The following is a 52,935-nucleotide window of genomic DNA, read 5'->3' as shown; positions in this document are numbered from 1 at the left end:
AAAAGCAAGAATGTGTGTAACATATAGTTTTCTGGGGGGCTAGTAAAATATTTTTATCAGGTTTGCAAAGGAGTTCAGGGCCCAAATAAAGGTTGTGGCCAATCAAGACTAGGTGTACACGAAACCAGAAGACGCTCCTTCAGTGTTGTTCCTGTGGGGAGGAAGGGTGCTGTATGACCACTTGGTTAGATACAGTGTTTTCAAAACATGACTTTTAGAAACAATCATGGATACATGACTAAATCAAGAGTGTGTGAAAGCATGTGTGACCATTTAGAAAAGAATGCAGCGATCATAGTGGCGAAGCTAGAAGGGCAAAAAAGCATCGGGGAGGAATGCTCTGCCCCTTCCCCGTGACAGCACCGACTCTTCCTCCGCTTACCAGCTACTCTACTGGAGAAGCAGGTCTTCTGACTGGTCAGAGCCTGAGAATTCACCAGCCCAGGAATTATTAGTAGACCCTATAGCCTTGCCTGACAAGTGGGGACCATGCTCCGTCTCTGCGTTCTTTGCTCCCAGTCTGCCTCTTTCCCCAGTACAGAGGGCACACTTAGTGTTCAGCATCTTTTATGATGCTTGAGTAACCCATTTAATTCAGGAGTACCAACTTGTTGAGATACAAATACGCAGGGGTTCTGTTTTTCCAGTAACTGTGCCAACTGTGTTCTGTCGATTGCAGTTTCCCCCTGGAAGTGGGCTCTGATGACAAAGTGGCGGAGGATAGAATTCCATGAGGGAGGGACCTAGTTTTATCTCATGTTCCACCTTCTCCGGGCACTTTTAATATAGGTAGGGCCAGACATACAGTAGGAACTCAGTAACATTTTCATTGACTGAAACCATTTCAAGCCTCTTCAAACACTCGTTCAGATTTACCTTGCCTGCCAGCCACTGTGAATTATTTTGTTTCCTCTATATCCCATCCCTTTTTCTGCCCCTGGCTCACAGTGCCCCTGCCTACTCCGGACCACCTGATAAACTCCTCTGATCTTTTGAGATCCAGTCCCCGTGCCAGTTCTCCCAAACCAAGTGCTCCTTTGAGGCTCCCATAACACTGTTCTTACACCGGGTTGACTGCTTTTGCTTTGTGGGTGCTGGGTTTAATGTGTATGCCTTGGGAGGCTGTGATGCGTTCAGGGTAGGGGCCCTCTCTGGATCCAGTTGGCACCCCCAGAACCTATCGCAGCACCTGGTTCTGAGCAGCTCTCAGTAAATGTTGAGTGATAAGGATGTAGAGTGGTCGTGATGACTTTGACATTGAATAGAGAGCAGCTCTATATTTGATCTTAAAATTAATCAGTATATCCTGAGCAGACTATACTAGACACTGTTTTTGTTTGACTTTTAGTTCTATCACCCAATATTTTTGAGCCTCCATTTTTTTCATCTGTTAAATGAAAATACTCCTAGATTCAATGAAGATTAAATGAGGTAATATAGGTAGCCTGCCTAATCTGGCGCCTGCCACCCAGCTGACCTTAATATATAGTAGTTTTATGATTATAGTCCCTAAAGATCTGTGTTATGATCAGAACTGCATTTGAAGAGAAAAGAGCCAGGGGCGCCTGGGTGGCTCAGTCAGTTAAGCATCTGCCTTGGTCAGATCATGATCTGACCAAGCTCAGGTCATGATCCCAGGGGCTTGGAATCGAGCCCGGCATCGGGCTCCCTGCTCAGTGGGGGAGTCTTCTTCTCTTTCTCCCTCTGGCCCTTCCCCTACTCCTGCTCTCTCTCTAATCTTTTTTTTTTTTAGAGTCATATACATTCCATTTACTTTTTTTAAAGATTTTATTTATTTGACAGAGACACAGCGAGAGAGGGAATACAAACAGTGGGAGTGGGAGAGGGTTCAGAAGCAGGCTTCCTGCCGAGCAGGGAGCCTGATGCGCAGCTCGATCCCAAGACCTGGAATCATGACCTGAGCCGAAGGCAGACGCTTAACAACTGAGCCACCCAGGCGCCCCTACATTCCATTTACTCTTTCAGAAGACAGTGAAGTATTCCCACTCTTAAGACTAATCCCTGACAAAAATAGTTAGCATTTCTAAAATATTTTGGTGCTAAAACAGGTGTGCTTCCACTTGTCTGGAAAATTCACTTATGTGAAATCTTTTTTTTTTTTTAACAGTGCAGTTCATTTCCATTTTATTTTTTCTGGCTCAAAGTGTTTCTTTTATTTATTCAAAGTCAAAAGGAAAAAAGACATCCAAGAACTACAAAGGAGTAGTTTTAAGTGATTTATGCTTGATTTTTAAATGCAACATAGGTGTTTATACATAATTTAAAACTCAAAGCATGCTTATACAATCATGTGCAATTTTAAAATTTAGTAACTCTGGATGAATACATGATGGAAACAGTCCATGGCACCTGCAAATATCGCTTACGGAATAGCATGCAGCCCAGTGCTCTCAGTTTGGATAGTACAGCCGTATTTCATAAAGCCTTGCTTTGTCTGATTTTCTCCATGTGGTTGATAATGGTCTGCAGTTGCTGGTAAGTGATTTTGTAAATTTCATTTATAATCCTGGCCCTACAATTACTTAAGTACTGTTTCAGGCAAGTGGGAGTATACTGCACCAACCAAGCACCTTCCAAGTCGCTAACATAACCAACTGCCATAGGGGTAGAGTGTCGATACCATTTGCTTCTGCACTGGGATGATGGCCCACCCCCACACCAGGGAGAATGCTACGTCTAACAGTAGAAGTTTAATCTTAAAGTGAACTAGACTGACCTCAATTCCAGATATGCCTCAAAAGAAAAATTCCCATCCAGCCTCCTTTTAGAGGGTACTTTAGGTGGCACTGGGCTGGCGGGGAGGGGTAGGGAAAGCATGGCTTGGAATCACACCTGGGAGCAATCCTGTTCTGGTCTTCACTCGCTGTGTGACCCGGGCAAGCAACTTGGTGTCTCTGAGACTCCAAGATGCTGACAGATGGGGAGACCACCACTGTCCTCGCCAGACTGTGGTGCGGGCTATGAAACTGCTGCCCCCGGACAGACATAGGAGCCAAGGAACACTGCTGACAGGACAGGGATGCATGTGACACAGAGCGGAACATGTCACCCACAGCAGCGGAAGGCACAGCTTGCCTGTGCCCATGGGAAGAAGTACATGGAAAATCCATTTGTTACATTTTGCCAGCCTCATGTTTGCAAAGCAGGGCACTCCTCTATATGTATAAGTCCACATTTCCCCAAAACCCGTCATGGGGACATCTTCATCCTTTTCTGGCTCCTCCCCTCCCCCAATTCTCAAGGTGATGTAGAAAAAAGGAAACGTGCCAGGTGCCAGCCACCAGAGACCAAGTGGCCAGGAATCGACCAGCGCAGCAGCCCTGCACCCTCCCACACACTCCCCGCCACCCCCCCCCGCCCCCGCCTGACCCAGGCACCCGGACTGTGATGGATGGTGTACAGTCAGCGGGAGCTGGACAAATGCACAGCACCTCGTTTTGTTTTAAGCCAGAGGGAAAATGTACTGGGAAGAGGCCATGGAAAAAAGTCCGGTAAGCCCACACCTAGAGGACACAGCTGGGGAAATAAATTAGCTATTTCTATCGCATGTCTACCCGCAGAACAGGCCTCCATCTAAATCTCTTCTCCTTCCAGCAGCTCAGAGGCAGCACCGGGCTCCCCGAGTGCCATTTCCACAGACAGGCTCCTCTCCAGGTTCTCCAGCTCCTGGCGCACCTCTTCAATGAAGCTGCCATCCTCGTACTCGTCGGGGGCCTCCCTGGGCCCCAGGCTCTCTCCATCTTCAGCTCGGCCCCCAGGGAAGGCCGGCTTGCACACATACACCAGGCTGTGGCTGGGGAGAGACCGGGGCTGGGCTCAGCCGAGGGCCTGGCTCCACACCGTGGGGGAGGGGTGACGCGGGGCCCTCAACACCGGGGAGGCCTGCGCCCGAAACAAGGCCCCTCGCTTTGAGCTCACCCTCATACCTCCTCTAACACCTCAACGGAGTCTTCAGTTCCCGTCCACACTGTACCTTAAAAAAGATGGCTGAGGGAGGGTCACTTTTCCAGGGGCGGCCCCCCCACCTCCAGGGGAGGCCTGTCTTCCGGTGAGACTCTCTGGGGCAGGCCTTGAGCACTGCGGGACCTGAGAGTTTATGGCAGTGTGTGGTCCCTCTCAGCTGCCTGCCCATCTGGGCCTCCACGTGGCAGCAGCCCCTGACTGTCACATCTACTGCACCTGTGGGCAGCCCCTGGCCTCGTGAGACAGGGCCAGGGAGTCCTCTGTGTCTGCCCAGCCACCCTGGATTCTGCTGGGCGGTGGGGGGAAGGTGAGTAGTGACTACAGGGAGGCCACACCTCAGATGCTTCATGGTCTCTCAGCAGCTTAGGACACTATTAGCAGTGCCCAATTTGGGGGCCCTCTCTCCCAGTTTCCCTTCTACCTCTGTGCCTTCTCAGTCACCTCTTCCAGCTCTTCCTCAGTCTGTCCTTCACTGTGAAGGGCCTGGGTTCCCACCTCAGCTCCCAGCTCTTCTGCCTCCACACCCTCTCCCTGGGTCACCTCCTCATGAGGCTTCAACCACCACGCAGATGAGCTCCAAATCCGTACCCCCAGCCACACCTTCTCCTGAGCCCCAGACCGACAGTCACTGACTGATGTGAGACTCGGCCTCTGGATGACCCAAGGACACCTCCACTTAAACCTACCCTAAACTAAATCCACACCACCCCTCTGCTCCTGAGATCCCACTGGGTGGCACCTCATCTGCTCTCAACCTCTGATAGGGAGGGCAGGCGGGGCCTCACCTGTGGGGCTGGCAGAGAAGGCCACTGGCACACGGGCATCGGTCCAAAGCTCCGTCAGGCTCTAACTCCCAGGTGATGAGGTCCAGAAGCCGGCTGGCGGGGTCATGGCACAGCTCACCCTCCACAGGCAGGGGTGTGCACACAGGAAACAGCAGACCTGGGGCCAAGCGGACAGTCATCCCTGCGTGCCCAGCATCGAGCGGGGGGGGCACCACGGAAGGGAGCAGAGAAATGGGGGACAGCCCGACATTCCCCCCTCAACCGCAAAGTGGAGATTAGAACTGTAGAGGTGGGATGAGAAGAAACAAGGGCAGGAAGGGCCCAGGAGGGCTGGAGCACTTAGGGAGGACTGCGCGGAGACGAGGGCCTATACTGGGTTTTGAAGCCAAAAGTCGGGAGGAATCAAGAGCCTAAGAAAGGCACTCAAGGCTGGGACAGAGCGCCAATGAAGGCCTGGGGTTGGGCGTGGTGGGAAAGGCTGGGAGCCCTGGAGACAGAAGGCGGACAGAGAAGCTGCAGCTGGCCGAGGCCTTGAAAGGCAGACTGAGGAGCCAGAACAAAGCAACAGCGCTGCGAGAGCTGACCTGGGGAAAATGGCTTGGGACAGCAGGGAGCAGGTAGACTGAGGGCTGCAGAGGCTGAGCTGGGGAGGCAGCAGCTAAGGGAGAGATTTTCAGAAACCCGGCAGGAGGGGGAAGTGCCTGAGCAACCTCACCCGGGAGGGGCAGTGAGAATGGAATGGGAATAGAAGGGGGCCGTCCTCAGGACAGAGCACGGAGCCAGGTGCTACCTTCGGGGCCTGGGGAATGAGCTGGAGGGTAGAGAGGGGTTGTTCAAATCCCACCCATCTGGGGGTGTTCCTCCTGCCCTGAGCTCATGCACCCTGAAGGAATTTAACTTTTCTAGGTGTCAACAGGGGACAGAGAGCGAGAGAGAGATGGTGGTCCACTCCAGGTGGGGGCCTGCCTCAGGCAGAGGTTGTGGGGCTGGGACACACCCTGAGCGAGCATCTGGGGGCCCGCCCAGGCGGTGGGACCCTGAAAAGGTGTGTCTGGCATGGATGGGGCCCCCAGGAAGCCTCATGTGGTGGAGCGTGGGACAGGGCTTGCCCCATATTCAGCGCAGGGCCCACCCACCTCTCTGGAAGGCGCAGCACAGCCCAGGCTGACAGTCCCTCTGCTTGTCACAGATGGTCCCGTTGCCGCCTTTGGAGGCTGTTTTGGCGCAGTGACCCCAGACGCACAGCTGGTCTCCACAGCACTCACTGTCCCGGGTACAGAGCTGCAGAGAGGTGGGCAAACGCGAGCATGCCGGCTCACGCACTTGAGAGGACCCAGCCTACCCCGCTCCTAGCCCTGAAAGCCTGAAGATGCCACAGGTGTGTTAAGCACGCGCTCTCATCACCCTGGGCGAGGGGGGCGACGGGGGGCATGGGGGGCAACTGCCGAGGTCTTGGTTTGTGGGGCTTTCAGGGGAAGGCAGGGGGCAGAGATGGGAGATGTGAGGGGTTGGAACACTGGGAAAGTGGCACCTGAGGGGAGTCCTGTATCTGGGTCTTCCTAGGCAACTTGAGATTTTGCAAAGGACGCAGTGTGTCCTGTAGTTTCCCCCACAGGCTTGGGCCTTGGCTCCTTTCTATTAGCTCCCTAGGTCAGGACGGAAGGTGGCTTCTGGCCCACAGAGGCAGGAAGCAGCTGGATTCTGAGAGCTAATCCAAGGTCCAACCCGGAAGCCTTATGGATGGCGAGGGCCCGTGGGTGCTGCCGCCGGGAGTGGGCACAACAGCCTGGGACCCTGCAGTCGGGCTCAGACACGGCAGGCGCGAGGGACACCTGCAGTTGCATGACCACAGACGGCACTGACAGGGGAGTGAGAAGCCCTCCATTTCCCACACTTGTCATTGTGCTGTGTTACTGTCTTAATCATGAAAAAGGACAAGAGAAGCCAATGAGCCCATATGGCTTTGTCCAAAACAGCTGTTGGGTGGAGGGAGTTTCCGCTTCCCGGGCTTCGTGCTTCTCTATGAAATGTCTACCAGGGCCACACTCTGGCTCCCTCCTGGTCTCCTTCTGCCTTCTCTGGGCGGATCGGGAGAAAGATCTGGAGGGTGGGGGTGGGGCTGCAGCAGTGTCACTGGCTGTATGCCCGGGGACGGGTCTGCCCCAGAGGAAGGGGCAGGTGTGGGGCTCTGTCTTCCCTCTCTCCCCGTCACCCACGAGGCAGGCAGTGGAGCCAGGGACCATGCGGCGGGTCTGCACACGGCTTCCTAGTCCCTCCAGGAGTCAGCCCAACCGCGCCCCCCCCGCCACCGCCGGGCATCATGGAGAGGCTCTTCCCAGCATGGCCATGGTTAAGCCCACTGAAGGCTTCCAGAAGCCCAACTGAGAACAATGGGGCTGCCGGCCTTCTCCCCCAGGTCCTCCTCTCTGGGACACAGCCCAGCCCCCACGGCCCCCGCGCTGCAGCCGCAGAGGCCTCTGGGCACACTCACGGTCTGCTGGTCCCGGCAAGGCTGGCAGCTGTACTCGAAGCTGGCAAACTGGCAATACCTGGTGGGCCCGCAGTCCTCGTCGATGATGCACTCCTGCGGAGAGGGAGGGAGCGGCTTCATCAGTGGAAGGCCAGGCAGCGAGCCCGCAGTGCCCTGCAAGGGCAAAGCCCCCCTGCATCCCAGGCCCCGCAGGCTCTGGGGGCTGCAGAAGGGGCTCCAGACCCCCCTCCCTCCAGAGCCCAGTTAGCTCCTGCGGCTCAGTGTCTGCACCCTCCAGGCTGGGCAGGGCTGTCGCCCCCACAGTGCGCCTGGGCGTCTGCCCTCCAGGATGCCGCCCCAGTTCACACAATGGCATCTGTGTGCAGCCCCCCGCCACATATCCAGGGCGGGGAGCGCGGAGACGCAGGGTCGGCTCCAAGCAGAGCAGATGGATTTAATAAAAGAGTAATGAGTTCCAGCCCCAGGGCGGTGGCACAGGAGGAGGCGGAGCCCAGGCTGTTGACCAGGAGGGAAAGGGCCGCAGAGGGCTCCGTGGGGCCCCCTCCTCAGAGTCCTGGGTTCGGGTCCGAGTCCGGCAGGCCAAGGCAGCTGCTAGCTTCCCAAGGGCGGAGGGGTGCGGCTGCCACGGGCGCTGCGGCCCAGGTGCCTTCTCGGGGCTGCCAGCCCATCGGGCTGGAGAAATGGGGGAGAGAGGGAGGCCACGGAGAGGGCTGGTGTTGGGAAGAGTCCCCGTACCCCAAACTAGCCATACCATGTTGGGGGGGCCCTTAGCCTCTCTGGGCCTCCATTTCTAGGTCAGCAACAGGGGAAAGTAATCTCTCCCTGCTGCCTGTCGGGTGGAGTCACGAGGCAGATCGGAGGTGTCGAGCCCTCCCCCCCTGGGGGCTGCACCACGCCGGGTCGTCGGTGGTGCGTCTTGCCAGGGCCTCAGCATGGCAAGGCGGGGCAGCTCAGCGAGAGGGGCCCTTCCTCGCAAAAGGAGGGGTCAATGCTTGTCCTGTTCCCATACCGGCAACCCGAAAATGCCAGCATGCCTGCCGGAAGGGCTGGGCCAGGGGCAGAGGGCTGCGCCCTCAGGCCGTTTGACCCCAGAGCCCATCATGGCTTGAGAAGTCCACGGTGCAGTAAGTAAGCCGCCAGACCATCACGCCCGCTAGACACACTCAACTCGGCCAGTTCGGCTGGAAGCGTCCAGGTCCAGACACGTCTTCCAAAGCAGAAGAGCAAGAGGATGCATGGGAGCGACGGAGGGAGGGCCCACGGGCTCCACGGAGCTTCTCTGAATTGGGCCATATCTGCAGGCACTGAGATGTAAACATGAGTACGAAAAAGTCCTTGCCCTCAAGAATTTATAACTCAACTGAAACCAACAACAACAAAAAGGCAATTCAATAGAAGAGACAAAAGACAGGAACAGACCCCTTACGGTAATAGAAACCATTCCGCCTCCTCACACAGAAAAAGATGTTTAACCTCACAAATAATTGACAAAATGCAACTGAGAAGGGCAGGATACCGTGTTTTCACTTAGAATGGACACCACTATAATATCTGCAGTAGGCAGAGAAATGTCCCGCTCCCAAAAAGTCCACATTCGACTCCCTGGAACCTGTGGACGCGTCAGGCTACAAGGTAAGGGGAAATTCAGGTCACAAGTGGAATTCAGGATACTAGTCAGCTGACCTGGTAAGAAGAGAATCCTGAGTATCCAGGTGAGCCCAATGTAATTGTAAGGGGCTCTGAAAATGGGAGGGGGGCAGAAGAGTGTCAGAGTAACACCAGGTGAGAGAGACTCCAGACTGCACTGAGTTTTTGTTTTTGTTTAAGATTAGAGACAGCGAGAGAGCATGAGCATGAGTGGGGGGAGGGGGAGAGAGAGAGAGAATCTCAAGCAGACTCCCAGCAGCGCAGAGCCTGACATGGGGCTCGATCTCACGACCCTGAAATCATGACCGGAGCCGAAACCAAGAGTCAGAGGCTCAACTGACTGAGGCACCCAGGTGCCCCCAGACTTGGCCGGTTTTAAAGATGGGAGGGGGCCACGGGCTAGGAACAATCTCTCCTAGGGCCTCTAGAATGATCGCAGTCCTGCTGACACTGTGATTTCAGATTTCAGCCTGGTGAGACTCGTGTCGGACTTCTGACCTCCAGAACTGTAAGATGACAAATTTGTGTTGTTTTAAAACCACTAAATTTATGGTAGGTTGTTACAGCAGCAATACGAAACGAATACGATATCCAGTATTGGTAGGGATTTGAGGAAATAGGCATTGCCAGATGCTCTGGGGGTAATTAAAATTGAATGAGATGTGTTTTGCAGGCAATTCATCAGTATTTACAAAAAAAAACTTAAATGTGTATCTTCTCTGACCCTGTAATTTCCCTTCCAGGTGACTATCCTCTGAAACACTTGTCCAGACGGGCAAATATCGTTTAAGGCTATACTGTTGCTACATTGTAATCCAGAAATAGTGCAAAGGCCCAACATGAGGGAATGAATGAAATATATGTATGTGGTCACTTCCCAGGGAAATGCCACTGGGCAGACATGAAAAAGAATGAGGTGGTTCTTTACACTGTACTGTTCACAATACCTCAGTAAGTAAACTGAGCAAGTGAAAGACCCACTGAATCCCACTTGTGTAAAGCAGAGTAACTATGTGTGATCTGCGTCTGTGCCCAGCACGGTGCCTGACGTCTAGGGGGCGCACGAGAGTTAAGTGTGGGATGGATGAAACCACTTGTATGCCACTGTAGCAATCAGGCCAACAAAAGGCTGATCATTAGCAAGGATTTGGGAACCAAAGCAAAAATCCACACCTTCCATTAATTTGGCTTCTCATTTCCCAAGAATCCTACAGATTTGGCATTTTCACTGTATGCTTCCTTTTCCAGATCTTAAATTTTAAAAAATAGGCCCTAAGACCCCACAAGCACCAATTCCTGCGAGGCACTGCTATTTACCATTCTCCATAACGAGGAGTGAACATGCATCCTTCGGAATATCTTCCTTCCCCTCATGACAAAGCATTCCCTGCAAAGCTCCAGCGAAGCAATTCAGTTTCTTCTAGGTACGAGAACATTTTTGGCATGGAACCTTGCCAAACACCTTTGAAAAGTTTCGATACGCTAAAAGCCTAGGTCTCCTCCACTGACATGTTTTTGCTAACTACTAGAGCTCTGGAACGTAGCTCAGCATGACTTCCCCTGGAGAAAGCCCAGGGCTCTTGTCCTAATCATTGGCCAGACTGTTTGTTGTAGATATGACCGCTCGGGAGCCCCTAGAAATGTTCTTTAAGAACTGTCATCACTGGAAAACCTGGAACTCCAAGGTGTGAAGAAACCACAGAGGCCGAAAGAGCATAAACTTTGAATCCTGGTTTTGTCACGTAATAGCTGTGTGACCTTCGGATAAACTGATTCAACCTCTTTTGAAAATGAGGGTGGGGGGTGCCTGGGTGGCTCCGTCGGTTAAGCATCCAACTCTGATTTTGGCTCAGGTCATGATCTCAGGGACGGGAGATGGAGCCCTGGGTCGAGCCTAGCATGGAACCTGCTTAAGATTCTCTCCTTCGCTCTCTGCCCATCCCCCTCCCATCCCGGCTCACTCTTTCTCTCTTAAAAAAGAAATGAGGTTGATAATGGGACCAACTGCACAGGGCTGTTGAGTTAGTGCCCTGTGAACGGTGGCCACAGCACCAGAAAGCCTCACCACACGAAGCACCCCTGCCAGGGGACCAGCTTGTCAGCAGAAGGGCGTCTAAACAGCGGCTGGTGTCTCCACCAGCGGCTCTCTGTCTCTATCCCGGGCAACACTTGGGGATTTCATATCTAGTCCTGACTTATCTCAAACCAGAGGGTGTCAGATCAGTGGGCCGTGGCCTGTACACACAATAGGAGTAAAGTTCCTGGAGCAGAGTGGCCTCTCCTTGTCTGACGACCAGGCTTTCCATATGATAAGCTTGTTAGTTTGGGGTCTCCTCTGAACACTCTCTAATTGCAGGAGACAAGGTCCCACCCTTCCTGGTGTTAGAGACCTGGGGGGCACGGCAGGTCCTCCCACCGTAAACAGATCAGAGGAGGTGGGGGCTGGGGGGGACATGGGTTGGTGCCTCCCGCGCAGAGCCAGGCCTGGCACTGAGAAATCCAGGATTTTATTCTATTCGGTAGTTCCAGCTTTTCTTACCTGCTCCCATTTAGGCTGATGTTTGAAAGGGGCCTCAGCACCCCGCTGGGCACAGGATGGCTGCTTCCCTATCTAAAGGGCCATGGAGGCTCTGTGCTTGGGGTACCTCTGAGGCCATGAGGACTGGAGGAGGACCCCATGCTACACCAAGGCAAAATTAAAGACACAGCCCAGTGCAGACTGTAGGGGTCGCCTGGGATGAGATGCCAGGCTGAGCGCCCGTCCTGCAGAGCCACACACCCCATGGCGTCTTGACGCAGCCTTGGCATGGCCGCCACTGGGCACACGTTCTCACTGATCCCCCTCAACAGGGTCTTTCGCCCCCACCTCCCAGACGAGGAACTGAGGTGTACCGTGAAGGATCTGCCCTCACCTGGCTTAGAGGGGGAGTCGGGAGTTCAGCCCTAAAGGCAGGCTCTATCTCCTGAGAAGACCATCGTTTCTCTCTTCCTTCAGCACTGCCTAGTCTCCTGTCCCCCGGTCACAGCTTAGCAGAGCCTGCCTGGGACAGGGCCCCAGACCCCACACATCCCCAGGGACAGAAGGCAGGAACACAGGGCCAAGGCCATGGCCCCTGGGCATCAGGGCCTCAGTGTCCCTTACGACCCGGCTTCGGGCCTCCTCGCCAGTCCTGGCCACCCCCTGTCCGTGCTGCTCCTCCCTCCATCCTGCTGGGGAGGTCTGCCCAACAGCCTAGAGCCTAGCCATCAGGACGGAAGCCTTGCAGAGGATCTGGTCTTTGCTGTCTGGAGGAGGAAGGAGCTATATTTAGAAAGCTCTGGCCAGAGGCCCCACAGGGCTCCATGCAGAGGCTGTGTGAGGTGGGGCTGGCAATTTGGCAGGATGCTGGGCCTGGAGACAGCCCTGGTGCTTCAACGCTATCATGAAATAGTGGAAAATGGCAATGGTGCTGTTCTGCATCTTTGATTTTCCAGTTCAGAGTTTATCAGAGGAGGCAGGAGCCCAGGGTAGTGGGGAGAAAACAGCACATGAGCCCTGTCAGGCTTTCCTTAGCATCCATGTGGGGCGAACAGCTCACGGCTTCTCCGTGGCCCTTGTAATGCCACCCTGGGCTTTCTTGAGCCAGCCAGGGGCACTGCCCACGCTCCCTGGGGACGCCGGGCTGTCTCGTTCTCATGAGGCCCCAAGGAGGAGGCCATTTGGGTGGACCCCTCCTGGGCCAGGGCCATCCACGGTGTCCACTCAAGCCCAAGGCTCTGGACAGAACACATGGAATGGAGGCCCAGGGGGCCTCCACCAACCGAAACCCACTCAGAGGGCCCTCAGAGCTTTGCCCACTGCAGCTGGAGGGGAGAGGGCAGCAGTGGATGCCCAGAGAGCACCTACTGTGTGTCTGCACTTGCTTGAGCTCTCGTGGGTTCCCTGGTCCTCACAGCGCCCTGTGAGGTTAGCGCCCACTACGTTATCCCTCAGCGTGTGCTTGGTGCACAGTTGCCATTCACTAGAAGGATAAAGGAAGAATGAACAGATGAACCGCTTCTCAATCTCCACTCTGCAGAGAAGGAAACAGAGGCTCAGAGCCCAAGGCCATTGAGGGAGTTTGAGAAGCTAAGATGTAAACCCAAGTCCCTCAGACCACTGCCCCCCAAGCCAACACTCACTCTCCCCACCACACCTGCTGCCTCCAAATGCCCAGTGTGGGGTGAATTGTACGCCTCAAAACTCATAGGTTGAAGTCCTAACCTCCAGTACCTCAGTGACCCTACTGCATACAGGATTCTTGCAGATGAATTATTTAAGATGAGGTTATTAGGGTGGACATGGTGTCCTTATAAAAGGGAAATCTGGACACAGGCACAGGTGGAGGAAGGACGATGTGAACACAGAGCGAAGACAGCCATCTATAAGCCGAGGAGAGAGGCCTGGACGTGTCCTTCCCTCACAGCTCTCAGAAGCAACCATCCCTGCCAACACCTTGATTTTGGACTCCCAGCCTCCAGAGCCGTTAAGAGAATACACATGAGTCGTCCAGCCTGAGGGGCTCTGTTACCTCAGGAATCGAGGACAGGCCCTGCCCCCGGCAAGTGACGGCCCACATCTTCTCTGTTTTGGATCTTCCACCACATTCAGCCCCTGTGCCCGAGCATCAGCCTCTCCCTGAGGTGACAGACTGGAGGCCAGTGGGGATGCACTGGCACACTGGGAAGGATGTTGAACCTCAGGGACCAGAACATAGTTTCCTGGCTGAGCCCGCCGTCAACCAGAAACTTCTAGGCTCTGGTACCCCAGGTGCATTCTCTTGTTATTGAGGTTTGGGTGGACGGTCATTTCTTGGCCCTGAGGATGGGGTGGATCTGCCCCCGAACGCTCCCAGGATGACAGACGGTACAGTCTGTGAGATAAAAAATGTCCCTCCTGCACGTGCGGCTACTTTCTGACCCCCTGCTCCTCCTGAGCAGAGAGAGATGTTCCCACAGAGAAGAGCGCACCCTGGGGAACAGTTGTCCTGATTTGCGCAGGGCTGAGGTCTGCCAACCCCAGAAGGCCCTGGGCACCCAGGAGAGCCGTCCCCAGTGAGGTGTCTGCCCCCACACCACCCTCTGCAGCCGTGCCCCCGCGCTCCCCACACCGCTGGCTTACTCGTTTCCTCCAGCCCCTCACGGGCCCCTGGCACCAAGCGAACCTGGAGAAGCATGAGGGGCAGATGCAGGTTTGGGGCACATGCCTGGGCTTGAATATGGGTTCACTTACAAGCTGGGTGATCTTGGGCAAATGACTGAGCCTCTCTCTGCCTCAGTTTCCTTACCTGTAAAATGAGAACCTCCTGTGGTTGTTGCACAGATTAGACAGGACAATAGGTACCTGTGCTTAGAACAGTGCCTGGCCCCCAGGACTTAACCCCCAGGGCGCACCTCAATCCGGTGCTCACCTCACAGCAGGAGCTTAAAGGTGCCCATGGAAAGGCTTGAACAACCTTCTGAGCTTAAGCTTGTGCCAGTGGATTTCGTCCTATGTTTCTTCAAAGATTTTATTTATTTGTTTGTCAGAGAGAGAGCACGCGTGCGCGCACAAACAAGGGGAGGGGCAGGCAGAGGGAGAAGCAGGCTCCCCGCGGAGTAGGGAGCCACGATGTGGGGCTCGATCCCAGGACCCCGGGATCATGACCTGAGCCGAAGGCAGACGCTGAACGACTGATTTTGTCCTATTAATGGAATACCTTTTCTACTGAAAAGGCCCAGAGTATCAGGTCAAGCCAGGGGGTTCCTCACCCATCCCCCCAAGACCGCCTCCTGATTCACCCTGGCGCCCTCTGCTCCGGGGGAAGGAGAGGGCAGGACAATCATGCAGGACTACAGGGAAGCCCGGGCCTTGCCGTCTGACCAAGGGGGATGGCAGGAGCGTAAGGAAAAACAACAGAATCGCCCGCGGGCGCTGGGCACCTTGGCATTCATGATCCATCCTCACTGTCTTCCGAACTGAACGAGAGGAGCCCCGTTTTCTAGACAAGGAAACCAAGGCAATGAGATAAAATGACTCATCAAGGTCATGGGGAGGAAGTGGCAAGGCCGGGGCTCAGCCCAACCTAGTGCTCTCCAGAGACAGGTCAGACCCTGGGGCGCAGGCCTGCTGGGGGCCCAGGTGCCGCTTCTGCAGAAGGGCAGGTCCCTGAGGCTGGAGAGAGGTGCCGAGAGAAAGCAGCGGGAAGCCTCCCTTTCATTCCAAGGGATTTCCAAGTCAGCTTTTCCCCTTCCTCAGCCTTTGTTTGGCCTTAAAGCCAGGCCAGTCGCAGGAATGTGTAAAATGCACATTTGTCTCGAACACAGCAGGGCACTGCCCCCCACCTCTCCTGGATCCTGCACTGGAAATGTGCAGCCAGCTCAGGACAGGTGGGGGCCCCAAACCTCACCGGGAGTTCTGGCCTGACCCACGAAGCAGAGCTTGCCCTGTGGGAAAACCCAAGCAGGAGCCAGGAGCTGATGCCAGCTATTCTTACCCTCAAGTTCTGCTGCCTGCAGCGGCTTGGGTCCCCTGGGCCCCTTCCCGCCAATTCTTCCTTCCCCAGGTCAGCCAGGCCAGGGAAGAGGAGCGCGCCTCCCCAGCTGGGCTGACACACCAGGTATGGAGAACACCCACTCCTGACCCTTCGGTGCCATGGAGCCTTTGGGAAGTAGTCCTGGAGTTCTCGCTCTCCTCCTCCACCCCGCCCCCCGCCCCGTCCCATCCCACCCCAGCCCCCGCCCGGGCCCCTCTGGCAGCCCCCTCCCTGCACCAGCCTTCACACCCCCAAATGTCTTCAGGGCTGGAGATGGGGCGTTCCAGACAAAAGCCTGTTTCCTCCTCCAGGGATCCTGTCCCGCTGCCAGCCTATAGAGCCAGCCAGCCCCATGCTCAGAACTTTCCAACACATTCTTTAGGCCTGAGTGAGGTTTCCCCTGTCAAAGTCATGCCTGTATTTAATTCCAAAGGAAATTTCCCCATGTGCCTGAGTCCTCCCTAACCGAATGAGCACTGTTGCCGCACCTCTGTTAGAAACAGTGCAGGGAGCCCTTTCCAGCCCCCACCGTTTCTGGGGTCTTGGGGTCTACACAGCCTGCGCCCCCCATTTCCCCCCGCAGACAATGGAGTGGAACCACTGGGCCTCTCGCCTGGGTCTGACCTTTGCCAAACACACCTAGGACACAGCACTCCACCTGCACAAGACATCTGCTGCTCAGGTCATCAGGAGCCTGCCAGGAACGTGGATCCCAAAGCACCAACAATGTCACAACACCCAGTATCAGAGCACCTCCAGGCTCCCAGTATGAAGAAAGGACCCAGTCCTGACCCCTGCCCTCCACACTGACTCCTTGTTCGGACTTGCCTGAGACCCCTTAGTTTTGGGGCCTCACAGTAGGACTGGTGGAGTTAGCAAATAAAAATACGGGATGCCCAGTGAAATTTGAATTTCAGATAAATGAGTGATATTTTAGTAGAGTATGGCCCAAATAGTGCATGGGACAGACTTATATTAAAAATCAGTTTAGTGTGATACAAGGCATCTTGTGTTTTATCTGCCAAACCTATCAGCAAGATTCAACAGGAGTGTTTCTTGGAAGAGAGTGAGAGCGGCCTTGAGCAGGAGGAGGCTGAAGAGGAAGGACCAGTGACCACAGAGAGACCCATGAAGACAAGCCAACAAGGACCTCAGGGAGCCCACTCTGGACTCTGGGTCCTCGGCTGGAAGCAGAAGAACACCCGGAAGGGCCCCATGTGCAGGCACAGCTTCTGTACTGGGAGGAAAGGCCTCTGGATTCCCCAGGATGGCAGTGATTATAATAACCAAACAGTCCGAACAGTCAAAGCTCTGTCCCGTTCCCTGCCTGCCAGAGCTGTCCTACAATGTAAGCACTAATTTCTGTAAGCTTCACAACAGTCCATCGAGAGAGGCACTATTATTATTCCTTTCTATTTTATAGATGAGGAAACAGAAGAACAGAAAACTCAAGTAACTTGCCCCAAGTCACACAGCTCGTGAGCAACAGAGCTAGGCTATGAACCCAGACCTGCTGGCTCCTTGCAAGGTCAGACGGCCAGTGGGAGCCACGATCCAGAAACCTGCCCCGGGCCTTCCTGTGGGGCCTTGGCCTTCCCAGCCGGCCCTGCCCTCCGCCCACGAGCATTTCCCAGAGGGGTAAGAAGAGCAGCAACGGAAGAGGGACAGAATCCCCAGTACCAGGAAAGGCACAAATCATGCACATGAACCTCAGCTTCCCTGGCTGCTCAGTCTTCTCCCATCCACGGGGGAGTACGGCCCACCTCTCCTTGTGCGTTTCACCCCGAGGGGGCCCCATGGTCCCCAGGTCCGGGAAGTGGAGACCGGGCTGAGCGGGGCCTCTCGGGAGCCACCTCTCTTAGGACTGCTATTTCTGTTCAGGCCCGTGGTGGCTGCAGCCCCGGCACGCGGCCCCCTCGGGCCAGGCCGAGGTCCCACAGGGGATTCTAGTGCTGCCAGTAACAGGCAGAGAGCCAGGGGCTTGCCAGGTTCCCAGGAACTGAATCCGGACTGGATCCCAGGAGGAGAGGCTGAATGCCAGGGAGAAACACAGCCAGCTTCGCTCCTTCCGGCTCCTGCCCCAAGAGGTCTCTATGCTTGCCCTGCTCCTGCGAGCGCCTGGACACTGGGAGAGAGGGGCTCCCTCTCAGACTCCCAGCACCTTAGCACCAGCAGAGCTAGCATTTCTAGGTCACCCCCCAATCCTAGTCTTGACCCCCCGGTGCTGGAAGAGAGGTCCACGGTGAGGGTCTTTATGCTTTCTGTCATTTAAAACAAATGTTCTGGGCAATGAATGGCGGGTGTCAGAAGGAACGTCTGGGCGGTGATGGTGGGTCCTCACAGAGAACCAGCCGCACCCCCGCCCCACTGAGGTCACACCTCTCTCTTGGCACCACTGGGGTAGCAAAGAGCGTGGTCGCCAGCCTCTCTGCTGGGCTTCTGTGGCAGCCTACATTGTCTTCCTAAGACACAGACCTGATGACGCACATCCCTAATCATAGTTGTTCTGAAAGCTGCTCCAGCCGCGGGGCCCTCGAGAAAGCTGAGGTCAGACTAATCCAATCAACACCTAAGGGAGAAGACAGGAGGCCCTCCAGGCCCGGGAACGGTCAGACGGCATCCGTGACACAAGCATAATAAAATAATGTGACAAGTGGGGAGTGAGTCAGAAAACAGGTGTGTCCCCCAGTGACCTGGACTTCAGGCAGTGGGGAGCTCCCTACTCCGGCTGCAGCAGGCAAAGCCTAGAATGGCCCTACACAATATCCACCTCCTGTGGTTTGAATTCTTCCCCAGCAACCTTCAGACCACCAACCTGGCTCCCGAGGACCTTAGCACCAGATAGGGGGTGTCCTGGATAGGGTCTCAGCATTTCTGCCACTGGAAAGAGGTGCTCCTCACTCTTGCAAACTAATAACCTCGATTTTTGGTTTATGCATCAGTGAGGTCTGGATATAGTTGGCAAGAGGGCCAAGAGTGCCCAGTCTCTGGATCTACAGGGCTCAGGTGAACTGGATTCTAGTGAATTCATGAATGATTTGAGTCCCCCTCAGTCACCCTGAGGACACTCTACCTTGCAACTCTCTTTCCACCTTCCCTGCCAGCCAGGATCTAAGTCCAAACTCTACATGGCATACAGAGCCTGTAAGTTCAGGTCAGCCTATGAGGTCAGTTCCCAACCTGCTTTCCTGTTGGGGTTCCTCACCACCCCCCTAAGATCCAATCTTAGTCCCTACTTCTAGAATGCCCTCACCGATTCATCTTAAGGAGCCGCACGAATGTCTCCTCCTCAGTGACTCCTGACTCCCCCCTGGCAGCTAGCACTTGCGTCCTTGGTGCCCCAGCCCTCCGTATCCACCCCAGGAAAAGTCAGGTCAAGAGAGGAAGGCATTTGGCCTCAAAGGACCAATGGAGATTTATAAGACTTGTCAAGACCCACCGTGCAAAAGCCAAGATTCAGGTTGTGGGGGGGAGCTTTTCTCTCTGATGGGTAGGCCAAGGTGACCTCTGGCCGCTTGGTTGTGGGTGTCACCAGGCAACTCAAGCTGGGAAATGCCTCAGTCCCCAAAGCCCCCTGAGACCTGCATTTCAGGCCCTGGCATTTTCTCACCCAGAGCACTTATAACATCTTTGGACCCAGGGACTCTTTCTAGAAATAAGTAGGAGAAACTGGAAGGGCAGCATCCCCAGCACCTCGTCATCCCCCCCCCAACCCCGGAGTGCACGCAGGCTCTAGTGATTTGCTTGAATCAACTGAGGGTGGAGAGAGTGACACTGTGTGACTTTCAAGGCCGGGTCCTAGGAGGCAGTGCAGCTTCTGCCGGGCTCTTTCCATCTTGAGAGGTCCTCTGAACCAAGCCTCCATGTCGGGAGGAAGTCCGGGCTGCATGGAGAGGCCAGCAGCCTCAGCTAGGGTCCCAGGCAATAGCTGGACGCTGAGTGCAAAGAGACCCTAGATGGTTCTGGCCTTAGCCCCACTGAGTCAGCCCTGGCTTCAAGTCTGAGCTCACAGATTGCGGAGCAGAGATGAAGCAACCCCACTCTACCTTTTCCAAATTCCTGACCCTTCATCCATGGGCATAACAAATGGATGCTCTGCACCATTGAGTGTGGGGGAAGACTTAACTGGAGCAGTGTTTCCCAGAGTTGCTGGTGCCTCTGCTGGGCCCGTTCCCCTGCGGGTAGACCACAAAGAAGCACGGCTGGTTCTGGGCCCTCAGCGATCTCAAGCCGCCATTCAGAGCGAGGCGGCCAAATCCACATCCCTCTACTTCCTCGCCGTACAGCGTGGTGGCTGATGGTATGGCTCTTTCATCTCCACTTTGGCCCTCTCTGGCCTCGGCCACTCTACAACCTCTGTGGCCCTTGGCTGCCCTCCAGGCCAAGCGCGTTTGATGCCATTTTCCTTGGCCGGATGACTCCACTCACTGTTTAAAAGTCCAGCAGAGCTAGCATTTCTAGGAATTCAAGTGATTTTTCATAAAATACCAATCCGTGTTGATGTTGAGTCTTTGGGGTTGGCTGCTAGGGGTGCCCCTGTGGTCCTGATCAGTCTCTGACGAAGAGGCCACCCCCCAATCCTAGTCTTGACCCCCTGGTGCTGGAAGAGAGGTCCATGGTGAGGGTCTTCATGCTTTTTGTCTTTTAAAACAAATGTTCTGGACGATGAATGGTAGGTGTCAGAGGGAACGTCTGGGCGGTGATGGTGGGTCCTCCAGAGCCGTGCTGTGTCTGAGGAGCCAAGAGCGCTCCTTGAACTATGGTGTCTCAGGGCCCTGGAAGGAGATACCGAATTGTGCCAGCCCTCCTGCAGGGAGATGGATCGGGGATATCCCAGGTAGGTCTCCTGGGAGACGGCTCCAGGAAGCCATGACAGGAATGCCTATGGGAAGGCAGGTCATGGTTCCTGTTTCTCACAAGCTTTTTGCCACTAGTCTGGAGGGCTGCAGCTGGTTTACCCCTCCTGGCCTCTCTTGAACACACTCAGCTCCCTCAGGCAAATCTCCAGCACCTTCCTCTTCCTCCTTTTCTAGTTCTGAACTGATGCAGCTGTCTGTTCTGTTCAGGCCCGTGGTGGCTGCAGCCCCGGCATGCGGCCCCCTCGGGCCAGGCCGAGGTCCCACAGGGGATTCTACTGCTGCCAGTAACGGGCAGAGAGCCAGGGGCTTGCCAGGTTCCCAGGAACTGAATCCGGACTGGATCCCGGGCGGCCTCCCTGTGCCTCCAGTGCTCCCTGTGCTTCCAGGCCTCGGCCACTTTCTGTGACACACGCAACCAGAATCGGATCTCCCCTTGGTGCTGGAATCTGCCTCCGACAAATAGCGTTCAGCCTGGGAGGACAGCAGAGCTGTTGCCTGGGCAGCGGTGTCCTGGGCCTTTACACTTGTGCGACGAGAGGGGACCACAGCCAGTGCCTCGGGTTGCAGAGCAGGATGATGCTCCACATGCCCAGGGCGGGATCCAGTCGGGGCCTTGTGGGGGTAGCCGTCACTGTGTGTCCTCACCCTCAGAAATCTTACACAGCCCCTAATGAAATCACCTTGCTTCCCACAAAGCAATTAATAGGTTTAAACTTAGCCACATTCCCATCATGTACCTGCGCTCTCTAACCCTGGTATTGTTCATGTGATCGGTTGTGTGACCCGTTCACTCGTTCGAGGGGAAGAACGACGCAGGAAATGAAGAGGAGGACTAGGGCAGATTTCAGGGCAGGGTGCAGGGGTCTGCTATGCTTTTCAGTCATTACAGCTGCCTCGGTTCTGAGAGTGTTCCTACTGCTCAGGGACATCTCGGTTACGTGCACAACTCTTCCTCCAACATCGGGGATGGATAGAGTTTCACAGTATTTACTCAGTTGGTATCTTGTTTACTCTTTTCATATGAGTCAGTGAGCTGACTCAGCCCAACCCAATCTCTTCATAATGATTTTCCTTTGCCTTGGGAAGAAAATAATAAATGTATCATGTCCCTTTTTACTCTTAGCCCTTGGAGATGGTGCCTATACAAGATCTAGTTTCTCAGAGTCTGGTGTTCTGAGACCCATCCCAAAGGTGTGGGGCTGGAGTCTTCAGTGGAGCAGGTGAGGTCTTCTCTGAGAAACTACAGTCCGGTGATCTTGCTGACATACTGAAGTTCCCCAACTGGACCTCTTTTCTATATCCTCAAGCTGAGCCATCAATGAAACAGGCCTCAGAGGGAGACGGAGGTCAGGAGATACTTCAGGAGGCAGTTCACCTGCCGAGCGGCACCCGAGGCCTCCAGCCTTCCCAGAGGGAGGCTGACCTCTGCCGGAGTCCTGAGCAGCAGGAGTCTGAGGCTTCCTTCCCATCTGGGCCACACAGGTGACAATAGCGATCTGGGAGCACCTGTACACCCCTCCATCTGAGATGGACCCCAATCCCAGCATTTTCAAGAGCCCCCACAATGCTGGCGACCAGGATTTGTTCAAACTTCAGGGTCCTGCGAATTGTCTTCATGGTCTTTAGGATTCAAGCCACTTGAATGGAGGCTGGCATTACTCTGTGGCGGGGGGGGGAGTGTCAAGTCCCAGCTACAATGGTGGGGATTCCACTCAGGAAGTGCAACAGATGGATCCCCTTCAACAACCCCTCTTCCTGTGAGGCCATATCTAAATCCAAATGACTCAGAGGCCCCAGTGTGGGCACCGGCCTTTTTCAAAACAGGGGTGGGGGGGGCATCTGGGTGGCTCAGTCAGTTGGGCATCTGCCTTCAGCTCAGGTCATGATCTTGGGGTCCTGGGATTGAGCCCCGCATCGGGCTGCCTGCTCAGCAGGGAGTCTGCTTCTCCCTCTCCCCTGCCAGTCCCCCTGCTCACGCTCTTTGTCTAAAAAAAACCCCAAACAAAAAACAGGGGCTCTTCACCTTTTTTGTGCCATGGACTCCTACGGCAGCTAAATGAAGCCTATGGAACCCAGCTCAGAATAATGCATTTAGATGAATAGAGGAAAACACACAAGGTTACAAAGAAAAAAGACTGAAATACAATCACCAAAGTATTTTTGAGACGCAGTGGTATGAGCTTCTTTACTAACACACTCCTTAGCGAGACCTACCAGCAGGCCTGACGACGACCTTAATTTCTAAGCAGTGATGAGCGCAGATGCTATTTCAAGACACCTGCAGTGGTAGGAGAATGGGAGGTTGGTATTGGGAACAAAGGCGCCGCTTAGAACACTGTGCTTTGGTGCCTACACTCAAGATTGGAGAAAGCGCCACTTGAATTTCAAAGTTCGTGAAGACAAATACGGATTTCTTTTCCACGAGTTCTAAACAGGTTAAGGAGGTGATTCTCCAAGGTTAAAAACCACTGCTTTGGTGCCTCCAATCTTGTGCCCTCTTTTAAAAATACATCTCAAAGAATTCCTTCAACTTAAAAAAAGGGGGGGGGGAAGAAAATTTAAAGCAACATGAAACAAACACAAAGTTGTTTTCCCCATGCAGAAAAAAAGTCACTTCCCCAGCCCTCTGCCAGGCCGCTGGACGGGGGAGCCAGCCTGGCGTTCACCCTGGGCCTTGAACACGCTTCCAAACCCCGCAGTCCTGGCCTCTTTCCTGCCTCTCTCCTCCCGACACGACCCACAAAGCTCTACCACCACGAGGGCTGCAAAAGGGGCTTGTGGGGTTGTTCAACCTTCCAAGTTGAACCATTTATGTTAATGAGCCTGGAAAAGGCCTTAATATGTTTCAGGTGTGGAAAAACACATGCTTCGGTCTCCTCTTGCCAACAAGTTGCCACGTCTTCTGGTGCTTCCCTTGGGTGGGATGGTGGGGGGAGAGGGAAAGCCGTAGCTGTGTGCCGTGGCCTGTGCACGGTGGTCCCGGCACACCCACGTTTCCTGTCCCAGACAACCCGCAGCCACCCATCCTCAATGAGGCACCAGCCCCAAGGAGTCCAGCCAAGCTGAGAGCCAGGCCCCCGGTTCTGGAAGGACCCACTGCCCCCAGGCTAAGCTCCCCAGGTCTGCTTCCTTCCTCACTTCTTGCTGGGCAAGCCACTGACCATCACCAGGCCACACACAGGAAGATGAAGGGTGCTAAGTGTGGCCACCTATCATGGCATGTGCCTGGCACCTGATCACTATGAATGGCTGCCCATCTAACCCTTCTGTAGCGTAGTGTTGTACAGGAGGCTAGGCTTTGGAGAAAAACAGACTTATTTCCAAATCTCAGCTCTGCCACTTACATGCAGGTCACTCTGTGCTTCTTTATTTTTATTTAATTTATTTATAAGATTTTATTTATTTGAGAGAGTGCACACATGCACGAGCCGGGGGAGGGGGGCACAGGGAAAAGCAGGCTTCCCGCTGAGCAGGGAGCCCGATGCGGGGCTTGATCCTAGGACCTTGGGATCGTGACCTGAGCCAAAGGCAGACACTTAACTGACTGAGCCACCTGGGTGCCCCTGTGCTTCCTTGTCTTTAAAACAGGGCCAGTGACCCCTGTTTTAGGCAGGTTTGGTAAGCATTAAGGAAAAGAGCTTATATGAAATGGTCACACAATACCAGGCACATAGTAGGTGCTCAGTGAATATTCTTTTTCTCTTCACCTTCCAAATCTTAGCAAAGCTCTTGGGGGGGGGAGGGGAGCAGCTCTGCCAGGCAGGCACTGAGTAGGACTACTGACCTTTCTGCTGTAGGGTGTGTGTTCTTTCCGGGGAAGGAGGTCCCCAAAGACGTTGTCGGGGGGAAATGGGGCCCAGGAGCAGTGGAAAAAGCAAAAGGGTGCTGGGTAGGGAAATTTGTGCATGTGGGGTTGAACCTCCATCCCGTGGCTTCCAGGGCTTGAGAAGGATGGAGGCTGCTGGCCTCCATGCACCTCAAGCCTCCCGGGGCCCCAGGGGCCTGGCATGCAGGCCCTCCTCTGTCCTCCAGCCCCGACATTTTCCACCGCTACCACTATTCACGAGGCGGAGGCAGTGGGCTCTCCCTGCCCTCTGTGCCTGCTCCCTCTTCAAGGAGGCCCTGAGTCACGAGACCATGGAAAATTCGGGCTGTCTCCCTGTGGCTGTATTTTCCACATCACATCGTTTGAGATGTGCCAGCGGCCAACTTCTTCAGATATAGGCGCATGCCACCCACTTAAAATGCTTTTCTCCAGTGCTTCAGAATGTTCCTCTTCAGGGGCTGCGGGTCTCACACCCGAGGGGTGGCAAGAACTAAAGAAAGTGGGTGAGAGATTCCACGGCTTCATGAACACCCCTCCTCTGCCCTCCTCTTCCCGTGACCCCAGGGGGCTCTGCCCTCCCCGGAAGGGAGATTCCAGCGTTCACTGCCACGGAGTTGTCCTTTGGTGATTTTGGCTTTTCATTCTGGGGGGGGGGACAGGGGGTGTTTAATGACTCGATATAGAGGACAGGAAGGTAACGAGAGGTGGACGGGTTGTGATAACCTCTTCCAAAGCACCTGGTATCACGGCTGCAAACGTTCATGACTTTATCAGAAATACATCTTTTGATTCAAAAGACCAACATTTATGGAGGTGAAAGATGAAACTGACAGCAGCGCTAGACGGAGCCAGCGTGTGCAAACATTTCCGCGACCCCATCCCCAGTCATCTTCCCTATAGCCGGCCGGCCGGGGCACGGCGAGCAGGCGCTCCTGCCCGACAGGGAGACCGGAGGAGCTCGTCAGACGTGGGGCGTGACGGTGAGTCCCTATCCTCACCCAGGTCCCTTCCACTGGCCCGAACTGTGAGCCAGAGGAGGACAGGGCATGACCAAGGCCTCCTTCCAGGAAGCCCTCCCTACACCAGTGGGAATTAAAACAATGCTACCACCTCCACCAAACCTTCTCCCTGGAAGTCAGAGCCCCCACCTGAGGCCCCGACAGGAAAGTGGGAGGCCTCTGAATGCCTCCATGATTCTTTTAGGAGACCATGGTGGGGGGGGAGGGTCTTATAAAGGACAGTGTGGAGAGGTCACAGATTGTAAATGGTCAAGAAAATCACATCTTTGGATCCTAGAGCTGAATCTCCAAGATGTAGCCTGAGCCTGCATACAACCCGCCTGGGGTGAGAGGCTGGGGCAAGGGTGAGGACCTCTGGGGAGTGGTGGCAGATACACCTCAAAGACACCCCTTGAAGCTGTGGCTGCCATATGGCAGAGGCAGCCGCTGGGGCCGCTGCTGGGAAGGCAGTGTCTTGACCAAGGGCAGCAGAGCCCGGGGATTTCTGTCTAGCCTTTCAGCTTACATCGTGCCTCCAGTCACGGAAACCAAGAGGCAAAAAAAGTGTCCCCCCTCATGCTCCACCGGTGGGAATGTACCTAGGGCAGCTGCTATGGGAAACAGTATGAAAGTTCCTCAAAAAATTAAAAACAGAATTACAATATGATCCAGTAATTCCATTTCCGGGTTTATACCCCAAAGAACTGAAATCGGGGACTCTAAGATATACGTGCACATCCACGTTCATAGCAGCATTATTTACAATAGCTAAGAGGTAGACACAACCCAAGTGTCCACTAAGGAATGGCAACAGAACGTGGCACATACATATGATGCAATATTATTCAACATGAAAGAGCAAAGAAATTCAGACACATGCTACAACATGGATGAGCCCTGAGGACATTACACTAAGTGAAATAAGCCAGTCACAGAAAAAAAAAATACTGTATGATTCCACTCATATGAGGTCCCTGGAGTAGACAAATTCATGAGACAGAAAGTGGAAGGGTGGCTCAGGGGCTGGGGGAAGGGAGGCCGTAGGGAGTTAGAGTTCAATGGGTATAGTGTTTCAATTCTGCCAGATGAGAAGATTTCTGGAAATTGGTCTCACAACAGTGTGAATGCACTTACTACTGAACCGTATACACAAAAATGGTTGGGATGATAAATTTTAAGTTGTATATATTTTACCATAATTAAAAAAAATATTCCATTAAGAACATGGGTTTTAGGAGTTTAGGAATCAACAAGACCTAAGTGATTTGTTTTGTTTTGTTTTAGTACTGGCTCTGCCACGTAGCTCTGTTGTACAACTGCTCTGAGCCTCAGTTACATCATCTGTAAAATGGGGTCAACAGGGTATTTGCCTTGTATGGTTGTCACGTGGATCATGGGAGGGGAAGTTGGTCAGATCCCAAGCACAGTGCCTGCCGCACAGCCAGGACTCCACAAAAGGCAGCTTTTAACCTTCATCATCATCTCTTACTATTAATGTCACTGTGGTCATTAATTACTATCGAGCATTCAATACATCACAGCGCTGATGGGCTGGTCTGAACTGTTACCAGGATTTACCCTAAAAATGAGAAAGAGGTGGATCTGGAGACTGGGTAGTTAATCTGGTCACTTTCTGAGCCGTACGGACTACATGAGGGAATATTGTGGGATGTTGTGGCCTTTGATACTATTTTTTTCCCCCTTGATGGTATTTTTAAAACAAAACAAAATGGACTCAGGAGCTTTGTGGGTTTTGCAGAATCATGCCTAGGGGCCAGGAAGGGCAGAGCCACGCATCTTACAGCCAGGATGCCAAGGCTCAGTGGTGAATATGGTCCAGGCTGCTCTCGGGGGGTCCGTAGGTCCCAGCAAGCAGTGGACAGCCACACACCCGCATGGGGAGCTCTTCGGCTCCCGACATGCTCCAGTACTCAGAAGCCACAGAAATCGGCTTGTTCTGCAGCAGACGCCATCAGCCTAATGAGATTTCAAATCAAATCACTGTCACTTAGCTAGTGGCCCCAAGCAAAAGCAGACTGTTCCACTTCTAAGTAAAGTAAAAATTTCCAGATTCTAATCTCTGAGGCCAGGTATTTTGTAGGGCACGAGGGACTCAGACCTTGAACTTCAGCAGGATTAAGCAAAACTTTGTCCCCACCAACGTGTCCACCATCTAAAGCCTGTCTTCGTGGTTCTTTCCTGTGGCGACTGTGTGGAACCTCAACACACTGTACATACAGTGCAGGGCATGTGATAATGTTTCAGACACAGGATGTTACTAACTCAACACATAATTTCTAATTCCCTGGCTGGGCTCCAGAAGCCCTTGCTGATCTAATTTCTGCCCCGCCCCAGGCTCCTCTGCTGTGTCCCCAAGCATACATCCAGCTCTGGCGCTCTAAACTATGTAGTGTTCCTCAAACATGGTCTTCTTTCCATACGCCTCCTTGACTTTGAACAGAGAACACTTCTGGAAGGAATGCCCTTCTTTCCCACAACTGAGAATTCCTAGACATCACTCAAAATACAGGTCAACTGTCACCTCTTCCGGGAAGCCTGCCGAGAAATGTGAAGGGTCTAAGACCTTAGTCCACTTGCAAGATGACAAGTGAGCCCTCACAGTGTCATGGGTGGCAGCAGAAGACATGAGACTCCTGGGTCAGAGACAAAGGATCTGATTGCTGACAGCGTAGAAACAGCACAATTGCAATGGTTCCAAGCCCCTTGGGGCAACACGGGGGGGGGGGGCCCGGGGGTGCTGTGCATTCAGTGGGTATGCATCGGGGCTAAGGAATGTCAAGCTTAGAGAACCCAAATCTTCTATAATGGACTGCAGTCAAACCTGCTCTCCTCTGCCCAAGACAAGGAGCTATCTGTCTTCCAAGGCTGCTTGCTGTACAAACATTCTTGACAAGACAGTCTGACAAAAGGGCAATGAGTGTCATAAAATGAGCAGAAATGCCAGAGACTATGAAACACTGTCTCCCAACAAAATCCTCCCTGCTCCCTGATCTGGCACCTGCACAGAGCTCCCACCATGCCCCGGATGACCTCTGCGTTAGGAAATATGAATTCACCTCGTAATGACCTGTGTATTTTTTTGGCCCGCTACCAGCCTGGGTACTCTCTGATGTTAGGAACTGTCTTTCGCATTTATCGGTCGGACATGCAGAAAGTGCTCAATGAATGTGCAAATAAATGAATGAGTCGAATAAGTAATATTGGGAATTTTGATAGCTATGGTTTTGGGGCAATTAAATAATAACAACAGATGGCTGGCATTTACTGCTGGTTTACTCTTGCATTCCAGGCAATGTATGGCGTGTTTTTTACCTGGGTTGTTTTATCCGCAGGACAACGCTATATGGAAGGTACTTTATGAACCCGCCTGTACCTATGGGGAAACTAAGGGTTAGTGCAGTTAAGGAATTTCATCAAAATCACACGGCTCCTAAGCAATAGAGCTGCACTTTGAACTGGATCTGCCTGTACCCAAGTACTTAGCTATGACGTGCTCTCATACAGCGGTGTCTAAGCATCTGTTGGTGTTTGTGGAGGGGTGAGGGGAGAAGGAAGGAGGGAGTGCCTTTTTGCGTTTACAGAGATGGAGGCAATAGCCTGCATGTCACCGTCACCCACTCCCCCGAGTGACTCATGGCCCATCAGCCTCTTCACATGGATACTGAATGCTCGGAGAGTTCTCCCCGGAACTTCACACCTTCCTAATCTGCCCCACAGTGGGGCAGATGGTGTCTGGTCTTGGGAACAGCCTGGAATGCAAAACTGACCTTTCTCCCTGCGCAAGGGAGTAAGGATGAGCTCTGTCTGTGAGGCCTCTATATCTGCTATGACTTACAACTCAAAAACAGCCGTTCCTCTTAACCTAAATAACCAAAGAAATATAAACAAAAAGAAGATCTAGATGATGGCCCACTGTAACAGCCACCGGTGGCTGAGGATAAAATTAGCACAACCTTTCTGGAGGAAAACTTGGCAGTATCTCTCAAAATGTTAGATATGCACCCCCTTTTACTTACCCATTTAATTTCTAGGACTTACAGAGTGAAACTACTGCAAAATCATTTAGAAGTATAGATAGACATTTATGGCAAAATTATAAATAATTCAGAAGCTCCTTTTTAAAACATTAAAAATATGTAAAAATTGATAAAGGAAAAAAATCTCTGCACATTTCAATTCCTCCAGGGATATCTACTATTGATGATGTAGCATATATTTTTGCTCAGCTTTTTATGCATACTTTTTCTTTCAGAAAATGAGATTCTTTTATATGCAGAGGATGTAGAGTATACTTTTTATACTTTATATAGTACATATACTGCTCTGCGATTGCTTTTTTTTCACTTAACATTTTACTGACGGCATCCCTTCATATCAGCCTACATGAAACCTATATGAAACTCATTTGTTAACTTCATACTATTTTGATTTGGGAAGTAGAATCATGTATATTTAATGAATTCCCTTTTGAAGGATATTTAGATTGAGGAGAGTATAATGTAATATAGTCTGCTTCTAGCTCAAAAAGAAATGCCTACTCCTTCTTAAAGTCTGCCCACCCACATCAACTTTTACTTGGGGATCGTTTATCCATTTCTCAGAACCATCCAGAGCTCCTCAATTTTTCCTATAATTTTTTCCTACTGGATTAAGGCACAAGGGCCTTATACTTGGCCAGAAATCACAAAGTCAACTCAAACTATAAATTTAGACATGCAAACGTACCCAGATGTCTGGTTATAGGACTAGAGACCTGCAGGCTCGCACAAGACTATTTTATCACTCTTACAACCCTAAGTCTGTTTTCTGTAGAAACCCATATACATTCTGCCAACTTCCTGCAACTTGTCAGCACCTGACCATCCCCTATTCATGTCACTCACTGTGGCCCCTCCTTCCCTCAGTGTATATCCCCAACGCCCAAACCAGACACAAATGACTCGAAAGGACAAGAAAAGCAGAGTGAGTCAACCTGAGGAAAGAGCTCTGGTGAAACCCGTGACTCAGAGGGTGAGGCGGGCCCCTGGAGAGCTTAGCCCCAGGCTACAAACATCAAAGGGGAGAAGCCCCGTGGAGGCCTTACACAGACCCTCAGCTGCCCGCCAGATTCCATTCTTTTTGTAGTAGGTTGCTGGGAACCAGGGGAGAAGCCGGTGAGAACCCAGTTTTAATTACTTTTCAATAATAACGAGCCTTACACAAAGAGCTTTTATAAGTCTTGCCTTCCTAGATTCTCACCCAATTTTGCCAACCACGGATTATTAGCCCCATTTGGTAAATGAAGAAACTGAATCACAGAGTTCAGAGTTCATAAGGGTCAGGGCAGGGTCTGAACCCAGGTGGGCCTCACACCTTTTTCTGCCTGGGACTCCACACTAGCCTCCCTGCCCAACGGGACTCTCCAGGAGGCAGGGCCGCTGGGAGTGGACTGAGTTTCTCTAACAGACTCATGCTTTCCCCTATGCATTTCCGTTAAAATATACCTCCTATGACTTGTTATCATGGTGCCCTCAGCAATTCCACTGAACTGATAAGGGTGACTCCAGCATCAAATGTCAGGCTACTAGGAGCAAACAAAGCTGATACCCAACCTGTGCACTGATCATTCTCTGGGCCAAGGTAGTCTTGGTGACTTGAATTGCTACGATTTGGCTGTCTGGAGCAGTGAAATGTACCTGCGGCCTCAGACATCTTGAGCAATCTCTTGGAATTGGTTCGACGTGATTCAACCTGTAGGTTCCAACTGGGTATGTTCAGCTGGAAAAACAAACAAACCTACTCTTCTAGATCGCGTTCTAACGTGAAAACTGAAAAGACAGCAAAAGCATGATGTGCTAAGCTTTGTCATTGTGAGCCGTAGCTTAATGAGAGGACATGTCCCTTCAAAATGGGGCCTTGGCTAATTGGGCAAGATTCTTCATGTTTGGGGACACAGTTCTATAAATAAAAGCGTCTCGCTTCTGCATCATGGTTTGTCCCCTCTCTGGCTTCCGGCACGCCACTTTCTTTCTGACCCCTCTGCTCACAAGTAGCCCAACATCAATCAGTCCACCCACTGGCCCGTGAAGGGAGCGAGGCTGAGGGCTCAGAACAAAAGCCTCATAGAAAGACGTCAGACCCCATCACCATCGCAGGGGCCCTCAGGTGGAATAATGAGGCATGCCGGCCTGTTCCCCGTTCACAGCTGAATGTAAAAACAGACCAATGCCTTGCGCACACTGTGCTAAATTTCCTCGACAGGCATACAGGATTACTGCCTGTCACTTTCCAGGGGCCTCCTCGGGTTACCATACATATTAATACACACACCCGCATTTGAAGAAAGAAAAATAGGGCGTGCTTGGCGGTGATTTGTAATTGAATTCATATGGGAATTTTAAATCCTGAAAATTTAGCCCAGGTTTACAGTATTTTAAAGTTTGAACAGCATAGGATTTTGTCCTTTTGAATGGCAAATCTCTTCTCTTTTCCATTTCAGAGAAAGTTTCTTCAGCTCAGCAGGCATTTCCAAACCAACTGCAAAAATCATTATATTCAGAAATTAGGGAAAGGGACAGTGATGACAACGTCTGTCCCTTTACATCCCTTGGAAGGCAATCTAGTCTTTACGGTTTCCTACTCACTTAAAAGGAGCTCCTGGTCTCTGTCAAGATGATGCTCAAGCCCTAGCCCAATTGTGTTGGGACAATGGTGACCCAGGAAGCAAAGAGGAGTTGAATGGGAGACTTCTGTGCACACGCGAAACCAGATCTCGCTTCTCTGACTCTTGGCAAAGCCACACTGACGAGAGGGGCTCTGCTGGGAGGGTACACACACCACCATTTCTGCCACACGATATCCCTTCCAGAGGTGGCTTGAAATGTCTCCAGCCTGTTCTCTAAAGACCCACGGGATTTGCCAGACACTGGCCAGTCATCAGGTGCCCCACAACTCCTTTCTAGCCAAGCAAATCGGGATTTATTCCCACAGAGAAACTCAATGAGTTCCTATCCCAAGGGCCCTCAGCAGAAATCAAGAAAAACTGGGTTTCTGGGCTCTATCTCTTCCCGTCAACCTCCTGCATTCTCAAGGCCACCATGTATGGGAGTTTGGATTGCACACTGCACAAAGGCACTGCATGTCCTCCATCACAGGGTGGACTCTTCAAGAGACTGTTCACAGGTGTGGAGATGCTGGGCCTCCCAGCTGGGCCCGAAGCACAGCCGCCTAGGGCACACAAGAGCACGTACACCTGGGCAAGCTGGTGAGCAAATTCACTGGCGGCAGCACGCACATGTGGTAGCTGCTCCCTGACTCGAGCACATTATTGGCATCTTCAAGATCTTATCTCTCCCCTGCCCACCACTCTCGGAGCCTCAGTTCCCTTACCACAGGGCTCAAAACCTGACCTGCTCCCCTCCCTTGGGGCCGGCAGAGGGGGCATGGGGTGTGGGTGTGGCAGGCCACCTGTGCACCTGGGCCCCGGGCAGGTGCTGGCTAGTCATTGTCAGGCCTGCTGCCCTCTGGGCTCTGAGAAGCTCCTCAGAGCAAACATGGACCATTGTGCAATAAGATGCTTTTTTTTTTTTTCACTTGACAACAAAGACTATTTTTCTTTTCTAATTCACAGCCCCGAGGGTTCTGTTTCCCTGCTCTTTCTATTCCACGGCTTCTGCCGAGGCTTTCTCATGGGGCCCCAACCAGACCTAAATCTGTAATACTCTGAAGCTCTTCCCTCTTGGTACCATGACCGTATCTATGGCTGTTTGTTTCGTTTTGTTTTTCCTTCCCTCTCTCTCTTCCTACCTTTGAAAGCTAGTTTCTCTTCCCTCCTGACCTTATTCAATCCTGTCTCCACTTCAAAAGCTTCTGTGACCGAGGTGACCCAGCCCGTAAGTGGCAAACTCATGCTTCTAGCCTCGGCTGCTAGAGCTCTTTCCATTTCAGCACAGATCTTGCCCCCCAGGTCCCTCAAATGGTGGGTCACCATCATCACACACAACCCTCCGGACCCCCCGGCCTGAAGTAAATGTCTGAGCTCTGTGCCAGAAACAAGCAAAAGAACCCACCAACTACCAACGACATCAACACCACCTCCCTAGCTCTGATGGGTACACTTCTCTTCCTGTGATGACGCCAAAAGAGCTGAGGAAAAAAAATCCCTGACCCCTCGGAGGGCCAGGGAAGCGCTCTGCACCTTGGAGGGTAAGAACCTGTAGCTGAGGTTTGTGTCAGGCACCTGGGCACAGAAAGACTAGTTCCTGGGGTCCCCACAGAGGACACACATGTTTACGGCTGGCCACGTCACGTGGCAGTCATCTTGTCCACTCCTCACCAGCCATCCGCATCCGAAGCCAGCCACCTCTTTGAGAAGGTAAAGTGCACCTGAGTCACCTGGGGCCTGGGAGTCTGGAGACCAGTGACTCCAACTGGGTCATCTCCCGACCCGTGCCCAGGCTCTCCTTCTGTGAAATGTTGCCCCTTCCACCACTAGGACTCTGTCATTTTTTAAGAACCATCCCACCACTGGACAAGGCAGCACACCACTGTGGAGTAGGAACCATCACAAGGGGGCCAGAGCCTGAAGCCTGGAGCAGGGCGACACCCCTTTTCCCTTAGGCCGTGGGGTTCCACTAATTAAGGTGTTGTTGCTCTCAACCTGCCTGGTCAGGGCCGAGACTATAAAAGGCCTGGCCACACCAGAGGCTTTGGGGATTCCAGGCTGGACGGGCCAGGTTTCGCTGCCAGGGCCCTCAGTCCGTGTACCTGGTACTTCCTTGTTCCCTTTCAGGACTGAGAGGGAGCCACGCAAGTGACAACGGAATTTCATTTCTCTGTTGTTTCTGATGCAAAGAGCGTTGCGCTAGAGCCTGTTACCAGACCGCATCGCTCTGGTCAGAAATGTGGGACCTGGGGAATCTTGCTAGAAAGGAGGCAGGAGAGGTGAATGAGAGCTCCCTTCTGCCCACGGCCTGAAGTCTGGGGCACCCTTCGCAAGCTAAGGGGGTGAGCCCAGGAGAGAAGACAACTCACGTGGCTCCTTTTGCCTTCTTCATCTCCCACAGACGTGATGACCGTCTCGGAGAAGACCGTTTGCCCAGTCTGGTTGTTGGTGACCTACGGCAGAGCAAGGACAGTGAACATGAAACAGAAGGAATTCTGGGCAAATCTCACGAGCTGGTTTCTTTTTTTTTTTTTTCCATCCTCTGAAGCAGGAGCGTCTGCCAAAGTCGACAGAATGCCCACTCCCCCCGTCTTCTTTCTGATTCCAGCAGCAGGCATCGGGCGGACGGGCCCCTGTCAGTGCAGCCATCAGAAACACAACGGAGTCTACCTCACGGGGCTGCTCTGCAGCGCAATGAGGGGGCTCGGAGCAGAGTGCTCAGCGCAGAGCCTGGCACGCGGCAAATACTCAGCAGGAGCTGTTCTTGGGGCTCACCACCTGACACTCAACGTGAACGTCCTTTTCAACAACGACAGGTCTGGGTGTCTCATCAAACGTCTCATGAGAAGCAAGCAGGTTTTAGCTACAGGTGCCCCCCTCCAGATTCTGGTGAAATATTTCATCTCAGAAGTGCTTAAGTACAAAGGGAGGCTCCCCTATCTGACTGTGTTCGCTAGCAGCAAACACCTCCAAGCTGAGCCTCCGCGTCCTGCCTGTGCCCCGACTCCTGCCCCATCCGCGGTCCTAAGGAACACTTCAGCTGGGGATGAAGAACAGAAGGGATGCCGGCCCAAGGAGGTAGGAGATCTGGGTTCTTTGAGTCTCGGCTCAGCTACCAACAACCATCTAGTGTGTCACCTGGAATAAGTCACTTCTCTGATTCACGATGTCCTCATTTCTAGGTCATCTGTAAAGTTCCTGCCAGCTCTAATATCACAAAGAGGCTGCATCCAGAACAGAGTAGAAACACAGCCTACTTTGTCATAGTGGACCAAGTTCGAGTTCTGAGGAGATAAGTATCATGTCTTCACCAACATACTTTAATACTTTTAGCTAAATAAATCCTCAGATTTTTGCCGAATTAACGGATGGCATAGTTTTTAAAAATTCTACGGTCTTTTACTGCAGGTACAGGTTGCAGAACTTCTAAGAGCCTTTATTATACTAATGTGCATTTCCTTATCTCTAGGAGAAATGATTAAGATGTTTTCCGAATATGTTTCACCACCAGCCAGCCCCTCATGAGGCACTGCACAGGATAGATGCTCCATAGAACCCACTGGAAAGCCGCTCCATGGTGCTGATGACCTAACTTTACTGAAAGAAACAGGAATAGAAGAACAACTTGCTGTTGCAAGCACTTTGTAGTTTACAATGAGCTCTCACGTACCTTAAGTCATCTGACCGCCAGGCTACTGTCATGTATATATTGACCTCCCTATTTCATAACTATGGTTAGTGAGGGAAGTAAAATTCAAATGATTTTTCAAAATCATACTAAGACAAACCATGAGAGACTATGGACTCTGAGAAACAAACTGAGGGTTCCAGAGGGGAGGGGGTGGGGGGATGGGTTAGCCTGTGATGCGTACTAAAGAGGGCACGTCTGCGTGGAGCACTGGGTGTTATGCACAAACAATGAATCATGGAGCACTACATCAAAAACTAATGATGTAATGTATGGTGATTAACATAACATAATAAAATTAAATTAAAAAAAAATCATACTAGTTACTGGTAGGACTCACACTTGGATTTTCCAACATCTACAAGAAGCAACCTTAAGCAGAGCCAAACCTGTTAGCTAATTATTGTCAAAGAGAATGACTTAATATTGGTTTTGACAAAAGTAAAACAATGACTTTTGGAAACATTCTCCAGTCGTCCGATGAGCAATGCTAAAGGATTCTGGTCAGCAGGTGACTCGTTCATTTATCCAGGAGTGGGGTGGGGGGTACACACTGAAGCTGGGCACAGCAGGAGGAGAGCCACACAAAGGCTACTTTATAATCGAGGCAATGGCCCGTAAAAATTGACCCCTTTATGCTCCATGACACAGAAACACTCTTGTTTCAACCAAGTCATTACCTGAGCCCTTGAACAAAAGTGAGAGTCTCTCATGAGAGCCATTGGGCCTTGCATATATGAGCTGAGATGAGTTTTGAGGTCAAGTTCCTTGATGCTCACAACAGAACATCAACTCAACAGCCTCTACCAATGACCCTGAATATCTAGGCGCCAGACTCTCTTCAAGAGAAACCAGGCTCACAAGGTCTGCCCTCCCCATCCTGCCTAAGTCACACTGGACACATCTCATGCCAGGGCGGGTTAATGCTACGTGCCTCTGGATTTGCAACGTTTTCTTTCTCAAGTCAGGCGGGGAATGAACCTGCTTGCTCCTCATGCCAGATATTAAACCAGAAGACACTTAGCCATGTGGTGGGCTAGAAACAACTCTGCTATAGAAATTTGAGTGGATAACCAGCAAACGAATATTCAGTCATGTGGCAATAGAGGCTTCCCTTTCCGAAGACAGAGAATATCACATTTGAGTTCCTCCTAAGGAATCAGTGAAAATCTATTCACCAAACATGGCCTCTATTTCAACTCTCTACTAAAACACACATTAAAACCTCTGAGATAAATTCCTCAAATTCAATACTAGAGAAGTATCTCTCTAGACACTTGTTTGCACCCTTTTATCAGATGATAAAAACCCCCGACCATTCCTTTGCAATCAGACTGGCAGGCAGCTTAGAGTTAAATTTATTACTTAAATGCAAAAGCAATTTAGGGTTCTGATACACAGCTCTCCCTCTTAAATAACTCCCTCACTTTCTCTGGTTTTTAATCTGTATTTTACCAACTTCATTTGCATTTTTGGCTTGTGGATCAAATTTGTAAACAAGACCTTAGTTCTCTGATGGGATGGGGAGCTACGGAAAGGAGGTGTGCTGGCCACGGCCACCCTTACCTTGTGAATTTCTCGGTGCACATGGACGGTATTATTTCCCACCTTGGTTTCCGTGTTGGTCTCATTGTGGTAGCTGGAAGGTAAGCTTGCCACATTCACTTCTGATGTTTTAGCAGCAGCTTCTTCTGCTTCCATCTATTAAATCAATGAACTTAATGAGCAAAACTGTTTTCTCTTGATATAAATCAGTCCAAGAGAAAATAAAGAACCACTTCTCTTTTCCTCTTCTGCCATTACAAATAATGGTAGCAGTAATAGGTACCATTAATGACCCACCAGGATTAGACATTGTACAAAATGTTTTACAAATCTCACAGCCTCCCTAGGAGGTAGGTGTGAATATACCCATTTTACAAATGGGGAGAGTAAAGCTCAGGGAGACTGGATAACTTCTCAAGATTATCAGTGTAGGACATCACTCATGATCAGGGAAACACAAATCAAAACCACAATCAGATATCACTGCACAGCTGTCAGAATGACTAAAATCAAAAACACAAGAAACAACAAGTGTTGGTGAGGATGTGGAGAAAAAGGAACCCCCGTGCACTCTTGGTGGGAACGCAAACTGGTGCAGCCACTGTGGGAAACAGTACGGAGGGTCCTCAAAAAGTTACAACTAGAATTACCCTATGATCCAGTAATTCCACTACTGGGTATTTACCCGAAGAATACAAAAACACTAACTTGAAGATACATGCACCCCTATGTTTACTGCAGGATTATTTACAATAGCGAAACTATGGAAGCAGTCCAATTCATAAATGAACGGATAAGGAGGATGTGGTATATATGTATATATGTATATACAATGGTATTATTCAGCCATAAAAGGAATGAAATCTTGCCATTTACAAACACATGGGTGGATCTAGAGGGTATAATGCTAAGTGAAATAAGTAAGTCAGAGAAAAAACAAATACCAGAGAATTTCACTCATATGTAGAATCTAAGAAACAAATGAATGGAAAAAAAAGAGACAAACAAGAAAACAGATTCTTTTTTTTTTTTAAGATTTTATTTATTTATTTGACAGAGAAATGAGAGAGGGAACACAAGCAGGGGGAGTGGCAGAGGGAGAAGCAGGCTTCCCGCGGAGCAGGGAGCCCGATGCGGGGCTCGACCCCAGGACCCTGGGATCATGACCTGAGCCGAAGGCAGACGCCCAACGACTGAGCCACCCAGGCGCCCCAAGAAAACAGATTCTTAACTATAGAAAACAAACGGATGGTCCCCAGAGGGGAGAGGGGTGGGGGGGCTGGGTGAAACAGGTGATGGGGATTAAGAGTACCCTTATCCCGGTGAGCACTGAGTAATGCACGGAATTGTTGAATCACTGTGTTGTACGCCTGAAACTAATATAATATAATTTATTGGAATTACAACTTAAAAAAATTCACTGTCGTCTATCCACAAGACACATAAAAAAGAAAAAAAAGGACTGTCAGGAAAGGGCCGAGCTGGGATCTGAGCGTGCTTCCGCTGAACAATGCTGGCCCCTGACAGGGCTGCTGGGGCCCCGTCCATCTCCTCGTGACCTAATGCGGAGGTCACGTGCATTCAACTGCCTTACATGCCAACAACCAGTCCTGTCTCTCTCTCAGAGCACTCTCTGGCCGCTCAGTGTGCTCAATCTGCACAGATGCTAGGGAGTTAACACCCCAGGAACCGTCCTCAATCAGTGAGGGGCAGGCTATGGGGGAAAGTACCCCAGCTCCCTCTCCCTTCAAAGCGGCAGTCTCTCTCTGAGGAACCCCAGTGGACGGAACCCCAGCGGCGCCTAGCAGGAACCTGCTCATTAGCACAGCCTTTATTCCCTCTCTTGTCGTCCATCTTACTTTCCCGTTTCCTCCTAGAGTTTCTGGGACCATTTCCCAAACAAATTATTTGCTCCCAGACCTTTGCTGTAGGGCCTGGTGGTGGGCAGACCCAAGCAGCCCCCAGGACAGCCCCTTCCCTGAGTTAGGGCCACAGCTATGTCTCCTTCCCCACCCCACCTCTTGGGTACAAGAGGGACCCTTGTAGAAGGTCAGCTGACTAGTTCCCAGGGTCTACCCTCCTTCTTGCTCTTCTTCCACATGTGTTCCTCTCTGGTGTCAGGTTTCTGAGGCTGTTCTCAGATCCTCCACGTTCATGAGCCTCCATGACATCTACACCAGATATATCAGTCAACCTGAATCTGTACCCAATTTCCCCTTATGGATTTACCGCTGCGCCCCACCCCGAGTGGGCAGTTGATAATGGGAGCAGCTCACAGCTGGTTGGACTCAAAAAGAGGCCACATCATGGACTGGCTGAGCCAGATACTCTCTCTCTAGGAATTTAAAACAAGAGACACAAAGAGAAGTTCTAGTTGGTGGCTGGCAGTTTTCCAACACTATCTTTGATTCTGAGCTATTTTTACTTCTTAAAACTAATCCTCAAAAAGATCCTCCTATTTTTTTAAAAAATCACTGTCTTCTATTCCCTTATGTACCAAATGAGGCACCTCTTTTCCTGTCTCTCCCAACCAGGTTTGCTGAGCTGGGGTGGACGTGGGGAAAGAACTGCCATGTCTCAGTGCAGCACAAAAACACTGAACTCCAAGCAGGGAGTCTGGAAGACACAAAAGCTCAAACGATCAAATAAGGACTTTGTCAGAAACTGCTGTGTTTGACCCTGAGAGGATTGCCAAGATGTCTGAAACTCAGTCACGGGCTTCACCATCACCATCACCATCATCATCATCATCATCACCATCACCATCATCACCACCATCATCATCATCATTATCACCATCACCATCATCACCATCATCATCACCATCATCATCATCATCACCACCACAATGATGGCCTCCATGTTTGGGCATCAGCTATGCCTGAGCGATTGCACCATACCTTCCATGGCTCCCTGGATACTCACAGCACCTCCACGAGGAAGGTGTTGCTGCCCTCATTCTGCACATGAAAAGAATGAGGTGAAGAGAAGTGAAGGGATCCGCCTATCGTCATCACATTGTTAGTAGGTGGCAAAACTCAGACAGAACTCAGGTCAGTCTGACTCCAAATTTTGGGCCTTGTGCAGTATGTGCGTCTGCCCTGCCTGAGTAGCTTATGCATTTACTGGGGAGATAGCAGAGCCCCACAGCTAAACCAGTTTGAGGATGATGACTTGCTTCTAGAAGCAAGCCAGGAGTTCAAAAAAAAAGAAAAGAAAGGCCTCCAGGAGGAGGAGGAGGAGGCACAATTGAGCTGGTCTCCAAGGATGGGTAGGATCTGAACAGAAAGCACAGAGGAGGCAAAACTGTGGCTGCCTGGACAAGAACGGTGTGTGTTGTAGGCTGGGGGACAGGGTCCATGCTGGGCACGGAATAAAATGGTGGATGATGGGGCGCCTGGGTGGCTCAGTTGGTTAAGCGACTGCCTTCGGCTCAGGTCATGATCCTGGAGTCCCTGGATCGAGTCCCACATCGGGCTTCCTGCTCAGCAGGGAGTCTGCTTCTCCCTCTGACCCTCTTCCCTCTCGTGCTTTCTATCTCTCATTCTCTCTCTCAAATAAATAAATAAAATCTTTAAAAAAAATTTTTAAAAAATGGTGGATGATGAAGGAGAAAGGGACTGACAGGCAGATCCAGGGGCAGTTCTAAAGTGGAGGGTGTTGGCCTGGTTCTCAACTGGGAGAGTGCATCAGAGTCATACCTGAAACTTTAAAAAGGTATCTATCATAGATATATAACCAGGAGAGTTAGGCCTGTATATTTACACACACACACCCAGATCCCTTCCCAGACCTGCTGAATTAGAACTTCTGCAGGTGCAATCCCAGGTATCAAAGAGCTTCTCAAATGATTCAGAGGTATTTCCTCCCCTCCACTTGCCCCCAGGAAAAAAAACCTCTGCTCCAGGCGATGGGGAGTGGTAACAAGTTCTAAAGACTAGTTGGTAAATAATAAAGAATCCGGAGAAGATGAAGAGGGGAGTGAGGGAACTGGCCAAAACGAGGTGTGGGAGCAGGAAGTTACACCTGGAGGAGGACCCTCTGCTAGGTAGCAGAGGTTACAAATAAGTCCGGGTGGGCCGAGCCCCGGGGAGCTAGCCACGAGGTCCGGCAAAATGTTGCCCGCAGCATGTCAGAAGGAAGAGCCAGGGTTTTGGAGTTAGGGAAGGTGGGGCCAAGTCTCAGCTCAGCCCAGAAGCAGCTGTGTGACCTTGGCAAGACACCAAGTGTCTCTCAACCTCAGCTTTCTCATTTGTATAGTGGAGATGGTCCTACTTTGCTGAGTGGATGTAATAAGTAAGGATCATAAAATCCAAGTGCCTGCCTCAGTACCTGGCACCCGACACAGACGTAATACATAGCTACTTTCATAATATTGTCCCGTAAGAAAGCAGTTTTAGAAGAGGTTAGTTTGCTAGGGTATGTTCGGGTGGAAGTGGAAAGAACAGACAGTAGATACCACGTGTTTGAAGAATTCGCTAACAGAATGAAGTGGAACGGAGCTAAAACAGGAGACAGTATGAACATGAAAAGGACTTAAAAAAATTTTTTTTTTAAGTGAGAGATCTTGGGGCGCCTGGGTGGCTCAGTCGTTAAGCGTCTGCCTTCGGCTCAGGTCATGATCCTGGGGTCCTGGGATTGAGCCCCACTTTGGGCTCCCTGCTGGGCGGGAAGCCTGCTTCTCCCTCTCCCACTCCCCCTGCTTGTGTTCCCTCTCTCGCTGTGTCTGTCTCTGTCAAATAAATAAATAAAATCTTAAAAAAATAAATAAATAATAAAAAATTAAAAAAAAAATAAAGTGAGAGATCTTGGCGTGTTTTGTGATAGAAAAGATACAGCTGGAAAAGAGTAAGAGACTAAGATGCTAGAGAGGCTAAATCCAGAAGCAGAAGGGAATGTCTTCATGTTTTTAAAATTCCCATTGGAATCAGAATCCTCCAGTCTGGCTTTCAAATGATTGACAAGTTACCAAATCTGGAGTTTGCTTTGGGCTGAGCAGATAGACTTTTTATAAAACCGTCTTCCCTCTCAACCAGTGGTTATTTCAACTGAATGAGCTAATAGTTCTTTAATGGCACCACGAACCCAAAAGTACAGTTTACAATGGAAATTTCAACCACAACTATTACTGCCACTAGCAAGAGAAACTTAAGCCCAAAGCAAGAGAAGTTGTTTCATAGAGGAGGAATGTGCATCTTATAAAATATGGCATTCATAGTTGGTTGACTGTGTGTGTCTGTTAAAGGGGTAGAGTAGGAAAAATTGGAGATAAATCGTATTGGGGTTCTTCCTAGGACTGGGTGAGGTGACTAAGAATATTCCAGAATATGTCAGTTACAGATATCACAATGAGCAGGGGGGAAGGAGGGGAAGACAGTGGTTCTACCATTGTCATTACCACTGTTACATTTATCAGTAACATATAGAATATTAAGACGGGAAAGTAGGAACAGCCTAGATTGAACCATTTGAACATTTGCTTCCCCAAATAATGATCCTACAAGTAGAGTTAACTTCATCTTTTCCTGAAGAGCAATCAACAGCTTGAGTCAGCTGGAATATTTAAAATGTCAGGAAGTTACTTGAAAGAAGATTCATGGCGCAACCATGTAAACAATGAATGCATCTGGCCTGGTCCTTTCACTGGACGACAAGTAAATAGCAACTCTCCCGTGTTGATGAGATGTAAGGGGCTTTCTGGCAGTCTCTTTTTAAAAAAATTCATACTAATAGCCACAATCTCTTGAGACTCTTTATATATCAGATACCGCTGGTTCTTTGTTGGCATCATGCAGGTACTATTGATAGGATGATAATGGCAGCCATTATTTATCGAGAACCAACAATCTCCCATACCCCTGAAAACAGCCTGGGTGGGGGAGGGACTTACATCACACAACCTTACTTAACCCCATTTTAGATGGTCAGAGAACTTGCTTTACTTGCATCATCTCATTTAAATCCCCCCTTATCCTAAAGAGGGCAGGGGGAGGGGGGAGACATTTCCTGGATCCCACCACCAGTAAGTGGCAGAGCCAGGATCTGATGAAGGAAGATTTGATCCCCAGAGCCTGTTCCGCCACGCAAGGGTTCAGCCTCTCTCAACCCGTCCCCACCGCCATCGAGAACACTCTGTGGGGCAGGGGTCCCACTGAGCGGGACAGAGGTAGCAGCCAGCAACCCTCCTGGTGGCAAACTTCAACCAGCCGGTCTTCACAACCCAAGCAGAGTAGCATCTGGAAGGAGGAAGCTGGGCCCTGGCAGAGCCAATGGGGATAACTTCCACGGAGGAGCTATGCCACTCAGGTTCCGCTGGTCTCAAACTGCTCCGATCAATGAAGAGTCCAGGGAAGCCCCTGCTGCTCCCCCCTGCCCCCAGCAACAGCTCCCAGAAGAAGACCGTGCTGCACAAAGAAGTTCGCACAGAACAGAAACATGGAGTTGACCTCATCGGTCTCACTGGGAATCCATGAGCAGGAGGGAAAATCCTGGAACCCAGATGAGGAAAGCAGATGACCCGCCCTGGCACCAGAAGGATCACGAGCTCCAGTTAACAGGAAGGGGCAGAGTTAAGAGATATGGGGGCCCACCCGACTCCCCTCTCCTTTTAATTATTCCACGTCATGATTCTTTTGCTTTCGCAGGAAACAGAATGTCTGTCCATGGGTTTTGGAATCTGGCCTGTCCAGTGGATGTTCAGGACAGCTTCCCACACACCTGCCTCCCAATCCAGTCCCCTCCACTGCATGCTCCACCAGGCTGACTGCTCTGGGAGGCAGGGTTGTGGGGAGAATGTAGACCAGAGCTAGCATTTAAGGGTCTGTCCCAGTGGAATGTGGAGAAGCAGGGGTGGGAAGACGCCTCACCCACCAGCATGGACATCTGGTCTCTTGCTGACTCCTTCACTGGGATGGCTGGCTTCTCTCCAAAAACAGGCTACAGCCAGAGCCAGGCCCAACAGTGACCATGCCCACTGACCCCAGGCACCAGGGACAGCTCCTGACACCTGGGCTGGGTGAGCTGGGCCAGCTGTACCTCCTGCCCAGACAGCCCTGCCAACACCCAGGTGCTCACTCTAGGGGATGCCATCCATAGTGTCTGGCCTGGGAGGTGACCGAAGGAAGAAGCCAGGCCAAGCTTTGCTAAGGTATCTGGTGTCTGACAGTAACAGCTGTTATATATTGCCCACCTATTCTATCACAGGTGCCCACACATACCATGGCATTTAATTCTAACAGGAAACTGAGGAGAGGATGTTAAGGGACTTGCCCAATGTTGCCCTGCTAGCGAATGGCAGAGGAGGACCTTGAGCCTAGGACTGACTCCAAAGCACTACTGGGGTGGAGGTGGGTGGCCTTTCAGTGTCCCTCCCCCATCCCCATCTGAACATTTACACTGCTGGGGTCTAGGATTCTGATTTTCCTTCTCTGCCTCGTGGCCTTTGGGGAAGCCCAAACAGACAAGCGGCAAAGCTATCAGGGCTTTTTGTCCTCACACGGCATCCTAACTATGTCTTGGGAAGATGGCACAAGCTCAAAGCCCAACGTACAAGCTAGAACTTGAGATCCCTGGAGCTTCCTAAGCCTCTCTGCGAAACCACAGCGCTGGAATACCAGGGGCCATGCAAGCGCCCGCTTACACAGGGGGGCGGGGGACAATTGCACACTTGAAGACAATTGCGGGGTAGCGGCCAGCAGCCCGTAAACAGGTGGTGACCCCGGCTGCCCCTGGGTGCGTCCAGCCGGAGACTCCCGGTGAACAGGCTCAGATCCAGAGCTTTTTGGCAGGAAGTCAGAATGAGGTGGGAGTTGAGCTCCCCCGGCGGCCGCCCGATCACTCCGAATCTGCCGCCGGCTCTTCCCGGCCCCTTCGCGGAACGGAACATCCCGGCCAGCGCTCGCAGCGCTGCTTCCCCCGGCCCCCACCGCCCCCAGCCAGGCGCTCCCCCCGAACCCCAGCCCGCCAGACGCACCCACCTCCTCCACCGCGCTGCGCAGTTTGTGCTGCGTGTCCTCCATCAGCTCCTCAACCTCGCGGAACATCTCGTTGAGGGTGGCCTCCTCCTGCGGGTAGCTGAGAGCCGGGCCGGGCTTGACGGGAGCCGCGGTCGCTGTGGGGGCCGGCGCGGGGGCCGTGGGGACCGCCGCCGCTAGCAGCAGGCACAGCAGGGTGCCCCCGAGCCGCCGCATCTCCGCTCTGCGCCCGCCGCAGCCGCCGCCGCCTGCGTCCCAGAACCCGGTCAGAGGCGCGCCGACCACCCCTCGGCGGCCCCGCCCCGCGCCCCGGCCCGCCCCCGGCGCCCCTCTTCCCCGCACCCACCCTGGAGGGGACAAACCCGAGGGCCCTCCGGACGCGCGCCCCCTCCCCTCTGTTCCCCCACCCCCTCCTCGGGCCCGGGCTGAGCTCTTCTCCCGCCCCACGCTCCCAGGGATTTCCTCCCCCGGAGCAGCAACGGAGCCGAGTCCCCAACGCCCGCGGCGCCCCCGCTCACCCCCGCGCCATCCCGGGTTCGAGCCCGGCCCCTCCACGACCAGGTCCGAGCGCAGCTCCGGAGCCGCGACCCCACATCCACCCCAGCCCCGTGCGGCCCACTCCGGGGCGATCCGAGCGCCCGTCGGCACTCTCCCCGCGGGGTCGCAATCCAGTCGAGTGCCTGGCCCCTCACCCGCGCAGGAGAGACCGAGCAGAGCAGCCTCCCCCCCGCCCAATTCCCCGCCGCCGTCCCTCACCCACCCGACTGGACCGAGCTGTGCGCGGGCTGGACCTGCCAGACCTCGCCGGGACGCAGCCGCGGGCTGCGGGAACCGGAGCCGGAGCGGCGCGGGGGCGGGGAGCGCGCGGGGATGCGCCAGCGCTGGTACCCGGCGAGCCCGCAGCGCGCCCCGCCCGCCCGGCCCCCGCCCGGCCCCCGCCCCGCGGGAGGGGCTGACGCCCGGCCCCACGCCATTGGCCGGCTGCCGCCCGCGACCTGGCGCCGCAAGGCTGCCTCCTCCGCCTCGGCGAGCCGCCCCTTCCCTGCATCCCTCGGCCGCCGCCGCGTCCCGGTCCATTGTCATCTCTGGCCTGGATTCTCGCTACAGCTTACCGGAGGCGCCGGGAGGGTCCCCCTTGCCCTTCCCAAGCCATCCTCTAGCCGGCATGCAGGGTCAAGGCCCAGCCCCTCAGCCTGGCTGCCAAGGCCCGTCACTGGCTGGCCTTCATCCGCCTACCATGCTTGACGCCTTACTCCAGCCAAGCTAACCCGCTTGTAGCTCCCGGAGTAGGTCGTGAGAATGTCAGCAAGCTCCTCCAGGGCGACAGAGCAGAGTGGCTGAGAGCAGGCAGCGGCGGCCAGACTGCCTGGTGTGAATCCCAGCTCTGCTCCTTACGACTTTACCAATCTGCCAAGTCCCCAGATGGGTCTGCGCTCCGGTTAGCCCGAAGGGAAAATGGAGGTTAGGGTAGTGAGTGTACCTAGTAGTTAAGGAGCATAATACATGCAGGCGAGTGCGGGGGGTGAGTGGGCTCTGTTAGCTAATCACCGTGGGAACGCAACTTTGTCTTATTCACAGCAGTGAGAGGGGCACTCACTGTTTTCGAACAATTTTTTAAATATGTGAGTATCCAGAACAGGAAGCACTCACATATTTTTTTAATAAACGAGTTTTTTTTTTTTCCCTCAAAGATTGTATTTATTTATTTGAGAGAGTGAGTGAGAGAGAGAAGGAGCAGGGGGAAGAGGGAGGGAGAAGCAGACTCCCCGCTGAGCAGGGAGCCTGCCATGGGGCTCAATCCCAGAACTCCAGGATCAGGCAGACGCTTAACCTTAACCGACTGAGCCATTCAGTTGTCCCTAAATGAGTGTTTTCTTAAACCTCCTCCGATTTCTCCCTATTACTCTTTCTGTCTGGCCACCCCTCCCTTCTCCCATTGGTCTAGCTAACTCCTCCACATCTTTCAAGAACTAGGAGTCTCTCCCGAGCTTTCCCTACTCCTCCCCATTTCTCCTCTGGCCCCCCCAGCACCGCGTGCTGCCCCATTGCTCCAGACTTGCCAGGGTCTTTCTGGTCCCGGCCCATTTCCCCCCAGTGACCAGGAGGAGCCCCTGGGTGGCAGAAAATGACTTGTTCACGTTTGTGTCACCACGGCCACAGCCGTAATACACACTCAGCTTCTGAGAAATGGATGGACTAATCAGTATAACAATAGCTATTTTTTTTAAAAAGATCTTATTTATTTGAGAGAGAGTGACAGACAGCATGAGAGAGAGAGAGTGAACATGAGCGGGAGGGTGGAAAGGCTGAGGGAGAGGGAGAAGCAGGCTCCCTGCTGAGTGGGGAGCCTGGCATGGGGCTTGATCCCAGGACCCTGGGATAATGACCTGAGCGGAAAGCAGATGCTTAACTTACTGAGCCACTCTGGCACCCCAGTGATACTTATTGATATTTTGAAATAGCAATACCATTCCTGAGTGCCATGTGCCAGGAACAGGTGTTAACTCATTTAATTTTCAGACAAACTCTGAGGTTGGTACTACTACTTTTATTCCCATTTTACAAATAAGGAAACTTTCCTAAGGCCACGTAGCCATTAAGTGATTGAACTGGGATTTGAACCCAGGAATCTGGTTCCAGAGTCTTCATCCTTCACTGCCAAACTCCTCTGCTCTAAACTGGCTGGGAGGTGTTGGAGCTGACTTGAGAGTATTAAATGAACAATTTCTTTTCTTCAGGTGACCACTTGGAAAACATGCGTTTGAAGATGAAGGAATTCAGGACATGCCACTGCAAATACTGATTATTCTGAGCTGAAGGCACTTGAGAAATAGCAGATGCAGGAAAGGTTCTCAGACCTCCCCTTTCTACCTAAAAACAGGCCATGAATTGCCCTGTGAGGAAGGTGCCTTCCCTGTACCAGCAAGAGAAGAATGTCCTTATCATTAAGTAGGTTCTGGGAACTGATGTCAAAATCGATCTGTACAAGCAAATTCACTAAAATGACGCTATCTTCAACTAGTCCCTCCCCCCCCAATCCAGTCACTTCTCCACAATTTACCATCCAGAGCCTAGAGCCCTTTGCCTTGTCATTTCTTCACAAATTTATTGTTTCTTTCTTATTTTTTTAAGATTTTTATTTATTTATTTGACAGAGAGAGAGAGAGAGACAGCGAGAGAGGAAACACAAGCAGGGGGAGTGGTAGAGGGAGAGCAGGCTTCCCGCTGAGCAGGGAGCCCGATGCGGGGCTCCATCCCAGGACCCTGGGATCATGACCTGAGCCGAAGGCAGACGCTTAACGACTGAGCCACCCAGGCGCCCACAAATTTATTGTTTCTTTGTCAAAAAGTCCGTAAGCTTTCTGCTCTGGTCCCTTCCTTGGGTCCTCATTTTCTTGTGAAGTCTCCCATGTACGTGTGAAATTTTAGTAAAATGTGTATACTTTCTGTGACTTATGTCAGTTCAATTCTTGGGCCCAGCTGGAGACCCTACAAGGGTAGAGGAGAAATTTTTCCTCCCCCACAGGACGCATGGCCTCTTTGTCCTGTTCATACACTTGAGTCCACAGCAGAGTGTCGAGTGGGGAGAAAGCATATTTGAGGCCTTCTTGGCGCTGGACACTGTGCACACCCCAACTCCATAGTGAGGGCGTGGAGACTCAGAGAAGTTAGGCCATCCTCTCAAAGCCAGACAGCAAGCGAGGTGTCGTCTGGAAGGAGACTCAGGTGTGGCTGACACTGAAGCTAGTGTTTCTTTGTGGAACTCCCCCGTCACTGTTTATCACAGAAAAATGAGGCTTCTAGCTATGTCCTCTTCAGCCTCTGAACCTCTGGGCTGGGCTTTCCTGAAAATTCACAGAAAAGCCCCTTCCCCCAGCATCCTCTGCTCTGTCCTCTGGATATTTGGCAACTCACCTATCCATTAGCTTTCTGGAGGTGATTGAGCCCATGCAAAGGACCTGGAGCCAACTCTCCAGGCACACACCTTGCCCCTTGAGGCGCACACTCTAGGAAGAAACTGAAGCAGGTCTGCAGGCTGTGGCCAGGGAGCACCCTGGGGCTAAGCCACTAGCTGCCAGGGTGCGGATTTATAGAGCAAACCGCCTCTTTCAGCCCTCCATGACGCTGGCTGTGACAACTGGGAATTGTCCCGAATAAGACTTGTCTTCTGCCTTACTTGTTTTGCCATGAGATCTGGAGCTCTTGACTTTCAGACTGAACCTTAAAAAACAACAACAACAACAACAAAAAACATGTTGAGCTACGCCAAGTGTCAGGTGAAGGGCTATGTACTTTTTCATATGGGGTCTATATTTTGTATTCCAAAATGTGGGGATGTATTGATAGTTCCCATTATTAAGTGAAACTATAAAAAAAAAGAAAAGTAAGAACATCTACGGGCCTCAATATGAGAAAATATAAGTGTCCTCTCTGCCCAGCTTCTTGCCAATCTGATCACCAGCCTGAGGCATTCACAGGCAAAGAGGAAAGACACTAGGGTCAGTGAAGAGATGATCCCAACTCGATCCACACACAGTCCGGGCTCCAAGAAGCTTGGAGGCATGGGTAGGGGAAGCCCTGTGGGTTTGGGACCTGAGTTGAGAAAGGGTCACAATCTAAATGACCATTGTAAGGTGAGGGGTCCAGGGGTACTGGATCATCTTTAGGGCAAGGAACATTCTAAAATTCCACAATTTCTATTATATCACTGGTCTAAGTTCTGTAACAATTAGGGACATTCGGTTTTTTCTTTTAAGGTATTGGAAGCACTCTAAAATTATTATTTTAAAATACTAAGTTTTCACATTTCTCTATGAAGGACCTACAGTGTCTTAAACCAGGGTCCCATTTCATTACTGAGGAAGTGACAGCAGAGTGGGTGTCACTTGCTAAAAATTACCTAGAAAACTAGCACCCACACAGCAATTTCATGGCTGGCTGTCTGCCCTCCAGAAACTCGTGACCAGGTGCTTACAAAGACATGTATAAAGATATTTACTGAAGCCACAATTTACAATAGCAAAAAATGTGAAAACCACTCAGTGGTTTTTTTCAGAAGGAGAATGGTTAAACGGGGATTTCTACAAACAATAGAATACAGCCATTAACATAATGAATAATATTTCTAGGCAACAACATGGGTAAATCTCAAAAGAAATAATGTGGAGCAGGAAAGGCAATTTGCAAAATGATATGTACACAAAACTGTGCATATTTTAAAAACACAAAATGGCCATTTATATTGTTTATGGATGCTACAAATATAGTAAAAAAAAAAAAAAATACAGAAATGTGTAGGCTGCTCCTGAGGTGGAAGGCAGAGGAAGAGATGGGGGCCGTCCTCGGTGGGATTTATAACACTTTATTTCTTTAAGAAAGAGAGTGTACCAGCAGGGAGACGTTCTGAATTAGAAGTGTCCAAATACTGATATCTATTTAATCATCACGGTTGATTAACTACATGTGGGTGTATGGGAGTGTCCATTGTATTATTTTCAGTATGTTTGAAATAGTTTGTGAATAAATTGAAACCAAAAGAAAAAAAAAAAGCAATAGGCAAGTCCCCCCACCCCCATCCCACCCCCCAGAATAAAACAAAATGGAAAACCTCTTAGTGCCAAATAGACTTTTCTTAGATCTGCACTTAACAGAAATGCTCACCTCCCCGAGGCCCAGCGGTGGCCTCCATTACTGTGAGGTGAGAAGCTGGAGTGGGAGGGTCCCCACAGGGAGGGGCATGTCTTTTCATAAAAGGCCCTTCTGTCTGCTTGAAGGGTTACAACTTTCCTCCTGGGGTGGGTGAAAGGGCCAGAGAGCTGGAGCCAGATAATGGCCCCAGGCAGCGGATGGGGCTTATCTGTCCCCCCATGCAAACAAGGAAACCTCAGATATCCAGGACTCATAGGCACTCAGTCTGCATAGATGACTATTATGCATTGATTTTTAAAACTTTAACAATTCAGGGGCTCAGTGGGTTGGGCGTCTGCCTTTGGCTCAGGTCATGATCTCAGGGTCTTGGGATGGAGCCTCTCATTGGGCTTCCAGCTCGGCGGGGAGCCTGCTTCTCCTCCTTCCCCCAACTTGTGCTCTCTCTCTCTCTCTCTCTCTCTCTCTCAAAGAAATAAAATCTTTTTTTAAAATTTTTTTTTAAAAAGCAAAAGAAACTTTTAACAATTCCGAATAATGAATTACATCTGGGGAGGGTATATTACACATCTCTCTCTTTTTTTTTTCCTTTCCCTTCCATCTTAAATAGACTATTCTGAACATAAATTTGGAAAACAAAGGTGAAGAGCTGCTCAGAGATAAGGTATCTGCGTGCCTACTTAGCATCTGTTTTCCTGCTAGAATGCAAGTCACGTGGGATTGCCCAGCATGCCTGCCTCTCCACCATATCTCCTAGGGCCAGGGAGCCTGCTAGGGGCTGGGGTCCGGCCCTCAAGGACTCTGCAGTGTCTGCAGAGACAGAGAAATCAGCAGAGCATGCCAGGACAGGACAGTAAGGTGGCCCAGCGAACTCTGGGGGGACCCAGGAACCCTCAGGGATGACCCTCTTCTCCGACCCCTTTGTCTGGGCCCGAGACAAACTCTGGTCTAAAGCTTGACCCCTCATGTTCTGTCTTGGATTTGAGGCTGGAGACACCATTCAGCTACTTGAGGACACAAGCCAGCTTGGAGAGAGAAATTCAGAGACAGAGTGATGGAGAGAGATATTCCGAAAAAGAGATTTAGGAGCCTGAGAGAGGGGATGACGGGAAGGAAGGGAGTTGCAGCTTCTTAACTATGTCGTTCTGGTTCCTGGTTCTAATCTTTCAGGAGTCTTTCTGAGACCCAGCTGCCCTGGGTCTTGAGATGTTTTTGGATTCTTCTCAAATGCTTCCTTCTTTTGGGTTGGAGCTAGGTTAGGAGCTAGGTTAGGTTTGGAGCTAACCTTTGGTTAGGGACTTTCTGTTATTGACTACCAAACTGCCTTAAATATCTGGAGTGGGGCTGCCTATATCTTAACAAAGCAATCCTTTTCAAAGAAGGTTTGAATTAGAGGAGGTGACTACCCCTCTCTGAGACCCATGAGTTAGAAACCACTGGCCACCAGGTGCTGCAGGACAGGGAAATGTTAGCCAGGGACATCTTCCCCTTTGCTAGTAGACCCCTGATCTGCCATGCCAACCACCAGTTTCATCAAGCCCTCCCAGATCCTGCCTGTAACTTGTGATTGTTCTGAAGAAATTGGTGCCAAGATTTCTCTGAATGGAAACTCTATCTGGTTTTGGAAAGAGTGTTCACGTGGATTCAGGATTTCCATGAGTAACAGCTACTGAATATCCAAAACATACATGTAATTTGCCAAGTTTCCGTGGGTGGGTGAACCAAAGAGACCCTGGGGACCATAGCCCGGCCATCACCCGTGGAACACAGACCAGGAGGATGAGCCTCGAGCCTAGCTGTCTTGCTTTTTTAATTTAGCAGGTGGATTCATGTGCTCCGTCTATGCTTTGCATGTGTGTCTGAAGCGGAGGGTGACTAAGGACTTTTGGTGGGGCCAGTACCAAAAGAGGAAAAGCAAATAATTGATGTCATTAGGCAACTAATGGAGGAAGAATATCTAGAAAGGTGATCCTCCACTGCTTGGGGACAGAATGATGTTTATTTCTTCCCTGGAGCACTTTTCAATGCAGGTGGCATAACAATGTCCTGTGAAGCTTGCTAAACAATACAGGGGCCCGGGTGCCCTTTGGGGATGCAGAGCCAGTAGGCATGAGACAGGACCCTTCAGGCTACATTCTGGAATGGTCCTCACTAAGGATTCTGTTATCATCAGGCCTCACCAAAAAGCTCTCTTCCCATGCCATCAGTTTCTCCTTCCACCTGAAGAACAGCATGGTCAGGCCCCGGGGATGTGGTTGGAAGCTGCTGGACTTAGAGCTAGATAGTCCTGGGTTTG

General features: G+C 51.6%; 1 protein-coding gene across 2 annotated transcripts; it reads right to left on the bottom strand.

Annotated features, from left to right (window-relative positions):
- Positions 1–3,594: 3,594 nt before the first annotated feature.
- On the bottom strand, positions 3,595–45,233 carry DKK3 (dickkopf Wnt signaling pathway inhibitor 3). 2 transcript variants are annotated; one of them, XM_028116946.1, is made up of 8 exons: positions 44,997–45,209; positions 37,042–37,176; positions 34,157–34,240; positions 7,261–7,353; positions 5,906–6,050; positions 4,770–4,926; positions 3,893–3,903; positions 3,595–3,836 (listed from the first exon to the last, which is right to left on the bottom strand). In XM_028116946.1, the coding sequence occupies exons 1-8, from the start codon at positions 45,207–45,209 to the stop codon at positions 3,595–3,597; spliced, it is 1,080 nt and encodes a 359-aa protein (XP_027972747.1). The 2 variants fall into 2 exon arrangements, with proteins under 2 accessions (XP_027972747.1, XP_027972746.2); XM_028116945.2 differs by lacking the exon at positions 3,893–3,903 and having other exon boundaries at positions 3,595–3,814; positions 44,997–45,233.
- Positions 45,234–52,935: the final 7,702 nt, after the last annotated feature.

This window comes from Eumetopias jubatus, unplaced genomic scaffold (assembly GCF_037043125.1).
Source record: "Eumetopias jubatus isolate StellerSeaLion01/CBP00866 unplaced genomic scaffold, mEumJub1_p1.0 scaffold_13, whole genome shotgun sequence".
Lineage (NCBI taxonomy): Eukaryota > Metazoa > Chordata > Mammalia > Carnivora > Otariidae > Eumetopias > Eumetopias jubatus.
The sequence above is the reverse complement of the archived record's forward strand: the minus strand, read 5'-3'. Positions and strand labels throughout refer to the sequence as shown.

Bases quoted from the DNA above. Each gene is read 5' to 3' on its own strand.
- DKK3 (XM_028116946.1), bottom strand. From the start codon at position 45,209: ATGCGGCGGCTCGGGGGCACCCTGCTGTGCCTGCTGCTAGCGGCGGCG. The intron at 37,177-44,996 runs GTGGGTGCGTCT...TTGATTTAATAG, and splicing joins TGCGCAGCGCGGTGGAGGAG to ATGGAAGCAGAAGAAGCTGC. The intron at 34,241-37,041 runs GTAAGGGTGGCC...GCTCTGCCGTAG, and splicing joins TGCACCGAGAAATTCACAAG to GTCACCAACAACCAGACTGG.